A 71,059-nucleotide genomic window follows, 5' to 3' on the forward strand; every position below is an offset into this window, starting at 1 on the left:
CTACATAGCATACAGGATCAAGCCGTGCTAAAGGTACAGCAGGCTGAGCAGGACCCCACGATTTTGTTGAATACGAAACTATATAGTAAACAGTAGTGCCTCAGGGAACCAGGTACTTAGGAAGAAAAATCTGTGGGGTTTTCCCCTTCCTCCCCTCACTAAAACTTAAAGTGCAAGTCAGCTCTTTCCGTGAGTGTGAAAGTGGTTGAGTCTTATGGATGCCTAGAGAGGTTGTTCCTAAAGAAAGCTGGCACTATCCTCAGGAACACCCTGACCACTCCAAAAGGCTTCCAGTCCTAGAAATCCTTTGGCAAACAGACCTGAATTACATGATCCCTTTGCCGAGTATGTGCCCCCTCAGCTGCTGACAAATACTAACTGCATGTGTCCGTAGGGCGGCTGGAAGTTCAGTGCATGGTTTTGGGTGGAGGGCTTTATTCTGCTGAGAAGGATTTGGGAGTAGAGGGGAAGAATTGACCACAACCACGATACTTGCCAGAGTGGGTTACAACAGTAAAAATAGCTTGTGGTAAATATAAGGCATGGGAGCCTAAACTCTGCTTGGAGTGACTGAGAGTCACATAGGGTTTGGGTGTCATTAGGAAAAGAACCTCCTTATCTTCTGTGGAAAGGAGAAACCTGCAACTCAGTGCACCAAAGCACCTCTCCTGGTGGCAGAAAAGTTGTGGAGAAAGGGCATAGTTGATAAACCATGACTGAAATGGACAAAAAGTGAATTTCTCGTCATTCAATCTGTATTGAGTTCTGGCTGAGATGGAGTTAATTTTCCCTCATAGTGCTGTGCTTTGTATTTGTAGCTGGCATGGTGTTGATAACACACTGATGTTTTGGTTACTGCTGAGCAGTGCTCCCACAGCATCAAAGCTGTCTCTTCACACACACCCCCCCCCCTCACCTGGGCTGGGCAAGATCTTGGGAGGGGACACAGCCGGGACAGCTGACCCAAACTGGCCAAAGGGATATTCCATACCATATGATATCTGCTCAGCAGTAAAACCTAAGAGAAAGGAGGAGGAGAGTGGGCATTCATTAAATTCATTCATCGTGAAATGTTGGTCTTCCAGAGCAACTGTTACACATCCCAAAGCCCTGCTTCCCAGGAAGTGGATGGACATCGTCCTGATCGGAAGTAGATAATAAAACTTTCTTTTTTCCTTTGCTTCTGCACACGACCTTTACTTTTGCTTTATTAAACTGCTTTTCTCTTGACCAATGAGGTTTTTCCATCTTATTTTCTCCCCTCCACCCAGCTGAGGAAGGGGAGTGATAGAGCAGCTTGGTGGGCACCTGGCATCCAGCCAAGGTCAAGCTACCACATGGTAAGTACACAGAAAATACAGAATTTGCCATTTTGTTTCTGTTGACTTCAGCTTTTGTCAGGTATAGGTTGGTTAGAGGGGCAAGGTCCCTGCTATCTGGCCATGGTCCAGACAACACAACCATGCTTAAGGGGGCTTGTATGAAAGATGGGGAGAAACTCTTCGGCAGGGCCTGTTGGGATAGGACGAGAGAAAATGGTTTTAAAACAGAGGGAGGTAGATTTAGACTAGACATAAGGAAAAAATTTTTTTTGCAATGAGGGTGGTAGAACACTGGCACAGGTTGCCCAGAGAGGTGTGAGATGCCCTATCCCTGGAAACATTCAAGGCCAGGTTGGACGGGGCTCTGAGCAACCTGATCTGGTTGGAGATGTCCCTGCTCCTTGCAGGGGGGTTGAACTAGATGCCCTTTAAAGGTCCCTTCCAACCCAAATCATTCTGTGATTCTATGATTCTAAGTTGGAGCAAGTAATTTCTGAGCCCTGAAGAGTTATGGGAGATCTTCCACAATCTCTGGGAAATGGCGCTTAGAGAGCCGCTGAAGACTGAAATTGGCTTCTTTTGATGGTAAATACATATGTGAGCAAGAGGTGTGTTAAGTCAACAAGAAAACATCAGCGCTTAGAAACACGAAGCGGCTCCGCGAAAGAGGCCCACAACCACCGCAAAACGCCTGGGACGACCCACGCCCCCCGTCCGCGAAACTCCTCCTGCCCGCTGGGACGGGTAGTTCTAGCCGGTCGCCGGCGGCAGGCCATGCCAGGCTGACGAACTACGTTTCCCAGCGTGCCCCGCGGTGTCGAGGAGGTGATAAAAGGGGGCGGTGGCGACCGGCCGCAGCTCACACGGCGGCGAGCGGGTGGCCGAGGTGAGCTGGGCGGTAGCAGGTGCGCCGTGCCCGCCCCGCTGGTCTCTCATGAGGCCGCAGGAGCCGCCGCAGGGCGGCCCCGCCGCCGCGCTGCCGGCGCTGGAGACGCTGAAGGAGCGGGCGTGCGAGAGCGTCCAGCTGAACGCGGAGCGGCTGGGCGCCCTGAGCCGCTGCATCTGGAGCCGGCCCGAGCTGGCCTACGAGGAGCAGCAGGCGCACGACGCCATGACCCGCTTCTTCTCCAGCGGGGAGCTGCCGGGCGCCGCCTGGGCCGTGCAGCCGCGCTACAAGCTGGGCACGGCCTTCCGCGCCGAGTGGGGCACCGCCGCCCCGCAGGGCCCGCGCCCCCTCCGCCTCGCCTTCCTCTGCGAGTACGACGCCCTGCCCGGCATCGGCCACGCCTGCGGGCACAACCTCATCGCCGAGGTGGGAGCCGCAGCCGCTCTGGGGCTGAAGGCCGCCCTGGAGAGCCTGCCGCGGCCGCCGCCCGTCGCCGTCCAGGTGAGAGGCCTCCCGGGGGTGGAGGCGGCGACCCCGGCCCCCTGTGGGCCACCTCGGCCCCTGACTCTCTACGTTTGTGCTGCAGGTCACGGTGCTGGGGACGCCTGCGGAGGAACAGGGAGGCGGCAAAATAGACCTGATAAATGCTGGAGCGTTTGACGGCCTGGATGTGGTTTTTATGGCGCACCCCTCGCAAGAAAACGCGGCTTACCTGCCCGATGTGGCCGAGCACGAGTGAGTGAGCAAGTTCAGGTGGAGCGGGTTGGCTTGTTACCAGCCTTTTCTCCCCTTCCCGAGTAGGGGAACTGCTCTGGAAGGGGCTGAACTTTGGGACGGGGACCTTGCAGGTGCCCTTCAGACAGAGTGCAGTCGGCTAAGGAGCTGGGTCACTGCTCAGGACGCTCTAAGCCATTCTTTCAGAGTGCAGTTTTCAGCCTGGCGTTAAAGATCCCTCACTGCTCTGAGATGATCTTGCGTGTGTCCCCCAAATCCATTCTTTTTTTTTCTGATGTTTCTAGGCGTTTCTTTTTAAACATGCACATGATTATCCTATCTGTTTAAAAAAAAAAGTGCAGCTGGAGGGACTCTCACTAATCATAGTTCCTTGCTTTCCTGGGCACCAGGTCATAGAGTCCTCTGTAAGCATTTTATTTTAATCAGTTTTGAAAGTGTTTCAGGTTTTCTCTCCCACTTTGAAAGAGCTAACCAGCTGAGCCTCACTACTGTTTGTATCCTTATTAACTTCCAGCCTAAATTTAATCATGGCTATTTTATGTCTATTCACTCTCACATCAGCTTTTTAAAATTCAATTAGTTCTTGACTTTCCTTTGTGTTTACCTCCAATACAAGTATAGACAGCAGTCATACCCTCACTCAGCTTTTGTTTTGCCAGTTAGCCGTGAGCTTTGGAAATTATGCCTTCTCTTCTTTTGATTAGCCATACTGTTCAGTGACAGCGCTTGTTTGTTTCTACTTGGAGTCACTTGAGTTGTCTTGAAGTACTCCTTGCTGGATGGGCGTAACCAGGATTGTACACAGTACAGTAGGTGGGATTTCCTTAGACCTTGCTCAGCTGATGCTGGGACCTTAGTGTCTCCTTATCATTCTGGAGACAGATGGCATGTTTGGGGCTTCCTCTTCAGTGATTTTCAAGCAATCAACTTTTAGACAAATGCTTACTTTTTAAGTACATGATCTTTTGAAATATTCTTGAGCTTCATTCTGTTCTTTCTCTGCCAGTCTGCAAGGCTATGCTGTTCTTCATTTGATACTATAAACCTTCTGTTTTCGTAGTGTCCCAGCAGTAGTCTGTCAGCAGGTGTTGTTACTATGTTTTATGCCACGGTTACTAGTGATTCTTGGTACCGAGGTCTTACTTTGCAGAGGCTGCCTGCTAAGCTCCCTGCAGTGCAACAGTTTTTCCCAAGTATTACATTTGGCTGGCTCTGACTGAATTCTGTAATATTTAAATAACTGGTTTTCCAACCATTTCTGACTTGATGTGGAAAGCTGTTTTAATCTTGATTGTGCTATCTTCCAGCTCTTCTGTGCTTGATTTTAGTGGCCATTTTGTTTTTGCCAGTGCTATACCTGGTGGATAATTTGCTTCTGTTACTGCTGAATTTTATGGTAAAATAGACAACACCTAGTCTTCTGTACCTAGCTATCTCTGTCCTATATTCAATCATTATGTTTTTAAAGAGTTTTAACTGGTTATTATAATCTCTGAGCTTGGCTTTTGATTGCTGTACCTCAAGACTATATTTATTATCCTGAAGGTACAGTTTTCATTGATAGTTTTATCTTTCTGTTAATTTCAACTCTTGCAACAGCCTTTTGAGTTTGATACAGTAGGCTTTGGAAGTCTCCCTTCAGAGGTGATGGTCTGCTGTAGGATGCAAGTCCTAGATAGCCTTTAAACCTTGAATATGGAGGAGGCATGGAATCAAAGTACTGAGTGAAACCACTTACTACTTCCAAAAGCTTGAAAGACTCAGCTTGTATCATGCTTTATGTAATCGAGATGCCAAAGGTGCAAAGACTGTTCTGATGACTTGTAATTGATCTCTCGGTTGTTTCCAGGGAATTTTAGGACTGGTGATCACTAAATTGCTAGTATTTCTGTATCTGCAAACTCTGAAGCTGGCTTGTGCCTGAAGTAAAATTAAAATACTGGAATAACTGTGGTAAATACATGCCAAAATTGGTTGATTCTTAGTCACTTATCCTTCACCTAATCAGCCTGTTTATTGCTGGTCAAACAGGATCCCCATTCTTTTGCTGATGTTCTTAAACTGGCTTAGGGTTTTGTTATTTGCCAAAATTTGGTGGTTTTTTCTGAGAGTATGTGACAAGTGTGTAGCAATAGAAGTACAAGAAAAGGAATGCTGACATAACTTTTTTAAAGAAGCACGTGTTTCTTGTGGAAAAAAGATGATTGCAAGATGACTTTCTGCTTTACTTTCCTTCTCTCCGTTTTTTGGATAATATGTAGAGATCTGTCCTGTTTTTTTTTTTTTTGTGAGTTTGAGGGGCTGCAATCTAATACTCGGAATGTTAATAGATAAGTTTTCTTATCTTCATTTCATAGTGATGATAAATTTTAAATCTCATACTTTACAGAATGGAATGGATTATTGTCTTGGAGACGAGGAAGGATGGATTTGGATTGGAGGCAGCAATTTCTGCTGTGACAGTACATTCCTTTGTGTGTCTCTTTGCTATCCAGTATTTAAGTTCTGATATTAACTTACAGCTCTGATGTGGTTTAGAGCATGCAGGGCAACAAGCAAGTTAGGCTGGTCCTGGCTGGATAAGGGACAGCTTGTGCATCTCAAGGGGAACTCTTTGAGCTTGAGGATGGAGTGTTTTATGTAGAGGACTGAACATTCAGTAGAGATGTAGTTAAAATATCTAGTATTGGTAAAAAAATCCTAATAATTGTGTATTTGATAAATATTAAGGCCTTATGTAGTTGTATTTAATATTTGCCTCTCATGTAAAGAGTTTAGATACAATTTGAAATATGAAATTATTTTGTAAAGCTAATAAATGACCCTCATAAGAGGAAGCCAAGCATGAATTCTTGCTGATGTGTTTAGGTGCAGTATTCTGTCTTCTACGAAGTCAGAGGATATCCTTTGCACTAGATTTCTTCCTTGTTGCAAGCCTTTAACAGCATTTTTGAGGTGTGCAGGGAAAGAACATCCTCACCGTAGCATGGTAATGTGTATTTTATACTACGCTATGCCTTTATAGCACTTTTTAAAATTGACTTTTGTTATGGGTTGTATATGATCTTAGTAATGTGCTTCTGCTGTCTTATGTACCATGCACATTTTGTTGAAGTTTGACAAGAATTAGGAGGAACAACTTGCAATTTTGAATCGGAGAAAAGTTTATCCTCTGTTTGAGAAGGATGTTAGTGACTTTAAGTCTCAGAACAATCAGGAGGTATAAAAAAAAAGTGTTGGAGACATTTAGTATGCAAGGCCTGTACTTCTCAGAAAAAGGCTTTATAGTGGTATGTTACTGGTAGCTCTTTTGCCTGACTGGCTCTGGATATCATTACATTTCATTGATTTTCTAGGAATCTTTCAGTATCTTCCTGCACTCAAATATAGTTCAGCTTTGCAACAGTGTAGTGCCAGGTAAATTGTTTGGTGTTCTGCTGCACAAAACTTCAATAACAAATATTTGTGTGAATAAAATGAACTTTTTAGAGTTTTTTTTGATGAATGAAAAACAAATAAGCAATGCCTTTTATTTCCTAGTGTGACTGTGAAATACTATGGAAAAGCTTCTCATGCTGCTGCTTATCCTTGGGAAGGAGTTAATGCATTAGATGCTGCTGTTCTTGCATACAACAATCTGTCTGTTTTAAGACAGCAAATGAAACCGACCTGGAGAGTTCATGGTGAGATCTTCATTAAATCTAATGTCCAGCAAGTAAGAGTTTAGGCTGTTGAAATACTAACTTACAAAATTCCACAATTTAAAATACAGCATTATTGCACTAAATTAGTATAGTCACTTCAAGTGCTATGAAATAGCACAATTTCATTTAAATAGTTTGTCTGTAATCTTAAAAATCATGTCAATGTCCAGAACTAACTTCTGAAAATAGGTTTATGGGTCAGATTCCATAGAGGACACCGGTACCTAGGTAGAGGCTAGACAAATTTTAAATCTTTGCACTTGCAGTTGCAGTTCGGAAAGGAAAAAAAAAGGTGTGAAGTTTATTTTGGTACATGTCTTTGAATTCCTTAAAGTTAATGTATGTGTTTTTGCAAATGTATAGGATTAAATGCTTTTGAAAAATGAAGTATTATTGAATGGTTTTTATAGTAGAGATGGCATTTATATTGACACTTATGGAAAGCTGTAGTGGTCTAGAGTGACTGAAGTTTATTTGCTGAAGTACAAAAAACAAGTGATGGCGGAAGCCTGTGGTTCTGGTTAGTAGCCCAGTCAACTGGATGTGCACTGGATTCTAATATTCAATATCTAGTAGACCTTAAAGTAGAAAGGTCATTTTGCAATAAGACTCATACTTCTTCAACATCATGTATTGCTTTTTGTACAGGGGGAAAGTTTCAGAAGTTGAGATGGAAGCTGCCCTTCAGCTATAAAAGCAGGTTTCTCTTATTACACCCAACACAACTTTTTCCAAGTTGAAATGAAGAAACTTTGCTGTTTCTACAGGACTTCTGAATGTAGAACTGATTATTTGGAATACTTGTTATGAGCTTAGAGCACTTGCAGAAATTCTGAGCTAATGATCATTAGATATCTTGGCTGCTTAATACGTGTGTATATTTCTCTCCGGGATATCTGGATGGAAGCCCTAGCCCTTTTGACTGCAGATGAAGTTGTTCTGCTGTGCAGCATACCCAAATGAATTTCAGATAGCAGGCATAGCCTTAGCTTTCTATCCTATTGCTCTGTAGGAAACAAGGTGCTTAATTATGAGTTTTGGTGTCCGAAACTCGTGTGTTGCAGGTTTAAGATTGGAGGTGCCCAAGTCTTCTATTGGATCTGAGCCTAAAACCCCAAATACTGCTTTCTTCAGAGTTTCTAAAGACTATGTGGGCAATGTAGGCAAAAAAAAAAGTGTCTAACCCACAGCAAAACTTAAATTACTGCGTTGATACAACTGCTGTCATAAACCTGGTTTTCAAACTGGAAATATTTAAAACACCTTTGAGAAAGTATAAGCAGCTAGAATGAGATTTAATTTTAGGAATATTTTCTTTACAACGGTGTGTTGGAGATCTTGTGTTACATGCTTACAGTAACAGCTGTGGCTGACTTAAGTAATACTAAAAAAATCTTAGTGTTAACCCACTAACAAGAACTGAAATAGTTTCCATTGCTTGAAGTCTAGAATTTCTAAGCAATGTTTTATGTATTTGAATGATGTTGGTTTGAGTTTATCTAATATTTGATAAATTTCTTTCTTGCTTGCTTGTGAGTGGAGTAAATGTTGCCCTCTTGAAAAACAGGAATGTAGATTTTTTTTTTTGCAAGAAGTTGTATTAAACAGGCTGTAAAAAAGTTCCGTCTAGAAACAGGCTGAACTAGGTGCTATTAGCAGTGTGCAGGCAGCCTATTTTTAAGCTAGATCTGCTGTCCAGTGAATATTGCAGTAGCTTTGAATGTTAAATGTATACATACTCTTAGACTCTATCCAGTTCCATTTACAAATGCATTGGAAGACAAATGAAAGCTCATTAAGTTACTTGTTTTCAGCAAACATGTTATGGTGAGTGTCATGTGAATTTGCATGATTACTCACCTGCTGACTTGTTGGTTCCGTTTCTGTGATGTCTGTCCCTCTCATCTAAGCAGTTCCTTTTGTTATGGGCTAGTACCGATAGTGGTTTAATTCAGCACTTTGTTTACTTTGCCTGTATTCAAGACTGGAAATGTTTTACTTGAGTCCATAGTCTTAACAGGTTTTCTGCACCAAAAGTAAAGATCTGTTGCCTATTTGCATCCTGTCAGTGCTGTTTTTTCAGGCTTTGGTGACACACATCGGTAACTTTGTGCAGCATTTCCATTTAAGGTAAATAGTTTCTCAGGTTCTACAGAAACTGAATCTTATTCCACATATATAAATTGAGGACAGGAGGCAAGGGAAACAAGCAGCTAGTTGAAAGCAATGAGCTGTTAATACATTGAAATCTAATGTAGAACTGAGGTCTACAATATTTTATTGTTGAAATGTAAAAATATTATGGTCTTTTATGGTAATGCCTCTGATGCCATAATTGAAAACTGTGTAGTTGTCACACATTTCCTTGAGGGAACACTTTCAACTCGAACTTCACTCTTGAATAAAACTGTACATATATTATACACCACAATATTTCTAAATAATTAATATGAAGAATCTAATGAACTTTCTGCACACTGCAACACACAAATAACTCCAGTATAGCTGAGAAATGCAACTTACTCAATTTCTTTCCAAGCTGGTGAAATAAGTTGGAAACGCTCTAGTTGAGGAAACTCTAAAAGTTGGAATCCAAGATAACCTTTATAACAAAACTTTTGATATATATATATATTTTTTTTATGGCATCCAGATTGCTTTACAACGCTACATTGAATTTCAGAGGATTAATTATAAATGCTAGTTTGGCTTGTATTCAGGTTTGTAACAGATGTCTAACCAAAGAATGCAATGAAATTGTGCTGAAAAACATGTGCACGTTCCACTTAATCGGATATGATGAAGAAACTGCCCACATACTGTATTTTTTACATTCTTTATATATTTCATGCTCAGTTTATGTTTTGTTGGATTTTGTTTATATATTTAGTTCTTGAACAAGGCATTTCAAGATGCAGCTGAAGATCAAGCATTTGTATTTAACACTGGCAACATGACTTTTCCCTTTCTGCAGGTGTAATAAAGAATGGTGGTGTGAAACCTAACATCATTCCTTCTTACACTGAACTAGAGTTTTACTTGCGTGCCCCTTCAATGAAGGATCTTTCTGTTCTGACAGAGAAGGTTGAGAACTGCTTCAAATCTGCAGCACTGGCCACAGGATGCAAAGTAAGAATGTGTTTCATGGTCATGTGTTTCTATTATGCTGGAGATAAGGCAGGCCAGAATGGGAAATTGAGGCTTACAGCATTTGTCTGCATGGTGTTGAGCTGAAAGAAGTAAATTTCTACAATACTGTTGGCTGTTGCTTTGTGTCTTGAAAGAAAGCTTTGGTTTATAAATAGGATGCTACAGAGTCATAGAAGAGTCTAGGTTGCGAAAGACTTCCAGAGGTCACTTAGTCTAACCCTCTGATCAGAGCAGGACCAGTTAGAGCGGATTGCTCAGTGACATGTGGACTTCTGAGCATCTCCACAACCTCTCTCAATAGTGTTCTACCCACCTCATGGTGAACAAGGTCTTTCCTGATTATACTGTGATGACTCAGGAATGGAACAGGTTGCTTGGAGAGATTGTGGTGTTTCCATCATTGGAGATTCTGAAAAGTTGCATTGATATATTCCTGGGCAGTCAGCTCTAGGTGACCCTGCTTGAGCAGAGGAAGTTGGAAAAGATGACCTCCAGAGGTGCTCTCCAACTTCAACCAACTTCTGTGATTCTCTTATATCTAATAGGAATTTCCTGTGTCTCTTGTCATATCACTGGGCATCTCTGAAGTCTGGTTCTGTCTTTTCTCTACACTCCCGATCTGGTAGGTGTAGACAGCTTAACCTTCTTTCCTGAAGGCTCAACAAAGTTCTTTCAGCCTTTCCTTGTATGTCATGTTCTCCAGCACCCTATTCATCTTGGTGGCCTTCCCCTGGACTTGCTCCAGTCTTGAGTTGAGGAGCAGAACTGAATACAATACGCCAGATGTGGTCTCACAGTTGTCTGCATCAATAATGAAGATATTAAAACAGTAATGGCACCAGTATTGATTGTAGATGGATGCTACAAGTAACAGGCAGCAATTTGGATTTTTGTGCCACTGGTCATAATACTTTGAGCCTGAATATCTTCTGTATCCACTGAGCCAGACGTGTCGTCATGAAAAGCTATACTTGGTTGTGCCCCATCTGCTCTTCTGTGAATCTGTGCTGTGTAGTTACAATTGCCTTGATTCATGTGCCTGGACATGGGTCTTAAGAGGCTTTATTTGCTCTGTAATCTCCCTAGGAGCTTGAGGATAGGTCAGTCTGGCCAGTTGGTAATATCGGAGGTCCTCCTCCTGTCCCTTCAAGATGGATGTGACCTTTGGCTCTTTTTCAGTGAGCTTATATCCTTTGCCCTATTGAACAGCTGGCTCATGTAGCAACCAAATGTGAAAAATTGAGGGATTTTTTAGTTAGCGTTCTTCTCATATTTTTACTTTTAGCAAAGGAAGTCTCTCTCCTGTAGCTGGTTCCAGCAATATTGTTACCTTGCAATGTATTATAAGACAGGTGATTCTACCTGCTCTGCAGTTACAGATGAATGGCTGATGCAGCAATGAAAAGTATGTTTGTGTTTATCAGAGCAAATAGGCATAGTGTATGTGAATGAGCTAATGAGTTTTAAGGTCTATTTGAGGCATTAGGTGCTATTTTCCTAGTATGGCATCTCTACTCTAACTAGAAAAGTATTTCAGCAAGTGTGCTTTATGCAGAATGAAAGTTAAGATCTCTTTTGAAACTTGACGTTGGTATTTTTGTTTACATTTGTTTTCAAACTTCTTGCCTGTGTGAAGTCATTTCATGAATGGGGCTGTAGTTATTGGAAGTGTTCTAAACAAGAATAGTAAAACAGAATTTGGTGAAAGAGTGAATTGATTTCTATGTAGTTTAATAGTAACTGCAGTAGAAATCATTAAAAGCTGTTTTAGGAAATATTTATTTACTGTCTTTGGAGATATTCTCAGTGAAATCCATGCTTCTGGAATTTGTCTAGTGCAAGCCTGATGGCACCGGAGCTATGTTTTGATCCAGGCTAATATTTGTCAGAATGTTATATTTTTGAAATAAACTTAGCACTTATGTCTTTTGATGTGGGCTTGAAGTATGGACATGTATTTAACTTTTCCAGGCTTTAAATTGTTTACATTGAATTGACTTAGGTTGGTGAAAAATTTCTAACCATTTGGGATTTTTTTGTCTAGGTGGAAATAAAGGGTGGTCAAAATGATTACTACAATGTGCTTCCAAATAAGAGCCTGCAGAAAGCTTACAAGGAGAATGGAAAGAAGCTTGGAATGGAATTTATATCAGAAGACTGTATCTTGAATGGTTTGTCAGGTAACTCAATCTGAGTTTTTTATTATAACTTGAAGAGTTGATCAATTTAAGTGTGTAAAATAATTGGACAGGGGTAGGTTAAATATAGTTTGGTCGGAAGAAAAAAGCCAAATTAGAGAATTGAAGCTCTGTAAAAGGATTGTATCTCTGGCCTGTGTTTCTGTGTTTGTTGTAGAAGCTGAGAAGTTTTCCCAACGGGTACAGAAAGCAGTAATCATTTTCTGATAATATTTCTGAAAATATTTTCAAGTAAGAAACAGTTTGGTTGAGGGGAGGGATGGAAGGATGGAAAGATAAAAACTATCCTACTGAGAACATGATGATGTGGAATGAATTGCAGCTCATTCTGTTGTTTTGAATTACAGAATCCTGGTTTATGCTATGAATTAAGATGAGATTTAGTTTTTAGGAACCTTGTTTAATGATATTTTCCAAGCATACGTATAAACAATTGTACTAGCATCTAACTAATATTTTAGAGGTAATTTTTGAAGAGATTTTTTAAGTGAAGTTTAAGCATCTCAGTAACCCTAATTTGAACCCTCTTTCTGTTAACAGGTAATTCTATGCCTTTAATTTTAATTTATGAGTTCAACAGATTAGTTTTCCAAAGGGTGCCATTCAAGCAGGTGTTCACTTCCTGAGTCTTGACTATGTCTCAAACTATTTCACTTTCTTGGTCTTTCAGAGGTAGTGTGAATTCTTGAATGCTGAGGTGGATTTCTCATTACCCTTAACAGTTTTTTTCCAGAATCTTCCTACAGGAGCTCTGTTCAAGTCTTAAAACTGCTGCTGATACTTTATAGCCTTCACTGCTGATCTTAACTGTATATATAAATGTTTTTACTCCACTCATGTTAAAGATTTTTCTCTTTGGTTAGAAAGAAATTATTATTTTCAGTTAAAAAATGTTATTCCAATTAGTTTAATTGCAGTACTAATCTTCTCTATTAAATGCATATTATCTTTGGGTAGTTGAGATCTTGGTGTTTGGTGGTAGAGTTCTCCAAACTTTTATTTGTGTGGGGGAGACAGCATATCTACTGGTACTCTGGTTGATTGTCTCTTTATTTTGTACTTCCCTTCCAAATTAAGGCAACACTAGCATATTTTCTGCAATTGGTTTGTCTTGGGTTTAAAAACAGTTTATAATTAAAGGTATATTTCTTTTTGTCTTTATTCAGTGTGGTACAGGTAAGACTTACTTATTTGCTTATTTGGTCTAAGAAAGGTGCTGGGAACCTTCTTTAGAATGTTTGCTGTAGTTAAACTTTCTGCAGCGCTGTATTGCTTCCCTCAAACTGTTGTACTGAGGGTGAAGATCATGAATACTGGTGATCCTGCTGGTTCAGAGGACTTTGAATGAACTTAGTACAGACACCTAGTTGTAGTAGTGCTTTCATATGTAAGTTACACAATATGCTAAATATTAAACCTTGCTTGAATTGAAACTCTCCACATCCATGTTCTTAAATTGTTTGTCCAATGTCAAAATGTGCTTGATCATGTAAATTTTTATTGCACACTACAGTAGGCCTTACTGAATTTTCTTTCCACAGCTGCTTCTCTGAATTTTTGCAGTGGTGATTCAGGAGTGATAACAAAGCACAGACTCCAGAGACATAGGAGTGGAATTTTGTATGCTACCCTTTTTGGGAGGGGTTGAGTGTTTTATCTCATCTTTTTCAAGACCTCTATTTCTGTTTAGTTTTCATATGGTTTTCAATGTTTTCTTTTAGGATATCAGTTTCTTCTGTTGAAAGGGAAGGAAGATAGCTCAGTTGCTTCTCCATGTCTGTGCAGCAGAAAAGTCGTTAACAGATGAGCATACTCGCTGCCACCTCTACATGGGTATTAGTATCGGTCTGCTTACAGGTATCGCTCTAGGCAGCTAAGCATTCTGAAGAACTCCTTTAGTCCATCAAATCACACTACCTTGTGTGTGCCCTGTGCACGCTCCGCTCATTTGGCACACGGCCAGGATGATGGGAAATAACATGAATCTGAGTTAGCTTTGACCTGGTGCCATGATCTGTTTCTCCTTCTGCTGGTAGGGTAGCTCTGCTACAGGATATTGATGACCTCCCAAAGCAAGTGGCTTAATTTAGCATGCCTTACTTAAGCCACCCGCGCTTGTGATAACTTAACTCTGATATTTTTAGCATTCATGGGGTTCATTGGCTTTCTGTGCATAAGACGGGCACAGATAATCATATAAAGGAGCCAGTATGTTTTGAAAATACCAGTTTTGAAGGTTGGGGCTGTATATAAATGCTTCCTGGGATCTCTTGCATTTTCCCCTCCATTCATGTTTGTGGTAATACTGGCTTCCAGTACGTGCTCAGTGACTTGAAGAGGCTTCAGGATATGTTTTTGAGAGGCTGGAGCTCCCAAAACCTTTTCATTGAAGATAGTGAACAACTCTGTATATTGCACTGATAACTGTGCAATTATTTATACTTGTAGAAGAAATCCTGATCTGTACATCTCTAGCAGCATACAGTTATAGATGTTTGTATGGAAACCATTGGAACACCTGATGTTTTAAACGCGCCACTAGGTTATTATCACTAAAGGATGTAACATGCTTTCTGGTAGAGGGGAAGATTTTACTGTCACATTTTTATTCAAAACTGCTGGGATTTTGGCATGATAAGCTCTCCATCTTATTAGAAAATACCAAGTTTAAATCCCTTAATGTTCAGAAAAAAACTTGTAAACTGGTAGTAAATTGGATATGGATATAAATTTAAGTGGAATTACATGACTGAGAGCTGGGATGCACTGACATTTCTAATGCTTCATTTGCTGGGTGAGAGCAAGGAAAAAGGCCAACACAGTCTTTCCAGCATTTTGTGTATTCGGACTTAGTAAGGCAAGTCTAGAACTCTTGGTTTAGCCTGGAGTAGGCAGAACTTGTAGATTTCTGATTTGTCTGTTCAGACTAACCAAACAGTGGATCGATAGTGTAGATTACTGAAAATTAGAATAACTTGTTGCGGTGCCAAGAACTGAATTGTCTTCAAATGCACACTGAATTTGCAGGAAAAGATAATTTTTTTTTTTTGGACAAGGCTTGCTGCTTCCATTTGTCTGTAGGCAGAGCAAATAGCAAGCTAGTCTCATCCTCTTTGGTCTCATGATGTAGGCTCTGTGGACTCCCGCTCGGTAACTATATGCTTCCAAGTAAAATCTATATTCTTCAGTCATTTAGTTACTAAGTCTTAAGGCATTAGCAAAACTTTCTCCCCATAAAGTATCATGATATGAAGGGTACCTGATGTGTTACAAATAATTTTAAATCTTTTGAACTGTCCTTTTATATGCCATTGCTAAAGAAAAAAATTCTTGCAGTTCTGACTGACCTGAAAAAAGTTAATTGAGATCTTAGTAGGCCATGGCTATTTTTCCCCATTACAATACAATGCTTCCTCTGGTATCTGAATTTCAAAATAACTGGCATGTTGATTTCTCCAGTTTCTAAATGTAATTTTAACAAATGCTGAGTGGATTACTTGTTTGGGTAAAAAAAAAGGCACTCGGGAAGTAGTTGCAGTAGTTCTTGGATGCTATACTAGGAAGGATCTGCTGCTTCTGGATGTGGGAATAGGTATGAGAATTCTGTGTGAGATAGGTGCTATCACTAGCTAACATGCTGAAAGTGCTAGTCAGGCGTGAAAGAATAATCATTACAATCTGCAGCATTGCTATCAAGATTTTTTTTTTTTTTTTTAATGTACTAGCGTTTTGTTTGGAGTTTACTTCTGTTCTTGTTATTTCAAGAGTGCTTGTGCTGTTAAGGTTTCCATAACTGAGAACAATGAAAAAGCACAGGAAAAAAGTAGTTGTCCTCAATCTGTTTTTGTTTAAAGATAGATTGTTTCTACTTCAGGAGTCCCCTACCTAATCTGAATATTTGCATACTGGTGAAAAGTGGAAATTGTTTGGCCTAGTTCTAGGGGCTGAACTGCCTGAAACGAAAGCTGCAAACCTTGGAGTTGTTTCTGAATTAACAGCTTACTGTCAGGAGATGCTTGGTAAAAAAACTAAGAGTAAATGGAATAGGAACATGCTGATACATCTTCTTGCAGTCCAGTAACTTGTTGATCAGAAGCACACTGGAGAGCAGCATCTGAAGATGGTTAGTTAGGGAAAACATCTTGGTGATGGGAGATTTTTGTATGGATAATGACTCATTAGAAATGCTTTTAGTATTTGGGGCAAAGGATATTCTGTTTTAAATATGGGCTGGAGATAATATCATACATTTTCTTACAGCATTCAAATCTCTTCAACACTTGTTCATTAAGAAAATTTCTGTACTGCTTCTAGGTTCCACGGACTTTGGAAATGTTACGTTTGTAGTCCCTGGGCTTCATCCTTATTTTTATATTGGCTCTGATGCATTGAATCATACTGAGCAGTACACAGAAGCTGCGGGTGAGTGCAAGTGAAAAGGATTAGAGGTTTATATCTGGAACCCTTATGCATTGTAGGGACTGGTTGCTGACTCTTCACTACAGCAAATCTAGAAATTATAAATATTTCAAATTACAGAGGATTAAAGTTTTCATATACTTCTATGGTATTCAGCGCTACTGTGTAGTAAATGTTTAAAAGTGTAAGTACTAGATCGGAAAGCTGACTGCGTGTGAATACCTATATAGAAATAGAGTTGCTTTCTTCAGGCATTGATGGGATCTGAGCTGAATATGGACCCTGAAACAGTTAATTAATTGCAAAGTTGTAGAAAAAGCTGACAAAATGTAGATTTTCTATTTATGTGTTTAAAGTTAAATGCATATGGGAAGAATGACCACTCCTCATACTAAAAGCCTGACATAGTGTACAGTCTAGACAGAAAAAACAAGGATTATCCCTAGCAGCATGTTCAGAAGAGTTTGTAAACTTGAGCCAAAAGATAAAAGTAATTTTTACTCCTAAAGCACAATACTCTGGAAATGTAACAGAAAACTCATTTTCCTATTTTCAGTCTTATTTGTTTACATCCATAGCAAGCAGTTAAGGAGTTGCATGTGAAAATTTGTTTGAGGCATCAGAAAATAGACATACTTTATTTATGGAAGTAGATTTTTAAGAAATTGTTCTTGCAATTTAAACTTGAAGATCTTATTTTATAAAATCTTATGTGATAAGCTGGTGGTTTGTATTTAATACTAGTAATCTAACCTGAAATTTCTCATACTTTTTTTGTAGGGTCACAGAACGCTCAGTTCTATGCTTTGCGCACAGCAAAAGCTTTGGCAATGACAGCACTGGATGTCATTTTCAAGCCAGGTCTGCTAGAAGAAGTCAGGGAAGACTTTAGACAGGTGAAGCTAAAAGAAGAGGGGCAAATAAATCCAGGAGAATCTAACAAGGAATCTGACATAGGCATATGAGCAGCATGTGCATCACACTAAACTTCATTAAACCTTTCTCAGTAGGATTGACTTCATGGAGATGCTGTATTTGAACCCCAGAAGGGGCTGGATAAACACATAGCTGAAGAAGTGCTGATTTTTTTTTTTTTTTTTTGCACTATTGCTTTCAAAGATGTGCAATTTCATGTTGCTGTAATGTTTGCTGTATTCAGTATGGTGATGAATTTCATAGAGATCTCAAATATATTGTCTTTCAGTTGCAGTGTTGAATAAATGATAGTGTTTAGATTCCTTGACAGTGATTTTTCGTGTAATACTGTAGCAATAGCTCTGATAAGGGAAACGTGGCACTTACATGGAAATTTTTGTTCTAAAATAAGCTCTAATCACTTGGTGACCGTAGGCTGAGTCTGATCTATGAAGCATTTCTCTCCAGCCAGTCACTTTTTCTTGGGACAAGATAGAGGCTTAAAACCTGAGCTAGTTTCACTGGAGGGAAGGGTGTATGTTTGGAAGCATTCTCAAACCTGTTTGTTCCCATGTCCTAAGCATCAGATCCGTTTAGTCTTGCCAGTTGTCCTTTCTGTGTGTTGTGTGGTTAATCTGTTTAATCATTGTTATTTTACTTCCCAGAGACATTAATGTTGCAGATTTTATCTAGGTGATGATCGGTGTGTCCAAACCTGTTAGGAATTTTTTTTAATTTGCTTGTTAAAAGATGACTTGAATACATAGAGAAGTAACTAGTCTTTTGTTCAACTACGAATTGCTGAGCCAATGGACAGGCTGAGTGAAAAAGCAGCTTACTGGTTAACGCTTTCCTAAGCATCGGTGTTATAGTAAGCTTCTGAAAAGCAGTCAGGCAAACTATTCCCGAGGAGGTCAGAATACCCAATCTAATTTCAGAAACCTTGTTTTTAACAGCACCAGCTGCTACATGGTAAACTCTAGCATTCTAATCAGAATTGGTATTTTATTTGTTTCTATATTTAATTTCTAATTTTGGAGAAAAAAGTCAGATTCCTTATCTTCGTTTAACTGTGCACTCCCTCTGCACTTCTGTGCACACGCTTTAACACAGACCTCCAGCTGCTACATAAGAATTCTATTGAGTTTTTTTTCCCCTTGTTAGAAGGAAAAACTGTGTGATTAGGCTGGCGTCTGTTTGCACGTCATGGGGACAATGTAATTTGACAGTTTTTAGACTTTCAGATGATACTTCAGACACTCCATGCTTGTAGTAATAGGGCACAAACTATCTGTTAATATATGAAATGTTCATTGTCCTTGGAAAAAGGAAGTAACTGTTTATCATTGTCTGTAAGAACTAGAGACATAAACAATGCTTGCTATTACAAGCCAGTTGTTTGAAAAGTTGAGCATGACTGCAAGTCTTCCAGGTTACAAGTGGGTCCTTACATGGGTATCTTTGCTTTCATTAGCAGACTGTTTTGACAGATGAATGCATGAAACAGTTGAGGGCTGGACTCTGAGCTATAGGTATGTCCAGGATAGTAAGTTGGATGCTAAATCCAACTGAAATTTGGTCCAAAGTTTGTCAAAGGAACTTTCTCTTCAACATTTAATTTAAACCCTGCCTTGCCTGTTTTCAAACCCAATTACAATTTATTAAGTTCTACTGGATTAACAAGCTAGTTCATTAATTTCCTTAGCATACGTGGCTTTTTATTTCCTCCTGTGTGAACTGCTTAACTTCTTGGTTTCTGTTTTATGATGTAGTATTGGAATCCCAGTGATAGGAATACACACTGCCATTGTTGGGTTTCTTGTGAGCTAATGTGCGTTACAGCCTTCTCTGTTCTCGTTGTCCAGACTGGCTGGCTGATGGCTGCATCATGTCCAAGAGAATTTGATTGAACATTTCTGCACTAGAAGTATGTCTTAATTCTGTTGTAATCATTGCTGGAATTAAAATGAAACTGAAGTACTGATTAAAGAGGTATTGGTATCAATAAAGCAATTTGAGTGAATTTTCTTGTTCTTTGATTAATATTGGGATGCTGCATGACTTCATTTGAATAGTATTTCTGATCCCCCCCCCCCCGATTGGTATAGTTATGTAAGAGTGAGGGTGTTTTAAGCTTTCTGTTTTGGTCTGCCATAGTGAGCAGGTTTTTTGTGAGAGTTAATGCTTTTCAAATACAATTTTTAATGGCAATCTTTGTAATCTGAGGGCTGGTTTAACTATTAAAGCGTGTTAGAATTCATAGAATAATAGGCATGGTGCTTGGGAGGGTTCTCTGGAGGATCTCTGTTAGGCTAAACGTGATCCAGCCTCCAGCCTGAAGTGGGATTATCTCCAACACTACATCAGGTGAGCCTGGCTTTTGCTGAATCTTGGAAGCCTCCAAGAGTAGAGACTTTTCAGCTTCCCCAGGCAAGTTAATTCCGATCTGTGTCTCAGAACATCTGTTCTTCAGGTCCAGAACTAAAGCAGTTTGGGATTTTACCTTACGATTTTACTATCTTGATAGTATGAGATTTATTTCCTGTGGGAATAAGTCACTTTGATTTTGCACTAATTTGTGTTCATAAATGACATGTATATGAAAATATCTAGCATGTTTTTTAAGTTACTGTAACTACAGTATGCCCCAGACTGTTTGTAATTTAAGAATAATGGAATATTTGTCAAGAACAGTACTTTTAGCAATTAATCAAAATGTGTAGGTAATTAACTGTAGTTGCTGAAATGATTCTGAACAGCTGATAGTGAATCACAGCTGTTTAAAGATGAGGTGATTATGTCCAGACTTTGTGAAGAACTTAAAGCCTCTGCCAGCCTCCCAAGCTACAGTGTTTCCCTATTTAGTACATGTCCTAGAACTTGAGTGAAAGATATGCTTAGTTTAAAAGAAAAGAAAAAAAATGTGATGGATTTCTTTTTATTAAAAGATTTGAAGGAGAGAACTTGTAACCTGCTGAGCTAAGCTACCTGGTGTAGAAGGGTCCAGCAGCTTTTCTTCAAACAGTAACTGGGGAGCAGCTTCACGTTGTTGCGAATCATCTTTCCGTACTCATTTCATTCCCAGTGCCTGAGTGCTCTGTGCCCAATTGCACTGCAGTCGCTGAGAGCAAGGCTGAGTTCCTGTGAAGAGTCACTAACACACCAGCAGTTGAAGTCTAGTGTACATTAAGAGTGGTCTTCTCATCCCTTTCTAACAGCATTCCTTAAAACAGATTTTGTTTTATTTAGACCACAGTACTTGGGATTAAATAATTACTTTAAAATAAAGAAAGTTGGTCTATGCAATTTCCCATTTTTCCCTAAGATTTACTATTTTTATCCTGAAAGTAGCAGCCCTTACACAGAGCCTTTCTAGTGCTGTTGCCTCACCTCCATTCTCCATCCTGGTGCGATTGCCGTGTGGGTCTGTGCCACTGTTTTGTAACTACTGTACAAGATTTTCGTGGTGTTACGAAGGACACAAAAGTGCATCCCTCTTAAGAGTTCTCACCCAGGTTCTCTACTAAGCCAGAGCTGGGTAAGGTTACTGCTGGTTTAGCTTCCTTAAGGCACTAATGGAAGCCAAAAAGTATCTGACAAACTAATCAAGGACTTTTCTCATGTGCAACTGCATCTGACCTTCCTTTTTTAAAAATAATGAGAAACCAAATGCCTCAGTCCTAGGAAAGAATGAAGCCCATATGGTTGCAGACAATCCTAACAGCCATAAGCTATACACTGTTCTGCAGCAATCTAATGTAGTTGGAGATGTCCTTGCTCCTTTGCTGGGGGGTTGGACTAGATGACCTTTAAAGGTCCCTTTCAACCCAAACTATTCCATGATTCTATGGAGTATCTATATGAAGTTACCCTTTCAGCTGTTTGGTCTCAAAGGGAACTGGCAAATGTAACACCGGCTCATCTCTTCTTAGCTTCTCAAAGCTGTATTGAAATATAAAAGCACACAAATGTAGCACTTGTTCATCAGAATTGCAGTGCTGCAGTCTTGCTGCGTAAGCACTATTTGATAAGTACTTAAAATTCAGCAGAAGTTGTAATTTTCCTTAGTTTTCCTGTTTATATATTCTTTCAGTTCTTGGAGACCAGAACATGCTTCACACGCTACAATTTGTTGAGCTTTCACAGATTTGTTTCAGCATCTGAACGGCTCTCACAGGTTGCAGTGCCACCAAGCTGGTTGTGTCCCATTGCGGAACGTGGTGCAGGTGATCTCAGTTGCTTTTCATTTCTTCTTGCTGCTGTTTCAGTGCTCCATCAAATACTATGCTGCCATATGAGCGAGCGTGAGGGGAGAGTCCCAGGGGTTTCTGTTTGCTCCACACAGACCTGACAATACGCTTCGACTTACAAAAATTAGCATCATCCCAGGCTGGGCTTTGGGTTAACCTCCAAGAAATTGGTCTGAATTGTAGTGCAAAGTATTGAAGGAAGAAGAATGAGGACTGTAACATTACACAGTCTGGGGCGGAAAGCTTAACGTTATGTTCTTGGTGATTTTGAGTTTGTGTGCAGGCCTCTTATTAGAGCCTTGCCTGTGAAATCCCAGAGCTCTCCAGCCCTACTGGCGTCGTGGGATTTAAGGACATGTGGAATTTGACTGGATCAGGTCCTGAGCAAAAAGGTCTTATGTACGTGTATAAACTCATGGAGATCGTGCTTTTGGGAGGTAGAAAACACACAATGCTGTACAAATGTGAACTTTTATTGCAATTTTGAGTGTTTCTAGAAATAAATGAAAACAAACAAAGCATTCTAATTTATTATGGAAGTGGAAAGGAGCAGAGTATTAATGTTTGGATAAAAACCATACACTGGAAGGTTAAAAGCCAAAAAACTGTGTATATACATATGTTTAATGAGTACAGTTCTTGATAACAAACACCGGCTGTATATGACATATCCTGTACTTATAGAATACATCTATATACACATTTATATAAGACTGAAAAGGCACTAGAGTTTTCCAAATAAAACACAAGTAAATTAATATAAATCCAAACATGAAGACTGGGGAATCCGTTTAGGAGGACATACTGGGAAGGGAAACTTTCAAAATCATGTAGGAAGTTAGAAACCAGTCTCCCACTGATAGCCAGGGAATTCCAAAGTCCAGCTCCCATTTGTATCTTCAAAATCTCCCTTAACATACTGGTCAGATGCCAAAGAATGCATGTAGCGTGAGATTAATGAGTCTATAAAGGAATGTACAGTACTGAAGCAAACAAAAAAGCACAAAGCATTAGGCTTCTTAGGAAGCTGGAGAGCTTACTAGAAGGTCTGGCACTCCTGTTTGTGCTGTTCTTATAATCGTAGAAAGAAGTTTTTAGAAAGAAATGGATTCTTACAACACTGAGGATCTAAATGCATACCTGTGCAAGTAGTCCCCAAGAAATCTTAGAGCTATTTGTGGAGGAAGGAGCCATCGGAATAAGGTAGGGTGGCCAAACCTGGTGGCCAGCCTTTCATCTACTTTTGCCAGAGTGACCTTTCTACCTGCAATTGACTGAAACATTTATGGTTTAAGAAAATACAGGGGTTTTTTTAAATCTCTTAAAAAAATTTCACTGAAGAATAATATGATATGAAGGAAACTTGGTAAAATGAAGCTAAGAGAGTACGAGTATGTGGAAAAAAAAACCTATGTAGAAATGAGTAGTAAAACTATCTTAAGGGTGGGTGTGTCTTTTAATGATTTTCGTTTTTGTGATTTCCTCACCTTACCGATGGAGTGTAGGCTGTAAGTGCAAGAGGACTGTAGGTAGTTTTGCAGGTCATGATTTTAGCAGTTGTAAGAAATGCTGGGTATGTTTATATATAAAATTAAAGCAACCACCAGCAGTGTTCAAACAACTGCCACGTCTGTGTCACCAGCCTAGTGTAGGTAGTGACAGATCAGTCAGTCCAGGGCAGGTTGCATGTGAGAAGATTCAGTTTCCTTCTGGAGACACAACTGCTTTGGTCTGATTCTCAGAGCAGCTACACGTGTAAAACGCAACAGCATCTGCTGTGTGTGGAATAATGAATTTTGTAATGGTGTGCAAAAGCGTGGATGTGTTTCAAGTCCTGTTACCCCCACAGCCTCAGTTAGCTGTGGATGCAGGTGACTAACATGCGACAGCAGATCAACTGAACCACCAAACTTTATGTGAGACACCAGCAGTGCTCCTGTTAAAGGCCCCTGATCCCATTCACCTGATTCTTGTCTTCCTGAAATAATTTCCTGAAATACTTTATTACTTCTACATTACAGATTTTGCCTTTGGAGTATTTATGCTGATTGGCTGCTCTGCAGAAACTGTGATGGCGAGTTGGGACTTGAGTCAACACCAAGTGCCCCCAGCTCCAGCTGTGTCTCCTTGCTCCTGCTCTGGAAGGTGCGGAGCCTGTTCTGAGGGCACGGTGGGCTGCAGGGTGCTGGGGAGATGGGTGCAGCATGGAAGCAGAGTTGGTTAGATGCACCTGGGTCTGCAACAGAGCTGCTGTCTCATGATGGAAGATCCTTTTTACTCCATTCCAAAGTTTTTTTGCATGGTATCCTTAGTAATTCAGACATAAAGTCCTTAAAACTGCTATGCCACCTGTTGAGCACCTTTCTATTATGCTCTTGCTAAAAATTGATGGTCTAGACAGAATTAATGGAAGTGAATGTGATTACTGGTGGCTTTAGCAGGGAGAAGTTACAGACTGCAACAGCTTCTCAGGCTGTACAGACCAGTAATGCCCAGACTACCTCAGAGGGAAGCAGCTTCTCCTATAGTATTTTTAGTCTTTTTGTAGACACCTGATTGTCTTCACTGGTTCATTTTGTAGAGAAAACTGTTCCCCCTCCCCGGAAATTCCAGACCAAAACTCCCACTGATCCAAATGAGCAGATCCAAGGAGAGCTCCCGTGTTTCCCAGAGGATTTGGTTAGCGTTGCAGAAATTCTGGCCTTTGTTCAATGCTTAGGAGAAGTACATTGCAAGTCGTACTTTAAAAAGATCGTCAAAACAGCTTGGAGAGATTTCTTTGTTTTAAATATGATCAAGACAAAGCACAAATCTGAAAGGACTCCTGCATGGACCTGTCAGTGCAGTCCTGCTAGGGCAGCAGGCTTTTAACAGCATAAGCAAGCTGTAGCCAGCAATAACCTCGCCAAAGTGTTTCCCGGTACTGGATGTCTTGTGCTTGTAATGGCTGTCTCTGACCTCATCCTGCAAACATGCAAGTATTTGCATATTCTTTGCATTTATTGGTATTGAACGTGGTAAGTCTGCTGAGTTGAGAGATGTATGCACGCACTCAGGTACTTAGAGAATTAGGATCTCAGGGGCACAAAATGGAGGATGCACCATGTATAAGCAAATGGCAGTTATAGTCACTTGTTAAAATAGTTTACAGTGGCCTGTGAGGCACAAGAAGGAACATAGCACAGCTTTAAATAAGTATAAAATTTTAGATTTTATATCCTATATTTTGCTGAGATGTGAAACTTGCACAATTATTTATGCCACAGATGAGTTGCATCTAATAAAAAAAAATCCTGAAAAAAAAATCAGTCTTGCTTCCAACTAAAACAATTCTCCATTTTCTTTCTGTTAGCCTATGAGTCGGTACTGTCATTTAATGTCACGATGCTCTGTGACTACAAAAGTTATGGATATTTATGAAAAAATAGACCAGTATATCAAATTAAATAGAATGTATGCACCAGGGAATATTATCCTGGAGTACTTGTCGATGGCATGAGTGTCAATCCGCATGCTGACGTATCTCTGGTTTTTTCTCCTGCCCGAGCCCCTCTCAGACCCCAGCGCCAGCTGCACCATCATCCGGTCTTGTTTATCTCCGTTCTCGGAGACGTAGTGCCCCAGTTCACTCACGTCCCCGTCGTTGTAGCTGCCATCCATCATCATGGGCCGAGGCTGCGGTAGGCTGCACGCGCAGGGAATCTGTGGACACAGGTAAGTGCAGGATGGTTTTGAGTTGTGTCCAGATATGCACAGACATCCCTTTTCTCCTTACAAAAGCAAAGGAGGGGACAAGCCTGGGGAATTCAGGCTGCTGGGACACGAAAGGGAGAACAAGGGGATGGAGTAGGGCAGCAGCTTTTTGCTTCTCTGTTTTCATGTCTGCAAGACAATGCAGTCAGGGAGAGAGCAGGGCCTGTGAAAAGGCTCTTTTGGCTTAAGCACTGGTAAATAAAGGTTGCACCTGTACCTTGAAGCTGAGAAAATCAGAGCAGAGGGCAGAGGGAATCCACAAGGAGGAATGTATCAGGCTTGCTCCATTTGAAAAGACAAGTTTAGAATATAATTTGATGTAATAAAGGCAGAAGGGGGAAGTTTGAACGTCTTTGTGTGAGTTTAGACTATGCCTGGAGAAAGGTAGGAGAAATCTACTGCATTATCTGAAGCCCAAACCGAAGTACCCATCTGGTGCTATTCACAGGCTTAGATCTTCAGCGTAAAAAAAAATATATTTAAAGGCAAAATCCTAAACCTTATCCCATTTATATGAGCAGTGGAGGGCTGAAGAAAGAGCAGTGAATTCATATGTGAGTTATCTGTAGCAAATCTTTATAACCAGGAATGCCTCACTGCTGGTGTCTTTTGCACACTTCTTTTGCTTCTCCCCAGGCAGCCGAGAGCAGCACACTGTAGTTGCAAACACTTGAAGGTTTCCAGGCATTTGCCACACCTTTTCCCAGGGCCATAAAGCTGCATCAGAGATAGAAAAAACCTCACCTTGTCCCGCAGTTTCCTCTCCTTCCGCTCTTGCACCGTAGTCAGGTAATTCACTGCTGCGTATTCCAGCACCGAGAGGAAGACGAACACAAAACTGACCCACAGGTAGATGTCCACTGCTTTGATGTAGGACACACGAGGCATGGAGGCGTTCACCCCAGTGATGATCGTAGACATGGTCAGCACGGTGGTTATCCCTGGGAATACACCAGCAGAGAGCCCATAAGGCACTTTCAAACCAGACTCTTAATGGCAAATACAGCTGTCGTTACAATTTCCTGACATCTGAATTTACCTTGCGGCATTGTTTTTCACATTTGGGTGGTGGGTTTCACTGCCCAAGGGAGGTCCAGGCAGCCCTGATTTCTTCCTGAGTTTGTTCTATCTTTTTGGTGAGAACAGGTCTAGTTCTCGTCTCAGGGTGTTGTGAGCGCGGTTCCTCACCACACCACCAGCCTCCCACCCCAAGGCCAGCAGCAGAGCTTGACCCCACGCTGGCTACACCCCATCTCCCAGCTCAGGACAGTCCCTGGAGTGAGGACGTAGCTCAGCTCAGCTTCTAATTCACCTCTGCAGCACAGGCACAAGTGAAGCCCGTTTGCTGCCGCTGCTGCTTCCACCAACCAAGTTCCCCACGCCTGTTCCTGGGAAGTCCTGCTTTGTGCGAAGTCACCGGTGGGCTCCCAAGCCTGGTCTGTGCCTTCCCTGGAGCGAGAGCAGGGACTAATGGGGCCCCACAGCACAAAACTGCCCCACGTTACACCACGGGCGAGCACAATGAGCACATCAGCAGGGGCAGGAGCCCCTGTAGTTCTGAGTTATCTTAGCTCTGAAAAAGGCTTTCTGTGACCCTCATATTCCAGGGGCTAATTAAGTCATATTAATGAACTCTTTGAAAGTTGAACTTATGTGTATAAACATAAAGGACTGAATTCACAGGAGCAGCTAGGCAATTAAAAGTATTACTATAGGCAGTGTCTACATATCCTGAAAAACTATGGCCCAAACCCTTACGGTCCTTTTAATGATGCCTCAGCAATGGATGTTGTTTCTAAACACAGACATGGATAACTGCCCCATTGCTATCTCTCTTATGCCTGTACATATCCTCTCCACTGAGAGATATAACTTTAATAATAAACGAAATCCTGAGAAGCGTTGCCTGGAACAAGCAGAAGCAACCTTGGGCTCAAAGTCTGCAAAAATACAGACAGCACTTTCCTAAGGGCAAAGCATCTGCTTTAGAAGAAGATTTACATCCTTAGAGCAGTTCTGCTCCCATGGTGACTCCTCTGGCATATGGCTTCATCTGTCTGAAGGATGCTGCAGAAGGAGAAGCTGACTTTCTGTGCCACAAGGCAACGCAGGGACAGCACGTAGCACAGAGGATTTTGTCTTGATGGTCAAGGCCACAGTTGCAGCAATTGTCTCTTAGGTCTGCTGGCTACAGGATTGTGTTTACCTAAAGGGACTCTGGCAGGAACCGCTCGGCGATCGATCCAGAACGACACCCAGGACAACATGACCATGAGGGTGGCAGGGAAGTAGGTTTGGAGCAAGAAGAAGAAAATGTGTCGGCGTAAAGTGAAGTTTATGTAGAGGCGATTATACCACCCTGTATAACAGAGAGAAGGAAAAACAGAAGTCACACCAACATCAAACTACTTTCAGATAAGGTAATGTTGTGCAGGGAAAGAGCGCCTCAATTGCTTTTAGAAAAACACAGTTAATGACCACAGATCATTGCAGTTTACAGAAAAGATTCCTTAATGAATCGACTACCAAAGTAGAAGATAATATAATCTGTCCACCCAGAGAGCTTAATTCCTGTTAAGGCTTGGTGTGATCTTGAAGAGGGATTGCCTTTCCAGACTACATAACCTCAAGATGGAAGTCTGTGCCAGGGACAGCAGCCTTGACATGGAAGAGAGGTAGGTCTGATGGGCCACAGAGAGACCTCCCAATGGACAATCCTCCATGGCCAAGGGCAAGAAAGGATGGTTTGCACTCCTTCTTCCCCTAACCTGCCCTCTGGCAGGCACTCCCAACACCCACCTGTGCTGCTGTAAAAGGCGAGCTTTGTGGTAGTGTGAAACTCCTGGATGAGGAACTGGGACAGCGATATCCTCTCGTCTGTTTTTAGGGAATCGTTCCCATTCTTCCAGTAAAGCATCAGGTCATCTTCAGTGTAGGCATCTAGGGGAGCAGAGCAAACCTCAATGGAATGCACTGAGCCAGCTCCCATTGCACCCACAGCCCAGAAGTGCACACACACCTTCTAGGCTACCTGTGAGGTCCTGGTTGGAAAGGCCAAATGCCACCACCTAACTGAGAGCCACAATGATGATGGGTAGGATTGTGGCAAAGAATGGACTAACTCATTGTCATAGCCCTCAGTCCTGATGCCTGGTGTGTTTTGTAAACCCTTTTGTTTCTCTAATCGTAATTTCGCACACATAACCTGTGCATCAGGTAACCCACTACATCAGAACTGAAAAATTGTCCCTTAGAAACATCCTAAGATCAGAAGCAAAGAAAAGGAGACTTAGAGGAAAGAGCTTGCTTGGGGTAACAAGTGGAGCAATCTATCAATGCTCTGAGGTGTACAGCAGGGAAAACTCTTGGGTAAACTTTCTGCCTGTGATGCTGCCCTGCAGACAAGTGGCCCAGGTCCTCTGGGGATGGGGTGGCAGCAGGGGCAGCCTGGTTGGCTTTTGGGGACATTGGCAAGACACAGCTCACAGCTCTGTTGCAAACATCATCTAATTCTAGCGAAAAAAATGTGGGCAGGGAGTTTTTCTTAGTGTTGAAGTCTGCTGACTGTGATTAGCACTCCCATGAACACAGCAGCAGTTTAATTATTGGTATAATTATTGATGAAATTGAATACAGTTTGGGTGCCCATGGGGGTGCAGCCCTCAGCTCCCCTACACCTCAGCTTTACTTACAGCTTTCAATCTCCAGGGAACACGTCTGTGTGTCCAGGGGAAAGCGACTAAAATCCATGTTGCACATTGCCGTTACTGTAACTCTAGGAATAATAAAAACCACTCCATTAAAAATTTATCTTCTTATGTGACTGAAAAACAGTAAAGCTAGGAGTTTGAGTTTTTATTAAGTAACTATCTGGCCAGTAACAGTCTACTGAAAATAAACATTTTCAATTCAGCTAAAGGCATTCCACTTCAGTTAAAGCCATTTCTAACTAGTGTTAGAAACGATTACTAGAAAGTTAGGCCATTACAAATTGCTACTAGAGGACAAAAATATTGGAGAAGAAAATGGGAAGGGGCAGAGACGGCACTTTTTCCTCTTTGACTATCAGCAAACATCTCTCTGCAGAGATCTGTGCTTTCAACAGATGCTTTGCATGATAAAATAATTTACATTTATCAAAGCCATCCTAGTGCCACGAAGGACGCAGGTAGCTTTCTCCACACACCGTGAATTTCCAGCTACTCAAAGGAGAACCTGGGATCACAGCTGGGTACCAGCCACCAGAGGGCACAGGCAATGCCTCGTGTTAGGGCTGGAGCTGGTACACAACAGGGACCACTGAAGTGCTCTGCCCCATCAATCAAAAGCTGTCGTCTTGCTGTCGTCTGATTATCTTGTTTTTAATAGCATGATTTTGTGTTTGCACTGGAAGTGTCCATAAATCTTGACTCAACTGGATTGAATGCTAGGGAAGCAAATGGAAATGGAAGTATAAATCATAATGGGGAAAGAATTAATGAATTATAGCAGGGGTAGTGGTAGACAGACGTCTGTCACATAATGATAAAAACAAGATGCAGTCCCTTATGTTGGTAGTCCTTTTACATGTCTGGGTTCCACTGATGTTGCTTTCCTGTCTGTATTTAGTCCTTGAGTGAAAGTGCTTGGCTCAAATTTGTTGTTTAGGTGCCAGTGAGGTCTACAGTGGTTTCCAAGACAAGACAAAGTTTGGCAGAGAACCTTAACAAGGCAGACACTGGGGAAAAGATATAATCTACAGGCAAAGGCATTCAGCAAAGGGCAGATCAGCATTCATACTTCCCCAGCATTCATAAAGCACTCCAACCTGTCACTGAATAAAGCAATAAAACACCGTCAATTTGCTATTCCAGACATTCGCCACCATTTTGTGCAGGACAATTGTTTAAACACAAGATTGCGTGTGGCAGGATCTGAGTAGTTTGGTGTTCTTGTTTTCCCGTCTTCTTTAGACAACCATAAGTGCTTGCAATGCAGATGACTGGCATCATGCAGCTACATGAAAGAGTATACAGGCATGCATGCTATAGCTGAACTTTATGTCATTTTATCATCCTTTTTTATTGTACTAAGGACCTGAGCAAACTTTGCAAAGGCCTAAGGAACACCCGAACCTTGTCTAATACGCTAAGTGAAGAAAAAGCTTTGATAATGAGAAGGTAGACACTGTTCAGGCTGTGAATTTCAATGAACAGTAAGATAAAAATATCAGAGAACAAGAGAATTCTTGTCAAAATGATACCCCACAAGGAATCAAGAATAGCTTTTCTTGCTTTCCTTTCACAAAATCATAAAACACCTCATGGCAGGGTCAGCTCTACCTCTGCCACTCCTAGGGTAGCTGTCTAACATGCCCTTAAAGACCTCTACAGCCTTCCCAAGCAATGTGTTCTGCAACCTTACTATCAGTTATATCTATGCATCTTGCTGCTACTGACCTCCTCTCAGTCAGATTTTCCTTTTTTTTTTTGTCCTTCAGAATACATTATCTATTATCTGGTGCTTTGTTTATTTATCATGTATTTTGCTGTTTCATTGCTGTGAAGTCGACATTCTTGCATCAGAATATTGTACAGCAATTTCCTCTCTAATAGATTTTTATGGGTCATTTGACAATACTTGTTTTCTAACCGAATGGAGGTGCAGCCAAGAAAACCCAGAAGCATTGATTTTCATTTCTTTTGGAGACTGACAAATGCCCTCACTTAGCATGAAAGTAACAATTAGAGAGAAAGAAAAATTATGGTTTAATAATACTCAGACTTATGGTCAGCAATATTGAAGGAAAGTAGGTGTCTAAGTAGAGCCCGCTACCCCACCTTTTGCCTCCCACTTCACAGCTCCCCAACACCAGCAGCTCAGAGGTGCTTCTGCTTCCAGTGACCAGCATCCGCAGGGACCTGGTGTGTGCTGCTGCACATTCCCAGTAAGGTCTCCCCATGGGCTGGACTGAGGGGCTCAGTGTCTCATTGACACCTGAGATCCCACAAAGTTTCACAGGCTGAGCCTGTCTGGCCTGTTTCCCATGAAGAGTTTGTGTTGAGGAGGGTGTCAGAGGAAACCTTGAGAGCAGCCTGTGGGATTCTGTATTGGTTTTTAATCACCTCCCTGATTTGGACACCCGCACACCTGCATTACTCTGGAGCAGGAAATATCTTCCTCTCAAAGCTGATCCACCAGTTGGGAAATAAGGGAGCAAGTCAGGGTTAGCATCACCCTTCAAACTAGAGGACAAAACTCTCACTTGTTCCTGTGCCCTTCCTTCAAGGAACTTTCATGCCTTTCACATGAGAATGCACAAAAAGCACAAAGAGTCAAAAAGTCAAGTGTTTGGGTTTAGGCTTACATGTGGGTCTCCAGGAGCTATATACCCTTGCTCTGAAGCTTGTGGCTTCATGTGCTGCAGGATGCTCAGTTTATCTCGTTGCCTATCATCCAGCTAAAGTTGTGCTCAGTATAATTTATACTTCTTCATAATTACTGTAGGAACGGCAATTTCACATTTTACTAGGCCCAGAGACTGTTATATAGTGAAATGAATAACTATAGCTGCTCTGGACTTCTGTTTCATACTAGACATTGCTGTCTTCTTTAGATAGTCCTTTGCCTCTTCTGCAGTGCCCCATGGGGATCACTGGCCCCCAGTGAACTGTTCCAAGGGACTGCCACATCTGGCCAGAGCTTCCCAACAGCAGGAGCAGGGGCCATCCACACATACAGGGGACACTGGTGAAACCAGCAGAATTGGCAGAGAAATTGGCTTCCTGCAACAGGCACTTAATGAACTTGCAGAGGGACTCAGATGTCAGTGGATACTCAGCATACTCATTCTTTTTTATCTTTTTTTTTTTGTGTGAAGTCATGCAAAAACATAATACAGGAATAAATTAAAATGCTTTCTCTCTCGCTCCACTAATAGCTCACGTAGACGAATGCAGCTTTACCTGAGGCTATAAAGTACCTTCCCATCTGGCTGGACCCGCAGCATAACGTTGTCTGTGGTGGTGTCGTGGATGAAGGAACGCTTGGAGTGGACAAAGAACATGTCGGGCACCCAGATCTTCTTCACCAGCCTCCCATCGAAGGTCATGCTCTGGTTGTTGGTGCTGGGGAAGGACAGCCTCTCGTCTTTCCAGTAGTGCCTCAGATAAAGCGTCATGGTGAAGTCCTGCAACAAACAGGCTTCTGTCACAAATTAATGCCTTATCAGCAGAGGATTGACTTCTCCTGTCTGGGACAAACCACAAGCTGTAAAGCACCATTCCTGAAGACATATCTACTGCCTGAGCTGCAGGGGACATGACCGACTGCAGCTTGTTTATTATTCAGGTCAGACCAACTTACTGGGTTCAGAAATCAGAGCCCATCCAGGTGGTGAATCCATGTCTGAAATGCAAGTTGAACATGTTTGGGGTCTTTTTTAAAAATTATTTGACATTTGGAGTTTTTCTCCACAACACTTTCCAAGCATTTTCAAATATGGGGGTTTCTGCAGTCTTTTTTAAGTAGCAGAGATTTGCTAACTGCAGCCTATGCTATCATTACACTAAAGGCAAATATAATTCTTCGAAATCTTTATACCACATCCAGCTTCACCTCCCAAGGCCACTGACCATGTTATTTCTTCTTTTTCATTTGATCTATTCTATAGTGGGTTTTTTAACACCTTTTCCCTGCATTCAGATTTAAAGAAGATAGTTTTGGGAAACCTTTTATGTTGACCCCTCTGTTCAATGTATCCTTTAAATAGTAATAAATTGACAGAAGTTTGTTCTTCAGAGAGAAGTCAATGCCTCACTTTTTTGCATAAAGTTACACTTATGGTTGCTGTGGAAAAAAAAATTATTGTCAACTTTCATTAGAAATTATTTATTAACACTAGATTTGGGGTATTAAACTGAGAATTACAATATTTTATAATGCATCCTCTGAAAATTCCCCAAGCAACAGCCACATAATGTCCCTCTTCCTTTGGTTCATTTCTCCGAGACACTATTAGCTGTCCCATTATGTTTACAAATCATTTTCCAACCCTGGATAACAATCTGTTTTTTCCTTCTTCCCATCTTTCCTCCAGATAAAACAGCTGCCCAGTATATCCTGCAAAAGCCCTGTTAATTTCAGGGTCAGTGGCCCATAATGGCTATTTATAAATTTTCTAATTAACTGGAGAAGAAGAATCTGATTTGTGACATCCTAACGAAGTTTTATAATGCCCTCTATTATTTTACCAATTTCTTGCAAATAATCAGAAAGTAGGAGAAAATGAAAGATTGATATATCTAACTCCTTAAGCTTAAGTTTAGGATGACGTGAAGGTCTCTGTTGCTGACATCTCTTCATTTGAAAAGCAAGAAATGATCTTGCAATGCAGCGTGGCCTTTTTCTTTAAAGCTATGTGAGTTAAAAAGAATTGGTTCTGACAGTATAAAGTCTTCTCCATCATTATTTTGCAAATAACCAAAATGTTGTTTTTTTTTTTTTACCCAAGGCCTTACAGTGCTTTTCCTGTGTTTCTTGGTGTTGCAGCATGATGTTACAGAAGGAGCACAGCCAGAGGAAAGTCCTTCAAAATCTTAATGCTTGCTTAAAAGATGAATAGTGTGTTGTTTTGTTTTTACTTTAAAATCCCAAATTTTAAATTCTTTCCCCTTGTTTTCAAGTCCTGAAGCCTCTCAGGGGCTCTCTGGCCACCTTCACAAACTTTCTCTTCAACCAGAAGGGCTGGGACCACCCTGGGAGAGGCGAAAACTCGGAGTCCCCATGGTCAGGGTGCCAAGAGCACCGAAGACAGGAGGGACAGCTGGAGGGGTAGAATGTGCACCCTGATATGCCCTGGCTTCGCAACCATGCTGCACCCTGCGAGTGTTTGGCTGACTGCAGATATCCCAGCCTGCTCAAAAGCTGAAAATTGTTGCAGTTAGAGAAGCTTCTGGCTTAGGCATGGGAGGAGGCCGGGCACTGGCTCTTTCACCTTGTGGCCATTGTTGATCAAGAGCACAGAGAAGCTGAGGCCTTCTGTGGGAGCTTCAGAGTTGTTTCATACATTTGTTGGAGCAGCAAAACATTTCAAAAAGTATTCTGTATTGGGGCATGATTTTTTTTTTTTTTGTCTTCCAAAGCTGAGCTGCTGAGAGACTCTGGGGGTACTCTGACCGGGTAGGTCTGAAAAGCTGTGGGTTTTGAAAGGGTGAATTGGTGTAGATCTTGTGGTGTACGTGCAGGGCCATCTCCTGTTCTCCTGCTCTCCTGCATGGTCTGTTGTTACACGTCAGGTATGCATGTAAAATCTGCCTGTGGAAAATCTCCTGCAGAAATTGTATCTTACTTTCACCAGTGTTTTGTGATTAAAAAAGTCCCTCCAGCAAAAATAGTCAAGACCAAAACCTGCGCCGCTTTGAGAGCATTTAAAAATTGATCATTTTCACATTACTAATTGTATGGTAGGAAACAAAGGACAAAGGCTCAGTAAGGAATTTAGCCTGTGCAGAGCACCAGCATGAGTCCTGCACACCCCTCAAATCCTGCTTCAGCATCAGTGTCAGGATGCAGGAAGGACTGAAAGAGCTTCACACTGGTTCGCAGCACACAGCAGGGGTGATACAACTGCTGATGTGCCAAAGGCAGGGTCTGGAGAAACTTCTCCCCTCTGAGCTCATTCTGGCTGCCCTGTCAAGAGCAGGACATACCAGTTTGAACCAGTGTTGCTCTCAGGATGGCTACATAGCTTCGGCCTCGGAGCTAGCCGGCCCCTGACCCCCTCAGAGCATGGCCAAAGTGAGACTGCATCTGCAATGTATCAAAGTGCCTTAAAACTAACATACTAATTGCTCTCCTCAGAGCTTTTAAATGTGTTATCACTTCTTAAGAAAATGTAAAAACCCAAGTTCTTTGGGCCATTTTTGGCAGTGTTGTATCATTTTGTGCCAGGGAAAAGAAAAATGTCATATTTTTTCCTTCTGCCTTAAGGGAGACGAAATGGTAGCATGAGGTCAATAAAAGTAATTGTCAGCAGTTTCAGATCAAACCAGAATTTGCCTCCCAGAGACTGTGGGGTCTCCGTCCTTGGAGATATTCAGACTCCACAGACATGGCCCGGGGCAGCCTGCTCTAGCCAGCCCTGCTCTCCATGAGGGTTTGGGCTAGATGGTGTCCAGAGGTCCCAGATTTGGGCTAGGTGGTCTCCAGAGGTCCCATTTGACCTTAGCCCTCCTGTGACTCTTACCATGTCCACCTCAGAAATGCTGTCCAGACTTTCAACTTGGACGTCCACCCCAACAGGAATTGCAGGACCTGAGGGGGAAAAAGAGTTGAGGAAGTATAAACCTAGTGAGACAAAGTAATCTTCTGACTTTCATATCTTAGAGATAAAAATAGATGCTCAGTCTGAAATAGAAACAGCAGTAAATCAATCAAAAATTGAAAAAAAAAATTAGAGCTCATAACAAAAATCTCCTAATAACAATCACAAGCAGCAATGAGACTGACCTATTACTGACTTTCTTTTTTTATTGTTTCATCCTACACACATCCCTTCAAAATTTCAAATCAGCCAGGTGCCCTGCAGAGTGCCCATTCACATGGAGAGCAGTAGTGGCGCAGCTAAGGGGATGTGGGAGGGTTATTCCAAATTTTTCTCTCACTTCTTCTGCTCCCCTCTTGGACTAACAGCATCTCTGAGAGCTACTCCATGTACTTGGCTTTCACATCACTCAGTGCTTGGCTGTGGAAAAGACAGGGTGATGGAAGGGGATGCGTTACAGGACACAGGCATGTGTCACTGAGCCTGGGGGTCCCAAGGGGAAAGGTTGGGCTGTGACTCCATGTAATAGGGATTTCAATCCTTTCTTTCTCCTCCAGGCTTTGACCAGCCCCTCACATACCTCTGGCAATTACAGTACAGGAGATCTGTCAAGACAAATAGCACTCACATGAGCAGACTGCTATGAAACCGAAACATTTTTAAATTAATTGAACATGCTGGTATTTGGTATATTGAGCATTTAGCAATGAAATCTTCTTCCATCAGAGTATATAATGGTATCCTGGATTTGAATGACCATCTGTCAGCCAGAAAGGGTAGATAAATTACAGCATTCTCTAATCCGACGGGCTGAAAGAAAACGCGTTCTCCTTCATCCATTTCCCTGAAAGCTTAGGTTGCAGTTGCACACAGCTACAAAACTGTGAGCGAGCATTAACACACAGCAGTCAAAGTATTTTCTTTTTGGTTATACATGGAATGGCCAGGTCAGTAAGCATGGTATGTGATTTGATTATGCACACATGTTCCACAGTAAGGCAAAATTTTAGAATTTCCCCATCATCCGGGAATAAACATAAGGTGTATTTGCAGATGTTTATCACAAGACAGTGTCACTGAATACTGGTGTCCTGGTTCTGGCCAGGATAGAGTTAATATTTACCTGAGCTGGGTGGAGAACTGAAGCTGGTAGCCCCTATGGCTGGGATAGTTAACTAATTAGCTAACAGCTGGGGTTAATTTACCCAAATTAGCCAAAGGGCTATTCCATCCCATCTGACATCATGCTCAGTATATAAGTGAGGAGGGTGCTGAAGGGAGGCTCTCCTAGTTGGAAGAGACTGGATGTGGAGATCTGTTGTGAGCTATTATACTGTATTTGTGTTCCATCACTCTATTGTTTTCTTGTCATTACTGTTAAATTTACTTTTTGTTTAATCTCAACCCGCGTGTTTGGTTTTTTTTTTGTTTGTCAAATCTCCTCCTATTCTCTCGGAGAGTGGGGGGAGTGAGAGAGAGACTGCGTAGTCTGGTCCCCGTTGGGGCTGAACTACGACAACTGGGAGTATTGTATTGCCTGTAATCACATTTCTGTGCCTTTTACGATGCTCTTTGCTCATCCAGGGAAGAAGTCTATTTCACTGCACCCCCATCCCCTCAAGCATGTCATAAATTCACAACACAAAATAACAAAAATTAGAGACAGAAAAGGCTCTGCTTGTCAATCTGCTTGTTCACCTCAGTATGTGTTACGGTATAAAGAAGTGACAGCGTAAAACGGGAACAGTGACAAATGTGCACGTTTCATACCTCCAAAACCTGGTCTCATGCTGAAGTCATGGTCGTCTATTTGCAGCAGCTGCTCTGACTTCGTCAGAGGAGATTTGGTGATGTCAGGGCTTCGTTTTAGGATTGGACTACCAGGAAGAGAGAAGCACAGCTATGAGCCCTGAGCAGTGCCTGCAAGAAGTACGTGCCTGCTTCACTCCATTACCCCTTAGACCATTTACACCTTAGACCATAACCATGAGATTGATTGCAATGGTTGGCAGTCCGTCACTAAAAAATTATTCCTGCACTCAACATACAGCTTAGGCACCTGTGGTAATTCTGTCACTGAGAAAACATTTGTTTTGTGACTTTTTGTCTCTGTAAAATTATCTCTGCTTATAACACACTTTGGAGATAATAATTCAAATGTGTGGACTGGAGAAATAATGTGTACATGGGTAAGGGGGGAAATGGAAATGGGGGAGAAGCATTTCTGACATTGATTTATGACAGGGTATAAGGCCAGGAATTAGGGAAAAAAATATACCAAATAAGCTACTGGCTATTGCCCAGGAACAAAATGGACACAGGCTGGGAACCAGGCCAGGAGACAGGCCATCACCTACCTTGGGATAAAATTATTAGCTCCTGCCCCAGATTTCTAACAAGGATAAAAAGGAGCATTAAAGACCTAGCAGGTCTCTGAGCATTAAAGAGCTTGGGAGGGTCATTCCAGAAGCTGTTGGGGTTGCACCAAATGCTGGGAGGATGCTCTGCTCCTCCTGCACTTCCAAGGTGCAAAATGCTGTTCAGCACCTCAGTGCTTTGGCTGGGATGCTGGTGGCAGCAGCTCCTCAGTCAACTCCATCACGTAGGTGAAGCCTTTTGCTACCCTCAGAGCCAGCTGCTTGCCAGCTGCTCGGGCAGTAGGATGGCTCAAAAACAGGAGGAAAGGTTTTGCTGGTTTTCGATTTGAGAAAAGATGGCATGCTCAGAGAGGCACTTGTCTGAATATACACAAGACAAGTCGGAAATGGATTAAAGGAAAACAGGACAATAGCAGAACTTGATGGGGAATATACTCCTGAGATAAAGCTCTTCCTAAATGATAATGCTTAGCTGTGCCATACTTCTCTCACCCTCATGGGCAGTTGTACCATGAGAAGCCAATACAACAATTTCCTAATAGAGACCAGTGGTGTTACCAGCTACTCCTCTCCAAAACTCAGAGCTTTACCTGGACGACAGAGTATCTTTGAAAGATGCTTAGTCTCAGTTTAATAATTTCTAGGAGTGATGAGTTGTCTACCTCCATCAGTGAGTTCTTCTACTCATGCATCATCCCTCAGGCATCCTAAAAGGTGTCCTCTACTTCTGCTTTAGATTTAATTCAGCCTCTGAAAGACCTGTGGCATTGTCAGCATTCATTGAGGAGGGTTTATAGGTTTATACCCAGCTGAGATGGGGGAGCAATATTAGGGGGGCACTGACAAAACCTTCAACATTTGTGAGCAGGCTTGACCGTGCTCAGGAAGGTGCTCTCTCCCTGGCAGTGGCAGAGGGAAGGACGAGCGGTGTGATGCAGAGCCAGCTCTGCAGAAGGGATACTCAGAGGCAAGGCACCTGCTCACACAGCACAGGTGACACAAACCGTGCAGCAGTGCAGCGCGAAGCCCAAGGAGCCATGGAAAATGGCCATGGTATCACACCCCACCCCCATGAGGGTGTTGGGCAACGTGGCTTCCTCTGGGGCTGCTGGATCCTGCTAATGGCACGACTCCTACTTAAATACAATTGCCGTGCTCGAGTGGTGTCCACTTGGGAACAGGGATGTGGCCGACAGGGCTGGAACCAAAGGGTTTCACCTACCTGCCTTGCTTGTGCGCCTCGCTGTGGGCCTCCCGTCTCTGCCGCTGCGGCCGGCTGCGTGGAAACAACAGGAAAAGGGAGAACTGAGACAGGCAGTCATGGGCAGGGGGGTGAGGACATCAGGAGGGAGGACATCACTAGGTCCCTGCAGCGTTACCTTCTGTCACATGTGCAAAATGGCTCTTACCTCTTTTTTTTCATCTTTTAACCGAAGGCCTGTGTCAGGGCGTGAAGGTTGGGGATGCCAGAGGCTTGCGTCCAGGACAGGGCAAAAGGAGGGGAGTGATGATTTTTGTAAGGTGTGATGCCACCCGTTTCGACTGCCTGGCAGAGGTCCTAGGCAGGTGGCTCCCCTCCCTCCTCCCGCACCCATGGCTGGGGTGTCAAGGGTTCCGGAGAGAGGCCGCCCTGCACGGGCCAAGGTGGGCTGCCCAGGGGCGTCTGCCAGCGAGGAGCACAGCCCTTACATTCACTCACCAGAGGCAGCTGGGTATTTTCATGAGAAGAAAGTATTTTCAGAGTATTACAGGGTGAAAAAAACCCCAAACTATGGAAATACTGGGGTTTTGTTTCTTATTGTCCCCCAGCTGGCTGTCAAGAAAGCTCCTCTCCAGTGTTTGGCCAATATTTTGTTTTGTCATGGAAGGAAAGAATACTGCTTTTAGCCATGTAAGAGCAAGCTTGAGCAAAAGTAATGTCTTAAACATTTAACAGTTCTAACTCAACTTTAATTAAAAGTTTAAGAAATTTACTTCTCTCTGTAATAAACATTAATGCTAATCAACACTACTAATGAGACTTTTGCCCATCAACATACATTTCAAATTCCTCTCTAGAGATTTACAGTGGCAAAACTACTTTTGCAATAATGAGTGTCACCCTCTGAGCACCATCGTCCCCTTGGTGAGCAGTGGCCGAACCCCAGGCTTTGCAGGATGGTTTTTCCCTGGACTGGGAATTCTCTGAAAACTGATAGTGTTGGAGGGAAATCCATCTTTCTGCCTCCACAGAGAAGCAGACAACCTCCATGTCGCCCAGACAAGGGGTGGGCATGCTGGGCTGTATCACTAACTCGCCCTAAAGCAAAGGGTTGGGCAAGTGAAACTGGGTTTTTGTCCAGAATCTGCTCTGTGCTTTCCAGAGGAGGCCTGGGAATAAGCCCACAGGCAACCACTGTTTGGGTGAGCCTTGCATCACGCAGCACCGTTCCTACTACAAGGAGCAGCTTCTTTGGCACTGCTTGGACCCGGGCATCTCACAGCAAAATGCACTTGAAAATGCAAAACACAATTTCTGGAGTCTTCTGCCTTGTTGATACGCCCTTGGGCTGCCACTGACGTGTCTTTGCTGCTGCCTGCTTCTCATCTACTGGTCATCAGGAAGTAATTTCATGTGTTTTGGGGATAAGCAGATTCCGGTGACAAGCTGACCTACTTACACGACTTTAAAGTGCCCTAGTAAACTCTTGGCTGTTCAGGAATAATGCTGGTATTCAAACAGGGATGAAGCAGGCCATATTCTTGCATTTCTAAGTTTCATTTCTCTTTGTAGCGCTTATCTAATGCTTCATGTTGGCCCTGGCCCTATGCTGCCTGTCAAGGGAGCCTTCAAGTCACAGCCATCAAGGATTCATGGCCAAATCCTCCCCGTTCTCTGCACCCAGCAAACCTAGGTGGTTCCACTTATTTCTTCCAGGTGATTCTCCATTGCCTCTAAACTAAACTTTATTTCCTTATCACAAACCAGTGCAAAATGTTCCTCATGCTCCAGCCAAGGCAGGGGACTGTGATAATTTGTGCTTTTGTTCAACTCCTTCACTTTTTTTTGCCACTCCCACTCCATTTGTTACAGCACTGAGGTTACTGAGCCTCCCTCACTTTCCTGCCTCCTCCTGTGGCAGCCAAACATCTTTACCTGTTGACAATCAGTCCCCAGTTACCATGATTTGAAGCCTCATTTCCTTCTACTCGATAAACAGCTTTTCTGGTCCGTTTCCTGGGGAGTGCTCTGCTGGCTAAGTGATCAGTGGCAGCTCCATCACTGGATCCCGTTAGCTTGCCTGTTCAGGCTGTGAATCAATGGCAAGGCACTACAGCTTCCCCTTCCATGTCTGCTGTCCCTGAGCATTTGCAGTGGACAGTCGCACTCAGGAGATTTGGTCCAGATGTTGCTCACAGATCGCTCAGCACAACTGTTTGCCACCACGGCCACACAGTGTGACCGTATTGCTCCTATCTTCACTGGGGTGACAGACTGTCTTTAAAACTAACTGATAACTCCTGAGGTAAAATACACTGAATAATGAACAACCTTTTTTTCTTTACCTCTATGTCAATATTTATCTCCTAACCGTTACAGTGCCAGAAGGCATTTCATGGCTCATGAAGCTCACCAAGACGCTTTATTAAAAAGCAACAACTGGAGCAGAGTGTCGTTGATTCACAGTGTTCCCTGTGCATTGCTAGAGTAGCTTTCAGGCCCCTGATATCAACCATGGTAATGGAACCTCTCCAAAGTCACAATTTTTCCCCTAGATCCCCCCACTGCTTCAAGGGATCACGAGATGCCTCTGCCTCAAAGGCTGAGGCTTGCTGAGGTTGGCAGGGAATGAGGCAACTGAAGCTTAGAGAGCTAGGGGAAAAAAAACTTCAACAAAACCAGATTTTCATCACTATCGCTACAGACACAAGGCAAAAAGCAGTTACTCTTTTTCTTTTTTAAAGCCCGAGATTTATCATGACACTTATAATCCCTCCAACACAGTAAAAAGGGTTGCAGGGTTAGGCAAAACCATGTCTGTTTGTCAGAAGAGACATTCCAACCGTGACATCTGAAGGTTCCAGCAGGCATTTCCAAATGGCAGTGTGCACCAAAAAACCCACAGTATTCTTCGTCTTTGAAATAAGAGCTTTTGGAAGCAATCATAGCACATGTGAAAGAAGTAGCTATCCATCTTAGCATTTTAGTTTGTAATTACTTATGCAACATACATTTCCTGCCTATAAATCATATTCTCTTTTCTCTATGGAAGGCAATATACCTGGAGTAGACAGTGACCTATTTTACACTCTCATGTAATAATCTCATTAGGATCTGAGAACATTTCTTCCTTGAGGAGTTATATCAAGCTACAGTCTCAATTCTTCAGGAAAAAAAAAAAAAAGCAAGATCTAATGTACTTTCCCCAAGAGAAAAGTGAAAGTAAGTTTCTGAAGTAATGGAGCCAGATTCACATGGTCTTTCCTGGGTCCAGAGGGTGACATCCTCAAGGAACGGTGCTGTCAGGTTTGGCAGACTGGGCTATCACTACTGTTATTATTATCAGATTTCATGAAATTCTGGGACAGTCTGTTTTTTCCCTCCCTCATGGTGTTCTTCAGTCTGCAAAGAAGACGGCAGACCAGAGAAGAGATGTCAGAACAGATCCTGTCTCAGGAAATATTGTTGAGATGTGGTTGTGACATAATCTCTGTCCCTTTGGTTACCTGCATCACCAGTGGCATTTTGGCCAGGGGCCGTGGCTGCAGCTGACCCCAAACCTCCTACCCTGAGCAGAGGCACCCGCTGCCCCAGGAAGCCTGGCAGCCAGTGGCTGGGGCAGAGACACTCAGGGTGCCCGTTTCATCTCTGCTTATCCCATGCCTGGGTGATTGATGCCTCCACTCCTTCTCCAGTGCAGAGACTGTGGACTCTCCCCTCCTACACTCTGAAACCACCATGAGCTTAATTTTGTCAGGTACAAGCTCTGCAGCTCACGCTGTGCTGCTGTGCAACTGACCCACAGCCTCTCCTACCACTGACGCAAGGCAAGGGAGAGTGTGGAGCCTGCTGAGCCAGTTTTCAGCAGGACTTTTAATTGGAAAGTAATGAAAGTGATGAAAGCTCCCTCATCACTGCCAGCCATGCCATGGCGCTCAGCTCTGGGCTCTCTGTCCCTGGGTGGACACTGGTGGGCAGCTGGTGTGATGCCTCCCATCCTGCACCCACTGTGCTGCACAGCCTCTATGCTGTGCTGGGCAGGAGAATGGCAGGAGCTGCCTTCTCCTTGGTCTGCCCATAAAATCATGGCTCAGCAAGGCCCTGATGAAATGCTGCTTGAGGCAGAAGGGTCAGGAGACAGCAGCAAAGGCAACCAGACTCCCTGCATGGGACAAAGCCTTGACAGGGAGGACACTGAATGGCGAAAGTGTATTGGTACTACTACAGAGCTGTGAGAAGTGAAAAGGTCTTTTTAAAGACCTACGCTTAAATATTTGACTAGGTTTTGTTTTGCCCTCTGTTTTATGACCAGTTAATAACTTGGGATCAAACCACATCAGCATCATGTTAAAGGCAGACACCAGGCAGGGAGTGCTGGGTCAGGGAATGGGGGAGAGGCAGGAAGGGACTGGGGCTGTATACACAACCATACAGAAGATTTGTGCAGCGAAAAAGTGGGGCAGAGGAAAAAAGAGTTTGAATAGGCAATAGAGTCTATGCTTTGAGTGGAACTGAGGAGAAAAGAGGCTGGATAGGCAGAGTTGGGGAGGAAGAGGAAACACTGGATAAGGCCAGAGGGGAAGATGTCAGAAAGAGCAGAGAGGAGACATCAGGCTCAAACAGTGCCTCATCATTGTGTGGGATGACTCCTGGGGCACAGACACCCTAGAGAGTCCTGGATGAGTAGGAGTGTCCCCTCACTGCAGAGTGCTGTAGGGCAGAGATGCTGCCTGGCCCGTGGAGATGCGTGAACTTCTCTGGGTTAAAGAAAGTCTCAGACTGTGTCTCAAAGGAAGGAAAGAGGTTTTGGGGCAGAGGGTTCACAGGAAGTTCCCTCACAATGTGCCTTTGACTTGCAAATATATTGGGAAGACCTTCTCAGTAAGCAGAAGATGCTGGTGGACAGGTGGTGCAGCAGGTCTGTGTGAAGACAGAGGTAGTCCAAAGCCCAGAGAAATGCTTTGCGGAAGGAGGAAAAGTGGGGTAGCTAAACAGGGAAAAACCCCACCAAGCAAGTGAGGGAGGAGAGAGCAAACTTTCAACAGGAGGAAACTGCTCTTATCCAGCGACATGCACTGCAGGAGATGAATTCCACTGTGTAACATACTAATTCCCAGGCATAATGTAGGATAGAAACCCAATAATTTGTACTCAAATTGGGAGAGTTACAAAGTTGTGAGCTGCAAATAAGCCACTAAAAACCAAGGAAAATTAATTATAAAATGTATTTTATCTTGGCATTTGCCAAGGCCTTGTTTTCTTGTAATTATATTGGGTCATGTGTCCTTATGATCAGTAGTTTTAAAGATGGTGAGAAAGGTGACCCATTGCTATTACAGGTGGTTAAATTTATGAAAAGAAATGGGGGAAAAGTGCTATTTTCGATGTTTCCATCACAAAGTCTGAGAAACAGTGGCATTCAGAGCTGTTCTACCATCTTATTTATGAATGATACAGAAAATTCAGTGAGAAGCCCACTTTAATCCAGTATTACTTGAATCAGTCTCCCAGTGCAACCTACACGGAGGCAGGAGACATATAGACATCCTTTAAATTTTGTACTTCCTTTGTTCTTTGCCTGGACATAAACACTGTGAAAAGGCAAAAAATGAAGAAAAAACCTGTGCATATTGAGTATCCACAGGAAGGTTGTGCCACCTGAGATCTTGGAACTGCAAAAATGAAAATGCCCCTATGTGGTAGAAATGGCATCCAGCAAGTGTCTGTGTTGGGTTTCATGTTACATAGGCTGAAAGGAAGGGCGGGGGGGAGCAGAAGGAGCATGACTGAGGTTGTCCTGCCAGCTGAGGAGAAGGCAGACAAGGTGCCTGGGCTCAGCTGAAGTGAAAAGGAGAAATGAATGAGGGGAAGGGGAGAAACTAATGGGGCAATGCAGAACGTGCTGAAGGGTTTCACGTCTGCCCCATTCTTCAAAGAGAAGTTGACTTGTGAGCAGATGTCAGCACAGTGCAGATCAAGAAAGGGCCTGTTAAGGAATATTTAGATAAATCAGAGGTATTTAAGTCAACAGATGCTGATGGAAATTCCCTGGGAGCACCAGCTGTTACAGTCTCTGAGCCATAAGCAGGTACCTGTGAGGACTTCTCACAGACAGGTGATACCCCTGAGAGAGAGTGATGGTGAACACAAAACCTGGTTTTAAGCAAGGGACAGAAGAAGGTTGTTGGAGCTTTAATATTTGGAAAGAAAGTGGGACAAACTTTCTGTGACCCATTTGTCTGCCTTGGCCAGGAGTAACAAGATTATAAAGATCACTCAACATGAATCTTTGCAGTAATTGATGTTAAACCAGTCTAATGTCCTTTCTGACAGTGTAACTGGCCACCTTCGTGTAAGCAGGAGGAGAAGCAGATTTGAGTGAAGTTTTTAATATTTCATTACTAAACTAGGGAAATATGGTTGAGGTGAAACTATGACTTTGAGCATGGTTGAAAGACCATGGTTAGAGTAACTGCCATTAGTTTCCTGTCGAGAGACATTAAACAACACCTCACAGATTTCATCCTGGAAACTACTAGTCAATATTTCCAATAATGATGCAGATGATAGAACTATAAAACTCGTGCATGAAAGCACACTTGAAAAAGAAAGAGCTATTTTGGCATCAAGGATCAGAATTCAAAGCAGCCTCAACACATTGGAGAAAAGGTCTGATGTCAGTAAGATGAATTTCAGTAAAAGCAAAGGCTCTGAGCAACCTGATCTAGTTGGGGATGTCCCTGCTCCTTGCAGGGGGATTGGACTAGATGACCTTTGAAGGTCCCTTCCAACCCTAACCATTCTATGATTCTATGATTTTATAAAAGAGAATACAAAGAACTGCATGGAGTACAGAGAAACAAGTGTAAAAACACAGAATGGGAAATAACTAGCTAATTATCAATACTACACTTGTCTTTGTTCCTTACTTACAGCAATGAAAGCACTCTGTTTTTATTAGGGCAATCAAAACCACCAACAATTAAAAAAAATTTTTTGCACTACAGAAATCACAGAATTGTAACAATTCTGCTGTTGGGGCAGTGTTAAGAAATATTCATATTGACACAGGCCCAGAGATAGATTTAAAGTAAATGAACTGAACAGCAACAAGTCAGCAGGCTTCTACCCAGAAGAATGCCAAGTAAGAAACTGTTGAACCAGCATTTAAATTGTCCTTGGTATCACAGCAAAAGAGCTCTAAGTGGATTTTGAGAAGCTACAGACTGCTCCACTGGACAAGTTAGCTACAAAAACAGTAAAAAACACCAATAGTATATACCAGATAAATATGGTATCTATTGAAGAAGAGTGAGGGGCAGTTTGACTTTTCTTAAGGGATGTTATGCACTGTAGATATAATAGACTTCTCTAAAAAGTTAATGACCTTGTACATGAGGGCAACCAAGATGACACAGTGTACCTCAATTTCCAAAAGGGTGTTGACAGATCCTTTCCAGAGACTGATAAAGAATTCAACCAGTCAGAAAGAAGCAAGTTTCCCACATGAGAATGGTTACAAAATAAGAAACAGAGGAATAATGGAGAGTTTTCATTGCGAAGAAAGGTTTTCAGTACAGTCCCATGGAAATCTATGATAAGACCGCTGTTGTTCAATAGCTTTATAAATTATTTCAGAGAAAAGAATTTTCACTGGCCACAATATTTATTGAGGATATGTAACTGTTCAAGGTAGTCAAAATCAGAACTGTGGGTGGAGAATTACAGCAGAATCTCATGATGTCAGGTGACTTTCGAAAAATTCAGTGTTAGTAAATTCAGAAAAGTGTACATTGTTTTGTACTTTGTGTCTTTAATTTTTTTCATTGTACTTTTAGAAACTATGTTAAGATAATGATGGCCTCCAAATCAACTGCTTAGGAAGGAGGCTCATTGTGACTATTTCTTGGTAAACATTCACTTAATGCTCCATTGTGCTCAAAAAGACAAACAGGAGGTTAGGCGTTATTTGGAATGGAGCAGCAAATCAAACACAAAGCATTTCAATGCTATTAGTAACACCAAGACATGTCCATATTTCACATATCCAATCCCCTTAGTTGGAAAAGATAGAGCAGACCAAGAGGAGAGAGAGAGAGCTTGGAGGTGGGGAGGTCTTCCATGCAGCCTGAGCAGGGTTCTCTGAGTGGGAAAGGAGACAATGGCCAAATGGTAGATAGGATGCAATGACATAAAATCAGGAGTGGCATGGTGAAGATGAACAGGAATCTGTTGCTCAAGACTTTCCACAACACATAGCAAGGAGAAGAAATTTGAAAGGAAGTACACAAACACAGCATGTCATCACACTGTGAAATTCACCAAAAGCCGGGGATGCTAAAAAACACAAGTGAGTTTGGAAGGTGACTGGCCAGTGTTTAGAAGAGCAGCAGGAGCATTCAGATGTTAATTCAGAACGCCGGTATCAGAAAATAAAACAATTTACGTGTACCCAGAAGGGAGGAAACTGCCTTGCAGTATCTTTGGGTTTGTTTGGAGGGTTTTTTTTGCTGGGCTGCAGGTAGGATTTTAAAGACAGTTACGTCTTCTCACACCAGCTCATAAAACACATTAGAGTAATAGTGGGCTAGAAGACAATATGAAGCTGCTGATCTTGAGCAAGTTACATGGCAGTAGTGTTGACTGGGGATTTTATCATCAGTGGCCCAGTAAAGTGGCACGTACATGGGTGTACAAACGTATCTACAGAAGTACCAGCAGAGACTGTATTCTGCCATGAGTCACCTGGATAAGGATAGGAAGCTATGTGAAGTGTAGACCCAAAATAAGTTTTAGGAAGGATGAAAGGAGTCTGGTGATAATGATGAAAGAAGAAAATACAATTTTCAAAGCATCCTCATTTGCAATGATAAGCAGAGAGAGGACGTTTTTGACTGAGTTGTGAGAAAAACCCACAGTATTTCCAAGAAAAGTTGTCATGCAGGATTGAAGTTACTTGAAAGAACAACAGTGGTGGAAAGGCAAATGAGAGAAGTAGCAAAGTAATAATGAAAAATAAGACAGTGTATAGCAGGATAAAGAAGATGAGCACTGTTGGACAGAAGAAAAGGATTTCTGGAAAGTGGAAGAAGAGGTAAGACAGGCAGCAGCAACAGCTACTGGAGGAGAGAAGGAAGTTACAAAATAATACAGAGTTTAAAACATCAGGAGAAAACTTGGCAGAGCTGTGTGACAGGAGCAAGAGATGTGCCTAGAGACAAATAAATGAGGCAGGTGAAGAGGAGGGTAAAGAAAGCCAGGGACAAAAAAGAGAAACAGCAAGTTGGAGAAGAGGAGGAACCTTGAATGGGGCAAAGAAAAGGAGTGAAGGAGTGAAGGAGATGGAGGTGAAAAGAGGAAAGGGAAAGGCAAGTTACAAACAGGGAAGGTGGAGAGACTCCAGCTTCATTGGCCTGAAACCTACACTGGGCCTCTTGTTGATCTCCTGAGACCCAGCATTGCTGGTCAAATGATGTCAAGCCACAATGCAAGCTGCTGATCCCAAAAAGCAATGCCTCGGGAGCTGTGGGTGCTCACTGCTCCACCAGATCTGGCTCGCTACTGATAATGTCCTCCTACAGGCAATGCTTTCAATGAGCACTTTACAGGCTTATCGTGCACTCTGAAGATGTGATCTAAAGACAGATTGCATTAGTAAGCCTTGTTCATGCAAATAAATGCTTTCAAGATCAATCCTGAAGATAAGATACAAAAGTAAAACTCTAGGACAAGAGAATGGTTTAAGGATTGCTGGGAGGTAAAGGAAGAAATTCTATTAGGGATGAATTAATAAGCCAGAGAAAGCATTAGGAGGGCAAGAAGACAGGAGTTGCCCTGTGTGTAAGAAGCAGGCTCAGTGAGGGTACTGGGGTAGCCACGTGTGATTTACAGGGAGCAGACAACTTCCACACAGGGTGATTGCGGTACATAGGAGCTGACAACACAGAAGTCCTATCCAAATTCTATAAAAGCAAGGGAAGGTAACTTTAATGTTGTGATTGTTCAGTATGATGCTAAGCCTTGAGAAAGCATCAGGAAGGAACCATGGTCATCATGATGCAGGATGGCTCCCATCACTTAGGAAGAGTGCCACTAATTGTAATAACATCTGAAAATGTCACAAAGAGAAAGAAAGCCCACGAGAGAGACCCTGGGATAACAAGCCCAGGGCTTATTATAGACGATGTCATTCAACTGCTGTAAAAGATAGCTCTTACTGACAGAAACAAGGACATGGAGCTCTAGAGGAGCGGAAAATGAATTGCTATTTGGAGACCAGAGTGAGGCAAAATGATTATAACATGGCCAGGGAATGGTAAGGACATGACTAAAAACATGAAGCAAGTCCCTTAGCTAAAATTAAACAAATATGATCCGTAGATCTTGTACAGTGAAATCTCTTCTGCTGAGAGTTGTTTGTCTGAAAGGTGGTTATAATGCTGTCCAGGGAGATTTTAGTGTTAAAAGAGATTTTTTTCCCGGCAGAACAACCTGGGCTCAGCTCCAGGCCAGTTCTTTTCCCTGTTGCTCATCCTTCCAGCAGATTCTGCAAGTCTAATTAGCAACACAGGCTTTGGCCCTTTTGTTGGCACGACTACGATGTTGTGATGTTTAGTGACCCTTTGTGTCCTTCTAGTGACTCCCATGCAGCCTGGTGGCTTTCCAACAGCCTGAGCAGTTGGGAAAGCAGCAGAGAGCCTTCTTGCCGGTGCTTCAGATCTCAGCTCCTTCCTGTAGGAATTCTGGCACTGTGGATTTAACAGGAAGAAAAAGCTTTGCAAACCCTGCAGGATTTGCACGGGGTTGACTGCAAACTGTGAGCAGGTCTGCAAGGTGAGGAAGGTTTTATTTTCATATTGCTGCTCTTTGAAGTGAAATTCCTTTGAGGTGATTTGTCCTGGAGATCAGCAAAAATAAGCAGCTGAGTCTTTGACTGGCACGCAGACATTTTTACAGTGAATTACATTATTGGAGGGCTCTGTCATAAATCTCCTCCAATAAAGCTATCTACTTTGCTGCTTTCACTGTGACTGTATGCGTACTTTGACCTACACTGATTTGCCATTTTCTTGTCACACTCTGTGCTGTGTCCCAAAGCCTCATCAGCTTTATTTAAGGAATTATTTGCGACCTTCTGCAAAATTCCTGTCATGCAAACCCAGTCTCCAAAAGACTGGTGCATGCATAAACTCTTGTGGGGAAAACCATGCCTGTCTGCTCACTCTTCTTCAAGGTTGTTCTGTCTCATGACAGAATGGCTGCCTTGGGGTACCTGCAGTGCCAAAAACTGTGACAGAGAATGCGTCTGACCCTGTGGACCCTCTTCACCCCATCCACCATATCAGCAAGAGTGCAAAAGATGTGGGATCAGTTGGATGCGGGGGCAAGGACAAGCCCTGGAGCTGAAAATTGCTGAGCAAATGGTGAGTTTTTGTTTGAATGCAAAGTTCAGAGCAAGTGAGTCTCTTTGGAAGAAACTAACACTTGCAGAACAGCACCATCCAAAGAAGCAAACTAAAAGCCCATGTGTTTCCTCCGTCAGCTGCACCATGGGAATCTGGAGCAAAGCTGGCCACGTCTGCCAGGGACAGCAGGATGCTGGCAGCACACCTAAGGTGGCAGGTCTCTACACCAGGTGCCTGCGTCGCCTGCCAACACCGGTGGCTGGCGCTGAGCCCTGGCAGTAGGGCAAGCGGATGATCTTGTACCCCTAAAGGGCTCTAGAGGCTGGGGAGACCATGGGTGCAAAATCAAGCCACCCTGAGCATCCTCTGGTGATGTGAAGCCAGACTTTTCCACTTCAAATAGATTTCCCCCATCAACCTCCAGTGAGACATGTGGGTCTCTTCAGAAGACAAAGGCTGCAGTGAAGGGATGGGTTTCTGTCCTGGTCCTTACTACAAGCCTTATGGAGCAAGAGATAACAGTGCTCAGCAAGGAGTAAGAAAGTCAATTGCTATAACTTCTTCTACTTAATGGGTATTCAGGGCTGAGTCTTGAAGGGGGGGAAAACAGAGTCAATAACAAAATGTTCAGGAGCAATCTTCATTGCAAGCATTTTCTGACATTATATAGCACCTCCTCTTGCTCTGTTTTGCTTCCAGGATCTAAGTCTGGAAAAAGGCCTTGACTTTGAATGAATACAAAGGAACCGTGCCTACTTCAAATCTGTCTCATATGATCAACATCTTAATGAATAGGAAACTACGTCTGAGCGCAAAGAGGACCCACTGTACCTCTAAGGTGAGGTGTCCTGCCGTACACAGATGCCCGGTCATGTTGGGCAAACATGATTTCCCATTGTGGGGCTGCAGTGGAGACAATGACCGCAGTCCCAGGAGGTCAACAGGAGTGACTCTGTATACAGCACCTCTGTGAGGACTGTGCAAACACTGCACCCAGTCCTGATGTCAAGTCTGAAAAGGCAGTGAAAACAAGCAAATGACTGAGTCAAGGTTTGGGAAACATCCTATGCTGAGAAATATAAGAAGCTTAGTGTTTTGAATATATTTAAGAGGAGATGAAGAGGGGGCTTGATCCACCTGGACGGAGAAAAGACAAGCTAGCATAGAATAGGAAAAAATGGATGGAAGCTGAAGTTTAAAAATACTTGCAATCCTATTCTGAGTTTATCAGATAGCGAAGGTAATTATCAGAAATCAGGTCTTCGGTGTACAATTCATACAGAAGACTCTGTTGTTTGTGCTTAGCAGGCAATCACACGGTTAACCGTAGTTGTCCTTTTCGACCTCACAAATTGCAAGACCGTTAAAACCATTGATCTCTCCTGGCCTATCCCATCACAGGGGAAAGTAAGTGTTATATTGAGCACCACACTGCTGATGGACAGCCCTACGACCATGCATCAGTATTGCTCCTTCCACCTCATCAGCCCTCCTCAGTGAGGCAGAAATAGGCCAGAAAGGACCTCCCAGGCCAGCGTGGGTGCGCTGGCGGGGCGGTGGACCCAGCTCCTCAGAGCCGTGACGCCTCAGGGCTGCCTGATGGGCTTGTCCTGGCACAATTACACTGTGTGTACAAGGCACGAGTGAAGAAGCAGTTCCTTGTGAACTGAATAGATATTTCTTTTATATTTTCACATAGTTTTAACACTCTCTTCTGCTATGATTTGTTGTATCATCACTTAATTGCACTGACACTGGTAAGTGTTTGGTGAAGTGGGAGTTTTCATTAAAGATGCTAAACAAGAACATGGCTGTGTGTATGCATTCCTCTCAGCTGGATGCTTTTCAGTTCAAATGGTGGTACCTTGCTTCTCACCCCTTTATTTTGCTACAGCCAGCATGTCACCTCCACTGCCACTGTCATGAAGCCTCAGTGAAAACAGGGGTTTCAGGGCTGTCCCACATCCATACTGTCTCTGGTAACACATCCCCTGGGGGCTGATCAGGAGCAAAGCCACTGCATCCATTTTCCCAGTCATACCTCCACAAAGGTGGCGTCGTGGCTAAAGCCATCTGCTGTGTATAAAATGGCTCATGGACCCCCAAGTGCCAACCGGGACGCTGCTGTCACTCTGTAATGTAGCCCTGACTCGCTACAAGGGGCTACAGGGAAACAAAAAGGCACGGCACTTTCCATCCCTTCTGCCTTTCAGTCATTTCTCTGAAAAGCTTACAGGAGTGGTTTGGATTCCTCAGGACAGTGACATTCCTTCATTTCCATCCCCATACACTTTACAGTATTGATGGTGATACAGAGTCATTACAGAACAGAAACTGTGACTGCAGCAAAGCAGAAATGACATAAGTTCAGTCTGTCACAAGCAGAAGTACACAACATTTGAACAGAAAACTACGTGTCAGCTATTCTCAAAAAAAAAAAAATAAAAAAACCCAAAGGATTTTTCCTCCAGATGTACCTTGTTACGTGCCTGAGTATAAAAATCCTCGTACGAAGTTCTAAATATTCCCCGAATAGAATATAAGTAATCAGGACTCAGTTGTAGCAAAAAACCTTCCTCTACTCAAAACCTCCTAAAATGGCTGTCTAGGTAGTGGAAGAAAAGTGTCACATAGCCTTTTTTGTGTGAGAGAGAGAGAGAGAAAGTGACGAATAGATAGTATTTTAAATAACTTTTAATATCTTAATTCAATACACTGGATGCTGTTTCGTCTGATAGCTGACCATAGCCTTGAAGTTTGCAGAGATACTTCATTTTTTTTTCCTATCAAAAGCTTTGTAAAACAAATGGTAGGGGAATAATAAAATAAATTCTGAATGTTTTCATTTGAGATCTCAAGTCAATCTAATCTTCAGTGAATGCAACGATCCTCATGAACATAAATTTCCTCTCCACTTTAATGTTAATACTCTACCACATTTTAACCTCGTTAAGTATAAGCAAGTACTTCCTTTTTTGCACCCTTTCACACTTTGCAATACCTCACAAACCCATCTTTTGGCGGGGGAGCAATGATTTTCACCGTAGAAAATGCATTAAAATTTATTCATTGAGAAAAACAGCAACAGAAAATATTTTTCACTGAAAGATTACAATCTGCAAATGCAAACTCAATTATCTGTTAGTCATTATATTTTCATCTGAAACATTACATTTGTCCAAAATGTAGCTATTCAAATGTAAAAAAATGAGACTTACCTGCCTTTTTTGTATACTTCATGTATTTCTTTTCCTTGTCGGTGGACTCTGCATTCAGTGGATAAAACCCATCCCCACAGCAGGAGGAAGATGCTAAAATGCATTTTATGGACAGTCAACATGTTACCTGAAGGTTCTGTAGCCAGAAATAGTCCATACAAGAAGAAGAAAACCAAAATGTAGATCCTGTTCCTCTTTTTAAGACATTATAGGTCTGATTGTTATTGGAAGGATGTTTACTCATACAAAAAATCATCCTGCAGTATTTAATCTGGACAGTGGGGAAAGCAATTTCCACTAAACCTATAAATCCTTCTACGTCAGATGGCAGGGATTTTTCCAGCAGTGTTGAATTCACATCTTGTCAGAGAGCAATTATTTTTTTAATCCAAACAGGCTATTTTATTAATTGGTTTAAATTGAACGTTTTTCAAGTACATGGGGAATATGACATATATATATTTCTGCCTGGTTAGCCACAGTAGTGCAGCTGGTCAGGCAGGTGTCGTTAGTCGTTCTTTAATCACCAAATTTATCTGTGTAGCAGTGATGTTTGTTACAGGCATTGCAATAGATTGAAAAGTGTTAATAAACGTGTATCAGTTTCCAGCAAAAACTCACTTCCATGTAGCTCTCCAAACAGTATTTTGATCCTGTGTGTTTTTCTACCTTACTTTGATGTACAGTGGTACTGTGGCTGAAGTGGTGGGTGCTTTCAGGACTGGTGTCACATACCCCACTGCTTGGCTGAGCAGGGTCTCCAGAAAGTATCCGGTGCATAGAGGAAGGCAGGGAGGACAGCATGGGGAAGTTAGCTCTCCTAGCTCTTCCCAGGGCAGTTTGCAGGCATCCTGCTGAAGTAAAGCAGCAAAGCTCCCGTGCTGGGTCCCATGTGGCTGACAAAATCCTCATTGGTGCTAAAGAAAATAAACCAGCATGGGCAGAATTGATGTGGTTGAGCCAGCCACATTGTCCATCTCTTTGGAACTCACCCTCTGCATGCATAAGCCACAGCTCCGTGTTTGTTCTCCTTCTCCTCTGTGCCTCCTCCCAAGGCCTTACAGCTCTCGTCCCATTTGTGCCCTATCATGGAGACGTTGCCCCCGTGCTCTGCAGACATCACCAACCTTGTCCTATCCCTTTGCTGACAAGACTCTTCTTCCTCTGTCTGTTACGCATGGAGTTCTATTTTAGAGCAGTTTGTCATGTCACCCATCTATTTTCATTAAAGCCCTTTCTAAAAACTCTGGGAGCAGATCTCTACCTGGTCTAAGCTGCTGTAGCTTTATTGACTTCAGTGAGCATTTACACTGCCTCAGGACCCACAGAAACAACACATCAAAAGCCACCAAAATTCCAATCTATCAACTAAGATTCAATGTAATGGTTTGCTCAGCTAAAACATTTCCTACACAACGTCATGCAGGCCTCAAGAGATGGACAGTCAGTCACCAGCAGTTTGTTGCAATGGTTAATCAGCTGTTACTGTTCGAAGAAGTTCTACACATCTTATCTTTGAAAATTATCTGCATTCAGTTTCCACTGATTCATGTATCCTTCTCAAGGAAGATAAAAAGTACTTTAACAGCTGTTCTTTTCTCCTGTGGTGATATTAGATATATTCTTCCCAGCCTTTGCAAAAATCTATATGAAGTTTTATCATATCTTTCATCAAAGGAATTTTTTTTTCTCTTTGGAGCACATTTTTGTTACTTCATACACTTTTTTTAAAAAAAACATTAGTCCCTTGCCTGTGCATCAGATTGCTTCCTGGAAGCAATGGGGATTGACAAGCAACAGATAACTAAGAATTCACTTAGCTGCCCTGGAAAAGCTGGAGGTCCTTTGGTATACATGGTATACATGAGAGGAGGGAAGCATTCTGACTAACAGAAGGGATTTACTAGCAGAAGATATGGAGAAGGCAAAAAAACCCGTGTTCAATTCCCCCTTTTTTTTTGCATCATTGTTCACAGAAAGCTCAAATCTAAGCAATTAATAGAAAAATACTGGAAGAAATTGCCAGAAAACTTATAAACTCCTGGAAGAAAATGACTGGATGAGGGACAGACACGGGTTTATCACAAAGATGCATATTGAACAAACTTAATTTCTTTCCCTGACAGGTCAACAGACTTCACAGCTTGGGGAGAAGCAGTAGATTTAGATATGCTTTCAACTCTATCTCACATGACTTTGTTCTTTTTCTCATTATCCTGCTTTGGTTTTAATGTAAACAAATAGTTTTCCCAGAGTTGAGTCTGTTTTGCCCATAATGGTAACTTGAAGGATTTCTCCCTGTCCTTATCTCAAACCTCGAGCCTTTTTTCTTATATTATCTCACCCTGTTCCCTAAGAGGGTGGGGGGAGTGAGAGAGAGACTGCATAGTCTGGTCCCAGTCGGGGCTGAACTACGACACATTCTCATAAGCAAGACAAGGAAGCATCATCTTGATGAAATATTGGTAGGATTGGTGCAAAATGTTGCTCCCTTTAGCTTGGTTTATCTTGCTGTACTCCAGGAGTGGTTATCCAGGACTCGCTACCAACAAGCAAGAAAGCAGCAAATTTTGCAAATGATCTGCAATGAAGCTGGGAACCAACTGGGTGCTTAGTCCAAAGGAAAGGCTAAAGAAGGGTAAAAATGGCACAGAATATGTCTTTCGGTACGTGACAGTTAATTCAGAGTGAAAAATGCTCTGTTCCAAATGGCCATGGTATACAGAAGAAAAAGTAATGGGCTGAGATATTAGTAAGGGAAAAATGAAGTTAGACACTAGATTAGATACCAGTAAATTTTTCTAACAGTAGGGACAGTGAAGTGTTGCAATAAATTACACAGGAAGCGTTTGCAATTGCCATCATCAGAAGTCATTAAGACAGGTACAGCAAATCCTCTTTTAGGACAAACGGTTAGACTATAATTTTTCTTGAGGTCACTTCCAGCACTATTTCTTTCTGATTTTCCCAAGGCAAAAATATGAGAATTAGAACAGATGTGAAAAATTCAAACATCCAAGAAAAAAAATAAGAGATGGCTGCGTGCCTTACTTATGAGAAATAAAAGAAAACAGAAAAATTGAACAAAATATATTTTAAAATATTGTCCTCAATTTTTTCTTAATCTTGAGCTTGAGTAGATAGAGAGCTAATTTTGCTTGCTTTGTCCAAGAGAACAATGAGAGATTAAAGATATAGCACTATTTGCATTCAGTAGGTAGAAACCCTGTGAATACCAAACAAGAAAACAATGAATAGTTTTCAGGGAACAGTATTTTCAACAAGCTCATCTGTTTTTACAGTTTGTACGCTAGTTGTAAGCTGACTGCAGTTTCCTCAAATGACTGCATTATTTAAGTTTATCAGCTGATATATTTGAGGGGAGGGTCCTAGGGATTCATGTCAAAATATTTTAAATTTTAACCATTATTTACTTTTACTTGGTTTGACAATCCCTTGGCATTATTTTCCATCAAATGAGTGTTCACAAATATAAAATTAAACATACCCTCTGCTTTCCAGATTCCCCACTAGCAATAACATAAGTACCAACCTTCCACCCACATCTGACAACATTCACCAGATCTCAGAGCAAATTTTAAAATGTCAATTTAAAGCTACAATACCCTTGACTTTCCTAACTTTCCCTTGACTTTCCTAACTTTAACACCACTTCTACAGATAGGAAGCAGCCGTCCAAATGTGAAATGATTGCTCCAAATCCCTCGTAGACAGTCAGCAGCTGGTCCCGGAAGAAATCAAGAAGTGGGATGAACTGTAAATGTGAAGTCAACGGACCAAGGTTGAGTTTTGCAGTAGGAAAGGCCAACTATTTCCTTTTTATGGCCAAAGCCATCTTTTCTGAAATGCCTTCGTACTTGAAGCCAGACACCAGGCTTATTTGGGTTAGAGTAGGAACCGAATGCAAATTATAATCCAGGAGGAAAAGAAACCACCTCAGGCAGCTGAAATAAATTATATTAAACAGGAAAGGTAAAAAAAAAGATTAGACTTCTTACTCAAGTAGAAATTAACAAAGTTTAAATCCTTTGTGCTGGAGGGCAGTCCCCAAAAGCTGTCCCCATGCACAGAGGCTTGGCCTCTCCCCAGGGATGCCAACCCCAGTGGCTGCTGAGCTCAAGGACCCGCTCAGCACCCTCCAGCTGGCACCACTTTCCCTCCTCCAGTGCTTCAGCGCTTTGGTCACTTTGTTCCTCAGACTTCAGTGGGACCTTGGGCTTTTACTGACTTAGTAAGGCCATCTAAGCACAGGTTTCCCAGGCTGCTTAGGACATTAATCCTTTATTTACTGGGTTTTCATTAATAAAGATGATATGATTTGACCAAACTATATTATAATATTATTATAATTTGTTAAATAAACATATTTTAAGCCAACCAAAGATACGCTTCTTTCATTTCACCACAGAAAAGTCAATGATTTGCCTAATTCTATTATAATCTGCCTATCTCCAGAATGAAGGAATAATCAGAAGAAAAAATGAAGACTTTTTTTTTGCCTTTGAGTCAGCTGTGCACTGAGATGCTGACCTTGTCAGCAGCAGAAATCCAGTCTGGAGAACAGTCACATGAGCCACCAGCCACAGTAGGAAACCAGGAGTACTTTCAGTGCCCAAGAGGGCAAGGCACAATGCCGTGTAAGCGTCTGCCACAACAACTCCAGTCACATCATGAACCTGGCCTTCATTTGTTTAATTAATCACCCAAAGCTTCAAATATTGCAGTAATACACAGTATACACCATGTAAATACCCCTGGAGCTATAACCAGACTGCAGCAGCCACATATAAAAGAGCCCATAGCATTTACATTTCCTAACCTCTTCCTAATGGGCGTTGGCCTTTACCTAAAAGCTTTTAATGCAAACGTGGATGAACGTGTCCCCGTATCTCTGTTCTGATTTACACTTGCAGGAGCTGGAGGGGCACAAAGGTTCCTGAGTAATCGATAGGATGCTGTTTGACTTTGAGAATGTTATTTCCCCTGTGCAGCTCTGTTTCTTTCAGAAACAGCATGCTGCATCCCCAGGGCACACTGGTCAGAGTACTGGTTTTCACTTCTTTGGTGCCTTCAGTCATGAGTGTTGTCAGAGACTTTAAAAATCAGACTTAGTACCAAGTTAGTGGGGTTTCTGAATCCCTTACTTAGGCCTTTTTTTTAATAAACGTACTTCCATCCTTTGGGACGTTCATAGGAGATACATGCTTGCTCTGTCAGCTGGATCCTTTATGTTTTTGTATATGGGACCACCTCCAAGGAGGAAAATAGCACAGACAATGAATAAAATTTGAACAACCTGGGGATAAATAGCATATCCACTGAATTTGACTATGGTGGTGTCAGCAGAGCTGGTGGCCATTCATAGCACTTGTAGCTCTATTTTTCGTGTGACTTGAAGTCAAACTTTCCAGGATGGTGAGAGGATGAGAGAAGTGTGAATACATGTATTTGCAGTGAGGTGATTACAACCAAGGGAGTCCACGCAGAAAGGGAAAGAGAATATTTCCTCTGCAGGCACAAGAGGCAACTACACTCTTCTACGATCTGTAACTCTGTGCCGTGTTTGTGGGGAGCACAGACTAGGAGCTACGGGGAACAGTGGGGCAGGGTGAACATCCTAACAGGAAGATTTTACTTTTCAACATCAGTGTATGAGTTGGCATAAGCATGCACTAGGATGGACATCACACCACTTTATACTGGACAAGGATTTCACCGCAAATAGCTTTTGTGCTTTATTATCATATTTGTCTTTATGCCCCTGCTCCTCTCTTCTCTCTCTTGCACCCCTTGCTTATAAGATCACATCAGAGCAGATTCACATGCTCTTTGTGGCGAACCCTGGGATTTCTTCAGATAGTGATGAGGACATTGGTGGACCTGAAGATATCATAAACACTAATGAGTAATTAGATTTCCATGCAACACAAACAGCAGGGAGGAGAGGAGTTCCAACGAACCCATGACCTCAAGCCTTCTTATCACAGAGTAAAAATCAGATAGAGGCAAGGCACTGTACATGGGTCTCTAAGCCGCTATAAATCCCTAAATGGATTGTGCACTGTATGAAAGGCAAGGGAAATAGGCCAAGCCTGCGCTGGGCAGAGACCTGAAAGGCTACAGCAAACAATGTGCTTGAGTGAATTACAATGCTGCGGGACTAATGTATTCGGCTGCTGTTTCTCACTGCCGAAATGAATAGCAACGCTGCAGGACCCCAGCGAGGCACATCTTCAGTCCCGCTCTGGTTTCATTAGAGCTCTTTCCTCAGGGGTGTCTTTGTCCGCCAAACGCTTCTCTTCTCCCCACGCGATGTGTCGTCATGCCCGTGGAGACATATTTGAGTTCACAAGTGTCTTTATGTGCTCTTACGCTCTGCCTGAGAGATTATGTGCATTGCGTGCTGAGCTGTGTCCCTTTGTTTCAGACCGTTCTGCAATTTCCCGGAGCCGCGTTAGCTGGATTAGGCGGCTTTGTGTGTACTTGGCCGTGAGGCACCTGACCCTTTGCACGCAGGTTCTGCTATGACCACTGGAGAAAGAGACTTGAAAAGGGAAAGATAAATAAAATCTAAAACCACACTTTTAGAAGGACAATCATTTAAGAGGACCGAGACGAAATATTGAAATAGGCACACAAGAGTGTGCCTAGCGCAGCTCATTGGAAAGTATTTTTGTCTGCTACTAGCAGATACACTAGATGAGGTAGACATGGGGTGCTACGGGTGTTAAGGATTCCCCTGATGCTCTCCCATATGTCCTAATCCCCAGAGCGCACAGTACACTCATTTACTATGAGAGACTGCTTTCTTAGAGGGTGTAAGTTTAGCTTTTTTGAAAGATTCAGAACTAAAAAACACGAAAGCATTCAGACTGGACTGAAATGATGCTCTGCACATCCAGGATAGAAGCTGATTTCGCTCTGACTACTAGATTCTGGTTCTCAGCCCTTCTGTCCAGCCCACGCCATTCCCCTTTTTTTTTGCAACAAGTACATTTCTCACACACACAACTTTAGCTAAAAAGGGTTTCCCAGTTTTCTCTATTCTTCTCGCAGTCCATCGGCATCACTCCCATGGGGAATTTCATCAACAATATGCTAAAAGCCCCTGTCTGTCAATCAAGAAATAATTGCTAAATGCTTTTCTAAAGGCAGCAACAAAATAGAAGAAAAAAAAAGAAAAAGATGAGTCAGAAATTCTTATAACACAAAAACCAAGACTCCAACAGGGCCACCTTGAGGCAAAAAGCTAACGCAGGTGTGAGTAACAGCTACAGAACTGTCAACAGGAATTCTGAGAAGGCAGAAGAGCTTAATAAGAGAGTTGTCCTGCCAATATTCAGAGGGGATTAAAGGAGTAACTGGAGTAATTACAGCCCTCAGCCTGACACTGATCCCAGGCAAAATATTGGAGTGGCTGATATGACACTCAATAAATAAGGAGTTAGAGGGTAATTTGATTAATGTCAATTAGCAAGGCTTTAAAGAAAAATAGATCTTCTTTAAAATTAATTTAAAATGCATTTACTGGAAGAAATGAAGCTATGTGATGTGCTTCTATAGGGCATTTGATGTTGCACCACATTGCATTTTGATTAAGGAACTGCAACAATGTGTTATCAAGATAAAATAATGAAAATATTTAAAAACTGGATTCAAAAAACCGTGTTGATATATTGCTGTAAATCGTAAATCTTCATCTGGCAAAGCAAATATCTCCCCAAAGAGACTGCATCTCTCCTTCTCAATGAGCAACTGTAAAACGCAAACTGCTTCCTGGTTAAGCCTGCAGTGACATGAAGTAGATCAGAAAAACTGAAGGATCACTGACAAGGAGTAAATGCAATAAGAAAGGGAAAGGTCCAGAAACTACTAGTGTCATTTGACTACAGCCTACTGCAAAACTATCCATCTGACAGTCAAGAATGTGGGTCATAATTTTAGGACGGGAAGAAGAAATTCTGGACATCAATGGAGAACGTTCTGGAAAAGCAGCTAAACAGTACCATCCCATAGAAAAAAGTGGCCAAAAAAAATCCCCAATTTGGCTTGCTTGTGTGCTTAAAAAGAGAATGTTGTAAAAGTCCAAAGGTTATGTTACCTCTTTACATAGATGATGCAAGCTGTCTGAATCTTGAAAGCAAGAGTTCTCCTCTATCCTGAAAGCTAAAGATTTATTAAAATAACTTTATTAAAGCTGTTACAAGTTCCAGTGGCTGGAAGACTGCAGAAGACAAATTTCAAATAGAAATACATTAATTTGTTTTTTAACAGTAACCAAGTTTGTTTCTTTACTACTGTATGTTTTAACTGAAGATACTACAATTTTCTGAAGGACATGGACTAGTTCTCAGGGATAAATCTGGGGAAGTCCAATAGCTGGTGCCGTAAAGAAGAGCTGATTAGATGATCAAATAGTCAACGAGCCAGGCTTAGAGTCATTAATTTATGGTGCCAGCTAATGTGGCAAATTCTAACAGTGCTTTTGAAAGATAAATTTATTTGGATCTGACAACCTTTGCTGAATTTGGCAGTGATAACTAACTTCAGAGGGCAGTATGTTGTAACAATTAAGTTTTACATAATTGTTGGCCAAAAAGAGGTTCTTAAATAATAAATTAATAACATTTTATATTTTCAAAAAGAAATACAAAGAAATATTGTAGAATCATAGAATGGTTAGGGTTGGAAGGGACCTTCAAAGGTCATCTAGTCCAGCCCCCCCACCCCTGCAAGGAGCAGGGACATCTCCAACTACATCAGGTTGCTCAGAGCCCCATCCAACCTGGCCTTGAATGTTTCCAGGGATGGGGCATCCACCACCTCTTTGGGCAACCTGTGCCAGTGTTCTACCAACCTCAGTGTAAAAAATTTCTTCCTAGTATCTAATCTAAATCTATCTCCCTCTATTTTAAAACCATTACCCCTAGTCCTGTCACAACAGGCCCTACTGAAGAGTTTCTCCCCATCTTTCCTGTAGGCCCCCTTTAGGTACTGGAAGATCACTATAAGGTCTCCGCAGACCCTTCTCTTCTCCAGGCTGAACAGCCCCAACTCTCTCAGCCTGTCCTCATACGAGAGATGCTCCCACCCTCTACTCATCTTCGTAGCCCTCCTGTGGACCTCTCCATCTGGTTCATGTCCTTCTTATGTTGGGGGCTTTAGAGCTGAATGCAGTACTCCAGGTGGGATCTCACCAGAGCAGAGTAGAGGGGGAGAATCACCTCCCCTGACCTGCTGGCCACGCTCCTCTTCTGCCTTGGTAGAATTACTCTGAGGCACACAGCATTTTCAGTAAGCTGCTTCTTGAAATCACCCGCTTCTGTGGGTGGCCCTGAGAGAACCACAAACCAGCCTCAAATGATCTCTCTGGCCATCGCCCACAGGACCCACACATTTCAAATACATTTTCAGCATCACTTCTAATTTTTTCAGTCAAACACTAGGCATCTGTATAGTTTATCTTGGATTTATTCAGGGACAAACACATGAGCAGAACAACTGAGAGAAGCATTTTCAAGCTACATAGCCTATCTCAGCCTTCGGACTGTGTCTGAAGCACTCTGCACCTCCCAGCATGTAAGGAGTCAAAGAGCTTGCCTTTCCAAATTCCTTACCTGCAGCATGGACAGATAGATCTCAGCTAGCCATCAGGGGCTGATGGGGAAGTGCTTCTAGGAAACAGTGCATTTTATCAGGAGGTTGGTATCTAAGTCAGTCTGGTGCATCACCTTCCAGCAGAGGCTGGCTGGCTGTTGAGGAGAGCAGCCCAGTGCAGCTGGTTGACATACAGAGAGCTGTGCCATGAGATTCTCCTCACAGGTTTGTGAGAGGGTTTTTGCAAGTGTGCAGAGTCAACAATGTCCCACGTTTTTATTTTTGTTCTGTTCTGATGGAGTCTTGTAAGTTGAATGCCATAGACCACCTGTCCCAATGGCTTCCTACATGTTTTCCCTCACTAGAGTCACTGTAACCTTTTAGTGTTGGCACAAAGAAATGCAGCAGCTTTTGTTTTCCTTTGTGAATATGCTGCAGTGTCTCTAGCTCTGTCAATTCTGAGATGTTTTGTGGTTTTTCACTATAATTGGAACATGACTGCAGATCAGGGCAGCTCTAACAACAATATTCCTCGAATTTTTGTGCTGAAATGATGTTAGTCTGACATTTGGATGTACTGGAGCTCTGTGAATTATACATGGTCATTTGGAAAATTACTGGTTGGCTCCTTTTCCTCTGCTACTCATCTTCATTACTATAGCACTGATACCTCAAAGAAGCAATAAAAAACAAAGTGAAAAGGTATTATGAACTGTACAGAAACACACTGGGAAGGGAAGAGCAAACAGGAGCCACAAATCTGTAAAATGCAATTTGATTTCAGTGGTCACCTTCTAAAAGCTGCTAGATGGGTTGTTGCAGATAAACTTATCCAACACAGTCTCACCACCACAGCTGGTACTGTTTACTGCCTCTGTATCTCAAACTGCCTGCAGTCCTTCTAGGTCTTCAGGTCTGTGATGATGCAGAAATGCCATAGCAGACATTTCCCACTGTGCCTCCCTTTAGCCTGTTGCCAATAAGTGTAACCCCACTGGTGTTCGATTGGTCTGTCCTGCAGATTTACGTGGGTGAACTGGAATTATTTTAGACCCTTTTCTCAACAAATTAATTCCCCATCAAAAATTCTTGAACTGGGTACAGCTTGGATTTTCATTCTTCTTAAAAATTTTATTCTAACTGAAACAACTGCCTGTTTTCTTGTCTCCCACAATCTCAATTCAGCAAAATATTCATTTGCTCAGTTTATCTTTGTGCTGGTTTTAATGTCTTTATACAAATAGTGAGCTGAACCCACAGTGAGACACATTGTGTATCTATCTCCACCAGTTTAGCTTCTGCCCCTTGTCTGCAGATATCGTATGGTGTAATATAGGAAGACAGAGGACTGTAATTAGTAGAACATTAGTCAACTGGAATATTTCACTGAAATAAAATACTAACAAGAGATCTTGTTTTGCAGCAGGAGACTGCAGGTGTACAGGAATCAACAGATTATTACGTAGCATAGAAATCACTGCCATTGGCAAATAAGCAAGCTTAGTATGTCTGTAGACCTTCTTGAATATTAGAGCATCCTGCTTGTCCTTCAGGTGTCAGCACAGACCCTTCTTGGAAGTGCCTCATGTCACAGAGGGAAACAAAAACACACCACACTCAGAGAAACCAAGAAGTTGTTCTGCCAGTCCAACCCAAGGGAAAACTTATTTTAGATTACAGAACTAGTGATCAGGTTAATCCCAGGCACATGTGGAAAATACATCAAGCAGACACCTGAAAGCTTTTCCAGGACAAGTCTGAAGAGGAGACATCAGTACCTGGTGTCCCACCTCTATCCATCACTGTTGTAGTTCAGCCCCACTCAGGACCAAGCTACACAGTCTCTCACTCACTCCCCCCACCCTCCAGAGGAATGGGAAGGAGAATTGGTAAAGAAAAGAAGGCAGAACTCGTAGGCTGAAATTAAAAAAAAAAAATAAGAGAATGACAGAAGAAAACAAAACAGAGATGGAAAACAGATCCTAATAACAGAAAATACTGAAGCATGTAATTTACAGTACAATAGCTTACACCAGATCCTGATGCCCAGCTCCCTCCCAAGTAACAGGAGGCTCCTCTCAGCACCCTCCTCACTTATATATTGAGCATGATGTCACAGGGTATGGAATGGCCCTTTGGCCAATTTGGGTAAACTATCCCAGCTGTTGGCTAATTAGTAACCTATCCCAGCTGTGTCTCCTAGCCACAGGGGCCACCAGCTCCAGTTCCTCTCCCAACTCAGGTGAAAATAACTCTATCTTAGCCAGAACCAGGACAGTCACCAATCTCTGCTAGACTATCAGAAGATAAAACCAAAGCCCCTCTGCCCTTTCTCTCACTTGAGAGAAATGTATGAAGAAGAGCAAATGTGACAGTGTCCCAGCCTTTGAAGGTGACCGGCTTAATACTGAAATACGTGTCTTAAATCCATGTGATCCAAACAAATTACAACCATCAGCCTCCCCTACCACCAGCCTTCTGTGCAGCACCCTTGTAAAGAAACCAGGCAAATGAAGGCTTAAAGCTTACAAACTCATCTCCTTAAACTTGTCAAGCCACATCTTGTAACACTTGAGCTTCTCTGATCTCACTTCTTGGTGGGTGATGCAGGTCCTGAACATTACTGACAGTCAGAAATCTTCTGGTTTCGAGTTTTGCATTATTCAGTTCTAGTCATTTGAACCTGTATCAGTTTACCCTTTGACATCAGACCTCTTTCCTCAGAGTGAGTCTTCTGGTGTTGGGCAGCTTGCTCGGCGTCAGGAGGTGCCCCTTCTGCCATCTGATGTTACCTCTATAGAGGCTGCTGAGATTTCTCAGGGATTGAGCAGACCTACCAAGTAATGACTTTAATCCTGTAATTTCCAAAACTGCAGAAGCAGCTATTAACTGTTAAGTCTTAGTGCCATCATAGATTTTTGTTTGGAACAGAGCTTTTATTAATTTCTGTCTTCATATCATTTACAGTTTTTTATTAGTGTCATTTTGATGTTCCTTTTGCAGCACAAATTATCATTCATCTTTTCGAAGTTTATTGAAGTATTTGATGGGCTCATTTTGCTTCAAAATCATAAAGCGATGGGGTTTGGATGTGAGTCCATAGAATCATAGGATAGTTTGGGTTAGAAGCGACCTTCAAAGGTCATCTAGTCCAACCCCCCTGCAAGAAGCAGGGACATCTCCCACAACATCAGGTTGCTCAGAGCCCTATCCAACCTGGCCTTGAATGTTTCCAGGGATGGGCCATCCACCACCTCTTTGGGCAACCTGTCCCGATGTTCCACCACCCTCAGTGTAAAAAATGTCTTCCTTACCTCAAGTCTGAATCTGCCCCCTTCTATCTTAAAACCATTACCCCTTGTGCTGTCACAATGGGCCCTGCTAAAGAGTTTTTCCCCATCTTTCCTGTAGGCCTCCTTTAGATACTGGAAGATCACTATAAAGTCTCTGCAGACCCTTCTCTTCTCCAGGCTGAACAGCCCAAACTCTCTCAGGCTGTACTCATAGGAGAGGTGCTCCCACCCTCTAATCGTCTTTGTAGCCCTCCTCTGGACCGTCTCCATCTGGTCCATCTCCTTCTTATGTTGGGGGCTCCAGAGCTAGATGCAGTAATCCAAATGGGGTCTCACAAGAGTGGAGTAGAGGGGCAGAATCCCCTCCCTCGACCTGCTAGCCACGCTTCTTTTGATGCAGCCCAGGATGCAGTTGGCTTTCTGGGCTGCAAGCACGCATTGGCAGCTCATGCTGAGCTTCTTGTCCACCAGCAGTTCCCAAGTCCTCCTCAGGGCTGCTGTCAATACATTCTCCATCAGCCTAGATGTCTGGCTGCTTGCAAGTCCAATAAGTTGTTTTGGGAGCCAGACTTTTTATTAACACAACCACTGTCTAGAGGTGATGTATTTATCCCATGCCATGGATTTGATTTCTCCTTTTGGTTTACAAGGATACTTGCATCTTCATACAAGTATGAACTGAGCCTTAAGAGGAAGTCCTGATGTTCGCATTTCTTTTCTGATGAGTATACAGTGAGGAACAGGATTGTTTTCCTACTAAAAAAGTCTTGAGGGTACTTTCTGTTCTTAAGTCTGAGAGATCCAACTTAGACTAGGCTTCTAATTTTGGGCACCTCCAAGAGTGAAATTTCCACAGCCTCTCTGAGCAGCTTTCTCCTTGTACCTTGCTGCAGCTTGTGACCTTTTTTTGCCTTTTGCCGAGCATCACTGAGAGCAGGTCAGAAAACATAAAAGCCTCCTGGACATGCTGTCACATGATGCTCCCATCACTCGACCTGGGAGCAGTGATTAAGCAGGGCACATCCAGCTCAGCAAGGTCAGAGAGACCTTGACCTACCACGAGCAGAAGCTGCATAGGAAAAACTGAGTGCCAGATGTTGAAAAGGAAGGGGTACAACATTGGGGTTGTAATGTGGTAGGTGAGCTGCGTTCCAGAAAAAGGCAGTCCTTTTTTTTTTTTAACTTCCCCATGTAGTTTCACCATTGTTTCTTCTTTTTCCTTCCAAACCAGGTCAATGCCAGTTATACGAATCCGTGCACATCCCACTAAAGCAGTCACGTGCAGAGGCCATTGAAAAGAGCCACTGAAGTGTATGAGCAAGCATGAGGTGCAGCGCCGGGGGGGCCAGGGCACAAAAGGTCCATCTGAAAGGTCTCAGCAGCTCACTGGGGGGGAACAGATAGAAGAGGCAGTGTTTATCTGATGTGGTTCTATTTTCAGATAAAATAGAGCAAACTAGACGTACACCTCCTTGCAAGCACACTAGCAGAGTGGTAGGGTTTAAACGTATTAGATACAGCCATAAAAGAGGAAAGCTTCGACAAAAGCACAAATATAATTAATACAGCTTTTGCTATGACCATTTTGGGTTCTCACATCATTGTTTTCTGTACATTTGTCCTCTTCCTGTATGTTTGCCCTCTTTATCCTCTCACAACCAGCACTTTGCCTTCCTAATTCAACCTCTTGCTCCCATTTCACTGCACGTTCAAGCCAAGGTATGCAGAAGCAAATGAGCTGCAGTAGCAGCAGGACAACGCAGCCCTGAGCAGCCGCCTGTCCCCCAAGACATGTGTCCGCATCATGGCTGCCCCCACTTCTGCCGCCAGCGCCGTCTGCTTGTGTCCCACCGGGGACCGCCCTGGCAGACCTTTGGGGATGAGACAGGATGGGAGGTGGGCCTCACACCCAGCACTGAAGTCTGTAGCTGCTCCTGTAATAGCAGGCAGGGGAACAGGATGACCTGCAATTTTTATTTCTAGTGGGATGCAGGGACACAGAGGATAAGGAAAAGAAAGATGTATTTTTTTGTTATTATTCACTCTACCTTTCTTGTGCTTTTTCATCTGGAATACCAATTAGGTACTTTTTCTTTGCCAGAGTCGTAAGCTCTGCAACAGGTGGCCACACTGGAATCGACATCGAGCTAGGCTGGCTTTCTGCCTCTCGGAGCACAACGTGGCCAGGGGTGCAGGCAGTGGCATGCGAAGCAGTGGGGGCAGCAGAGCAGGCAGGTGGGCAGCGACTGGGGCTATGGTGCTGAGGGTGGTGCAGGCAGGTAGGCAGTGATGGGGACCATGGTGCAGGCAGTCATAGAATCACAGAATGATAGAATAGTTTGGGTTGGAAGGGACCTCTAAAGGTCATCGAGTCCAACCCCCCTGCAAGGAGCAGGGACATCTCCAACCAGATCAGGTTGCTCAGAGCCCCATCCAACCTGGCCTTGAATGTTTCCAGGGATGGGTCATCTCCCACCTCTCTGGGCAACCTGTTCCAGTGTTCTACCAACCTCACTGAAAAAAATTCCTTCCTTATATCAAGTCTGAATCTTCTGTCTTTTAGTTTAAGACAATTTCTCCTTGTCCTATCACAACAGGCCCTGCTGAAGAGTTTCTCCTCATCTTTCCTGTAGATCCCCTTTAGGTACTGTAAGGCTGCTACAAGGTCTTCCCGGAGCCTTCTCTCCTCCAGGCTGAACGGCCCCAGTAAATGCAGGCAGTGGTGCAAGCAGGCAGCAGAGTAGGCAGCATTGTAGAGTGGGCAGTGGTACAGGCAGCCGTGCAGGCAGGCAGCCGTGCAGGCAGTGTTGCGGGCAGGCAGGAAACAGTGCAGGCAGTGTGTGGGTGAGCAGGCAAGCACGCAGGTAAGCGGGCAGCAGTCAGAGCAGCCATGCAAGCAGAAGTGTGGGCAGCAGTGCAGGCAGGCAGGCTACAGTGCAGGCAGCAGCAGCAGTGCAGGCTCCCATCTGCTGGAGACAAGCAGCTCCACAGCTACTTTTCCCATCTGCCTGGCATGAGGATTCCCGGCGGATGGGGGCCTGGCAGGGATGTCCACACTGTGCAGCTCCCAGCATCATCGGCCAGGGTGGGTTGCAGAGGAAGTGAAGGGGTTTTTGGGGGTAGGTCGGGGCTAGTTGTATGTTGGCCACCCTGAGCAAGACAGGGAAAGGGAAAGGGAGCATAAAAGCTATTAAAAAAAACCTCTTCCTAAGGGAAGGAATCTTTTTTTTTTTTTCATTAGAAAAAACATGACCGGGAGACCCTTCTTTAGTATGTCTGGCTTTTGAGGGTCTTGCTCATGCAATTTAATGTATATGAGGAGTTTACCCCAGAATGAAAAAGAGACTGTAAGCAGATGTGTATTTGTACCAGGAAGGAAATGACATCTTCCTGGTACCCTCTGGGAAAGGGAGAGGATTGGGGAGGTCCCTCACAGTCCATAAAACTTCCCAGAGTGGGGGAAGCATGAAAAAATCCAGGTTGCTACTGTCCACGGCCACCCTAACACGTGGATAACTGGAGACTTTGGGGGAGCCAGCTGAGCAGCTCCCACGGGTGGTAAAACTCACCCAGAGATGCCAAAAACCCAAAATAAAATGCGTCTTCCTTTCTTCCCCCTCCTTCTTCAAAAGACATCACTCTCTAATTATGGAAAGCTGTCTAGCATTAGTAGGGTTTTTTTATGGCTCTGGTTTGAATGGCAATTTCAGTGAACTCTCAGGCACAAGAAAACGGGCTCCGATTTCTTATCTCCGTCTCTGGCAAGAGTTAATTTGTCATCAAGCCATTTGTCATGGCTTGATACTAATAGCATGTGAATGGTTTATCTTTAAGGGAAAATAATGTAATTACTTCAGAGAGAAATCCAGAGCAGAGCTAATAGAAGGGGAGACAGTGGTGTGAGATGCTCTGGACAAGGATCCAAGAAGCAGACTGTGGGTGTGTGTAGTTGCAAGTTTATGGCTTTGCAGCACAGCGTGCTGATGTGAGCCCTGAAATAGTCCAGGAAAAGCAGAAATCTCCTCTGGAAATTCAGGCCATGGTATGTAGGAACAGGATGGTTGACTTTCGTGCTGAGTACATAAAGAATAACATGTCTGGGAAAACAATATGCTGTTATCCAAAGAAAGAATATTCTAAGATCAGACTTATTTTAGCAGGAAGAGTAAGTTCGTTTTCCATGATCTAAAATGGAAATATGATGTATTTCCTGTATCCGATGATCCACACACTCATCCATGGATTATACACCTGCAGTCGCTGTAGAAAATGGAACTGCACATTTTTTTTAAACAAACATGGGCACATTCA

The 71,059-nt window shown here is 42.7% G+C and overlaps 2 protein-coding genes across 5 annotated transcripts; one reads left to right on the forward strand and one right to left on the reverse strand.

The window, feature by feature from the left end:
• Nucleotides 1-2,225: 2,225 nt before the first annotated feature.
• Nucleotides 2,226-19,352, forward strand: PM20D2 (peptidase M20 domain containing 2). Of its 3 annotated transcripts, XR_015258109.1 has the most exons (8): nucleotides 2,226-2,709; nucleotides 2,795-2,943; nucleotides 6,484-6,626; nucleotides 9,622-9,776; nucleotides 11,842-11,977; nucleotides 13,717-13,852; nucleotides 16,310-16,417; nucleotides 17,195-17,211. XR_015258109.1 is itself a non-coding variant. In XM_086744296.1 (7 exons), exons 1-7 carry the CDS (start codon nucleotides 2,257-2,259, stop codon nucleotides 17,377-17,379), a joined length of 1,329 nt encoding a protein of 442 aa, XP_086600422.1. In that variant the 5' UTR covers nucleotides 2,226-2,256; the 3' UTR covers nucleotides 17,380-19,352. The 3 variants fall into 3 exon arrangements, 1 of the variants encoding a protein (XP_086600422.1); XR_015258108.1 differs by having other exon boundaries at nucleotides 13,717-16,417; nucleotides 17,195-17,235; XM_086744296.1 differs by lacking the exon at nucleotides 13,717-13,852 and having other exon boundaries at nucleotides 17,195-19,352.
• A 5,641-nt stretch (nucleotides 19,353-24,993) lies between these two features.
• Nucleotides 24,994-53,959, reverse strand: LOC104481795 (gamma-aminobutyric acid type A receptor subunit rho1). 2 transcript variants are annotated; one of them, XM_010123139.2, is made up of 10 exons: nucleotides 53,838-53,959; nucleotides 39,236-39,289; nucleotides 37,406-37,512; nucleotides 35,558-35,625; nucleotides 32,277-32,500; nucleotides 29,025-29,107; nucleotides 28,132-28,272; nucleotides 27,539-27,691; nucleotides 26,077-26,273; nucleotides 24,994-25,281 (listed from the first exon to the last, which is right to left on the reverse strand). In XM_010123139.2, exons 1-10 carry the CDS (start codon nucleotides 53,957-53,959, stop codon nucleotides 24,994-24,996), a joined length of 1,437 nt encoding a protein of 478 aa, XP_010121441.2. The 2 variants fall into 2 exon arrangements, with proteins under 2 accessions (XP_010121441.2, XP_010121513.2); XM_010123211.2 differs by lacking the exon at nucleotides 39,236-39,289.
• Between the last annotated feature and the right edge of the window lie 17,100 nt (nucleotides 53,960-71,059).

Source organism: Chlamydotis macqueenii, chromosome 3 (genome assembly GCF_036417535.1).
Source record: "Chlamydotis macqueenii isolate bChlMac1 chromosome 3, bChlMac1.mat, whole genome shotgun sequence".
Taxonomy (NCBI): Eukaryota; Metazoa; Chordata; class Aves; order Otidiformes; family Otididae; genus Chlamydotis; species Chlamydotis macqueenii.

What these genes read in the sequence shown, in the direction of transcription:
- PM20D2 (XM_086744296.1), top strand. Translation starts at nt 2,257, where the DNA reads ATGAGGCCGCAGGAGCCGCCGCAGGGCGGCCCCGCCGCCGCGCTGCCG. An exon ending in ACCGACCTGGAGAGTTCATG is followed by an intron (nt 6,627 to 9,621) that starts GTGAGATCTTCA and finishes CCCTTTCTGCAG; the next exon opens with GTGTAATAAAGAATGGTGGT. An exon ending in TATCTTGAATGGTTTGTCAG is followed by an intron (nt 11,978 to 16,309) that starts GTAACTCAATCT and finishes TACTGCTTCTAG; the next exon opens with GTTCCACGGACTTTGGAAAT.
- LOC104481795 (XM_010123139.2), bottom strand. Translation starts at nt 53,959, where the DNA reads ATGTTGACTGTCCATAAAATGCATTTTAGCATCTTCCTCCTGCTGTGG. An exon ending in GAAGTATACAAAAAAGGCAG is followed by an intron (nt 39,290 to 53,837) that starts GTAAGTCTCATT and finishes GTTTCCACGCAG; the next exon opens with CCGGCCGCAGCGGCAGAGAC. An exon ending in AAGGTACTTTATAGCCTCAG is followed by an intron (nt 29,108 to 32,276) that starts GTAAAGCTGCAT and finishes TATTATTCCTAG; the next exon opens with AGTTACAGTAACGGCAATGT.